The sequence below is a fragment of the Borostomias antarcticus genome (genome assembly GCF_949987555.1).
Source record: "Borostomias antarcticus genome assembly, chromosome: 12".
In the NCBI taxonomy this organism is placed as follows: Eukaryota; Metazoa; Chordata; class Actinopteri; order Stomiiformes; family Stomiidae; genus Borostomias; species Borostomias antarcticus.
Window position 1 is genome coordinate 3,693,228 of NC_140245.1, and position 57,500 is coordinate 3,750,727.

At 48.2% G+C, this 57,500-nt stretch overlaps 1 protein-coding gene across 1 annotated transcript; it reads right to left on the reverse strand.

Annotated features, from left to right (window-relative positions):
* Positions 1-17,160: 17,160 nt before the first annotated feature.
* LOC311316368 (uncharacterized protein) lies at positions 17,161-37,370 on the reverse strand. Its single transcript, XM_084447209.1, has 34 exons — positions 37,238-37,370; positions 36,839-36,888; positions 36,364-36,453; positions 35,063-35,277; positions 34,893-34,974; positions 34,208-34,566; positions 32,850-33,417; positions 32,412-32,620; positions 31,387-31,773; positions 30,577-30,872; positions 30,194-30,465; positions 29,774-29,842; positions 29,377-29,511; positions 28,878-29,134; positions 28,587-28,671; positions 28,103-28,180; positions 27,864-28,001; positions 27,389-27,651; positions 27,024-27,108; positions 26,621-26,932; positions 26,379-26,516; positions 24,856-25,118; positions 24,491-24,575; positions 23,944-24,399; positions 23,702-23,839; positions 22,366-22,628; positions 22,001-22,085; positions 21,133-21,909; positions 20,324-20,532; positions 19,962-20,118; positions 19,406-19,749; positions 18,732-18,861; positions 18,231-18,399; positions 17,161-18,095 (listed from the first exon to the last, which is right to left on the reverse strand). Exons 1-34 carry the CDS (start codon positions 37,312-37,314, stop codon positions 18,059-18,061), a joined length of 7,278 nt encoding a protein of 2,425 aa, XP_084303335.1. The 5' UTR covers positions 37,315-37,370; the 3' UTR covers positions 17,161-18,058.
* Between the last annotated feature and the right edge of the window lie 20,130 nt (positions 37,371-57,500).

A 57,500-nucleotide genomic window follows, 5' to 3' on the forward strand; every position in this document is an offset into this window, starting at 1 on the left:
TTTACTATTTATAATAATAAACTATATGAAAATATATGGAAGGTGATTTGTGTTTTATTCAGGTATATGATATAAACCTGGGCATTAGGAGGGATTATTATTGAGAGGTGTTTCCAGTCAGAGACGAGGTTCCCACCAGATGAGCGTTGGTGGTCAGTGAGATACGAATCGTGGCCGGCAGAGCAGTGACTCACTCAGAGACGCCGTGGCACTGACCCAAAATGTCTGCATGGAGGCCAAGCGCTGACTATCTCTCTAGTGAGCTCAGGGAAGAACTGTCTCTCCTCTCCATGGCTCTCTCTCTGTTTCTGTCTCTCCTCTCCATGGCTCTCTCTCTGTTTCTGTCTCTCCTCTCCATGGCTCTCTCTCTGTTTCTGCCTGCCTCTTATTCTCAGTCCTTTTCTGGGGGGTTGGGGGGGGGGGGGGGGGGGGGGTGGGGGGAGGGGGAGGGGTAGGCTGTTGTAATATGTATTTTCCGGGAATGATATATATTAATTACATTAATTTTCCAAGAGAGTAAAGAATTTATAACAATAACAATAAAAAAGATGATAATAGTAATAAAGATGATGATTATAATAATAATAATAATAATAATAATAATAACACTACTACTACTAATAATAATAATAATAATAACACTAATAATAATAACAATAATAATAACAATACTTCTACTACTACTACTACTACTACTACTACTACTACTACTACTAATAATAATAATAATAATAAATGTTATTTGTAATGCACTTTTCATTTGAAACAAATCTCACAGTGTTTCCTTGCGCCAGACATCCACCACAACAAACAATTCCTAAAACAGGTTTCTTACTGCAATCCAAGGCCTGTGTGGAACACAAAAGACCAGGCCTCAGCTCAGCTGCCTCGGGATACTTCCAGCAGCTCAGTCATTCATAAATATATCCCCTTTCATAAACACTCCTTCCTGACAAATGCCTGCCCTCTAGGGAACCCTTCACACCCCTGACGAGCAAAGCAGAGGCCTGTAAACGATCCAAACACAACAGAACACAGACACACGGGACATTAGTCACTGCCAGGGTCTCTGCGGGGTTCAGGGGGGCGATCGTCCCAACGGATCCCCTCTCCCCACAGAAAGAAAAACACTCCCCCCCCCTACCCCCCCCCCCCCCCCCCCCCCCCCCCCCCCACCCTGCCCCCGACACGTCCGACGCTTCATAAGTTATTGATATCGGGGAGTTTTATCACGCTGCCCCTCTTCTTTTCTTGCACTCTTTCTTAGAGGATAAAGGGATCAGGTGCCTGCAGCTGCCCAAGCCATTCACTTTTATGTGTGTGTGTGTGTGTGTGTGTGTGTGTGTGTGAGTGAGAGAGGCAGTGACACACAGAGAGAGAGAGAGAGAGAGAGAGAGAGAGAGAGAGAGAGAGAGAGAGAGAGAGAGAGAGGGCACATATGTACCTAGAGTACTGTAAATCTGCTATGTTTGCATATGTACATGAACGCGCGCGGTTACTTTGCGTAAGTGATCGTGTGCGTCTGCAGTTCGCGCGTCCGCGGCGAGACACCGTGATCAAAGCCCAATCGGGTCTCGGTGTTTTCTCAGCGCTCGGCGAACTGCTTCGTTACAAGCGCTTAACTTGTAGGACACAACGGGAGGAGAAGCCGGAGGGGAGTGGCGGAACGGAGTGTCACTCAAGCGAGCACACACTGGAGACAACTTAACCCCTGACCTCTGCTCTCTTTGATATGAGGAGACCACTTGACCGAAGCTGACAACCGCCCCTCGGCCTCTGACTGCCTCCCAGCCCCTCAAATCGCGAGTGAGGAGAGGAGAGAGAGGGAGGGAGAGAGGGAGGGAGGGGGAGAGAGAGCACAGGGAGGAGGGCGGGGGTGGAACTAAGTTCATTTCGAGACTGGGGAATGAGAGAGAGAGAGAGAGAGAGAAAGAGGGAGAGAGAGAAATAAAGTATCTGGGGGTGATTTTCATTTGGCGTCATTTGCCGGCGGAGCAGACCGGTGTCTGTTTGCAACACACATGGTCCAATACAAAACTCTTTATACCATGAACGCAGACTGTGTTTGTCACTGGAGTTGTGTCTGATAATCGGACCGTGGAGCCCTGGCCAAGAGAAACCATCTGGGTGGCTCCAGCCCTTGTGGAGGGTGAGGCTGCTGGGGGAGGTTTATCTCAGGAATGCCATGTTATCCAGAGTGGCAGAGCTCTGCCCGGGGAAGGGGGCGGCGTGCCTTTCCTAAAGCAGCGCGGTCGGTCGTCACGTCTCTCTCTCTCTCTCTCTAGTCTCTCCCTCTGCCTCTCTGTTGCTCCTTCTCCTCAGTCATTTTATCATCTTTCTCAGTCTCTCTCTCTTTCTCTTTCTCTCTCTCTTTGTCTGTTTTGCCATGAACCGGACGCTCCTGCTCGCCATGCTCTCCCGATGTGGGAAGGTCATCCAGGAGGAGCTGGACAACGCCGCAGCGACCGGCCCGGCCTCGACCGCCGTCCCCGCCTCGACCGCCAGGAAGTCCTACGACAACGCCTACTTCTACATCCTGTTCGTCATGTTCTTCTACTGCTTCTTGACGCTGGCGCTCTTAAAGAAGGCCAGAAAGGACCCCTGTGAGGAGGTCACGGCTGGGGGCCTGAAACTCAACACAGGCCCAGAGGCGATGGAGGGGTTCGACTTTGAAGACGAGTGCGCTCTCTGAGCTCCGGGCCAGCCGGCGGGGAGGGGGAGGAGGGGGAGGGAGGGGAAGGAGGGAGATGTTTTGACAGTTGCCGAGCCAGGAAAACGTCAATGCGGACCTTTTCAGAGCAGACCTGCAAGTGATTTTGCGAAACCTTACGAAGCTTTTTCCCCCCCTCCTTCTTTCTGCATTTCCTTTATTTTTCCTCCATCTGAAAATCGGTCATCCCCAACCCAGCCCAGCCCAACCCAGCCCAGCATAGCATAGCATAGCATAGCATAGCATAGCATAGCATAGCATAGCATAGCATAGCATAGCATAGCATAGCATAGCCCAGCCCAGCCCAGCCCAGCCCAAGCCCAGCCCAGCCTAGCCTAGCCCAGCCCAAGCCCAAGCCCAAGCCCAAGCCCAGCCCAGCCCAGCCTAGCATAGCATAGCATAGCATAGCATAGCATAGCATAGCATAGCCCAGCCCAGCCCAGCCCAGCCCAGCCCAGCCCAGCCCAGCCCAGCCCAGCCCAGGAGGAGAGAGGAGGGCTGGCCCCCTTGGAGGGTCTGAGTGGAGGGGCGGAGGACTCGTGGACAACTGTGGGTCAACAGAAGGCTGGAATCCCCTCCTGGGACGCCCAATCAGGATCAGAGACAGAAGAGGTCCTTCACCAGACACACACACCACAGACAGCATCAAGTATTCTTACACAGGTGGTGTGGACAGCATGGACACAGTGTGTGTGTGTACGCGCATGGAGGGGGAAGAAGCTCTTTAAGTTGAACGACTACTGACAATGTGGGTAATTTGAATATAAATGTGCATTTTACCATTACACAGGTAATGATTTTGTAGATCGACACATAATAATGCTCAGTAATGTATGTATGGTGTACCAACAGACTGTACTGATACAATACTTCATTAGCAATCCATCACTATAACATTTATTCTCTGTGTCGTCACATGTACAACATAAACCAGATGAAATATCAGAAAATGTCTTGTAATCAGGCCCCAAGTTCCGCGCTCACAAGCATGTCTCAGTCTGAGTGGCATTCCTGGGTCATACTCACAAGCAATCTCCTGGGACCATGAAAGGTTTGATTCAAACCCTGGGTGACCCCATACTTGATATGGGTTTACAAAGCAATGGTGGAAGGTGAACCCTTAGCTAACATTATCAGTCCAGAATGAACATCAGTAGCGGAGCAGGATTGTGGAGATGGCCTTAATGAGCACATACGTTTTTGATTTGTACCACTCACCGGCAAGGATTCAATTAGTGTCAAAAAAAAAAAAACTTGTCTAAAGTGGGCTATAATTTAGAGCGACAGGTCACCTGCCTATGCTTTAGTTCAACACGCCTCAATCCTCAGGCATATGTGACACTATAGTGTTAGGGTACGTCTACTCGTAGCCTATCTCCTTCCCCTGCGTTTTTTAGTCATTTCAAGTGTGTGTGTGTGTGTGTGTGTGTGTGTGTGTGTGTGTGTGTGAAACGTGGAGTAGTAGTGGTAAAACTCACTCCTCAAAGGAGCGCTGACAGTCCCTCCAAGAGGGACGTCCCTAGCTGTGCAACTGTCAGCGCGTCCGCCTCACAACCGGGAGAGCTTGTCGAACGTGGGTTCGGATCCCGCCCTGCGCAAGCCCTTAACACGGGGGGAACTGTTGAACACAAGCCCTTAACACGGGGGGAACTGTTGAACACAAGCCCTGAACACGGGGGGAACTGTTGAACACAAGCCCTGAACATGGGTGGAACTGTTGAACACAAGCCCTTAACACAGGGGGAACTGTTGAACACAAGCCCCTAACACAGGGGGAACTGTTGAACACAAGCCCTTAACACAGGGGGAACTGTAGAACACAAGCCCTTAACACAGGGGGAACTGTTGAACACAAGCCCCTAACACAGGGGGAACTGTTGAACACAAGCCCTGAACACGGGGGGAACAGTTGAACACAAGCCCTTAAAACGGGTGGAACTGTTGAACACAAGCCCTTAACACGGGGGGAACAGTTGAACACAAGCCCTTAACATGGGTGGAACAGTTGAACACAAGCCCTTAACACAGGGAGAACTGTTGAACACAAGCCCTTAACACGGGGGGAACAGTTGAACACAAGCCCTTAACATGGGTGGAACAGTTGAACACAAGCCCTTAACACAGGGAGAACTGTTGAACACAAGCCCTTAACACGGGGGGAACTGTTGAACACAACGCAGACCAGAGTACGGCGGCTACACAAGGTTACACTTCGTCCAGCCGTCGCTTGTAGGCAAACGACGGTCCCAAAAAAACAGTGGGCAAATCCAAAGCTCCACATATGTAGGGAGGCTCCAAACACAAGTGATAAAATGTGGCATATTTTCACCTTTCACTGTTTTCACCATCTGCAGAAATACACTTGTGATCTGAGTAAATAAAATATACAATATATAGAAGTAGCTATAGGGTACAACACGAGCAAAGGGTGACTGGGGGCTTTGAACGGTAGCCCCTGTCAAGGGAGCATGCCAGGGTCAGGTCTAATTCAATCTATCCCCCCATACGTGTGATGAGAGAGAGAGAGAGAGAGAGAGAGAGAGAGAGAGAGAATAAGGAGGAGTGGAGACCAGTCCCTCGGGCGCTGGGGTCAGCCTGTTTCCTCTCCTTTCATAATTGGATTTCTGTTTCATCTTCCTATCTTCACTTTAACGCCTCCTGCAGTTCCAGGGTCAGTTCTAGGGTCAGTTCCAGGGTCAACACATGGAGGGTCACCAGCCTCAGGGCCACGGATGGTTCTTCTTGGTGTAAGGCCTACACTGGTGAAAAAGGTGAAAAGCAAGTATTTCTACATCCAATTATCCAATGGATATACATATAGATAAGATGAAATAGTGATAGTCATCACATAGATAGGGCAATGCTCATGACTAGAATAAGGAAGGGCAGGACTTAAGTCTTCTCCAGTTGGCGTAGCTTTGATTGTAACTTTATGGGGGGTTGGGGGTCCTTGCACAGATTTCCTTTTGTAATTTCTAGGTAATCTCCTGCATGTCTATGCATTTTAATAAGATTCATGATGTCTATAGCAGGTCATAGCCCAGAGAACAGCAACAATATAAAGCTATTTTTTCCAGGTATGAAAGGTACTAGATAGCCTACAATAAGATAAGGTAGCAGAGCAGAGAAAGATAGCACTACAACAGAGGTAAATCAAATAACAATAAATTGGCGCATATTGTGTTCCACTTTTAATTTAAAAACGAACGTGCCTATGTAAACGCATGGTTTCTTTTGTGATGTTGGTGCTTCCACACGCAAGATTCGACTGTATCCTATAATTTTGAAACATGACAAAAGCAAAATACAAAGTTCAAAGCCCTTTCTAGATTAAACAGGGATGATACAAATTAAACAGATCTAAATAGATACAGCCAGGGGCACCACAGAATATCATATTGGGCCCCTCTAAACTTGTCCTTATGATAATAGTAATAATAATAATCATCATCATAATAATAGTGGTTTATGGGGGCCGCTGGCAGTGCAGGGCCCTTGGAATTGTCCTACCCCCCACCCACCCCCCCTCCCCTTAAGGCTGCCCTGGATACAATGGACTAGCCTGGTAAACCAGACTCATCGCGAAAATATTTTGACATTTTCACTATGAATCATGAAATGTTATTAGACAATCATATTATATAGAGAAAACATCAATAGCACTACTGGCAAATAGCATCAGGACATGGGTGCACAATCATATATAACATTAGGACATGGGTGCACAATCATAATATATATAACATTAGGACATGGGTGCACAATCATATATAACATTAGGACATGGGTGCACAATCATAATATATATAACATTAGGACATGGGTGCACAATCATATTATTTATAACATTAGGACATGGGTGCACAATCATAATATATATAACATTAGGACATGTGTGCACAATCATAATATATATAACATTAGGACATGGGTGCACAATCATATTATATATAACATTAGGACATGGGTGCACAATCATAATATATATAACATTAGGACATGGGTGCACAATCATATTATATATAACATTAGGACATGGGTGCACAATCAATTATTTGCCAGTATTGCTGTTTTCTCTAAATAATATGATTCTTTTGTATGTATGCCTGCCTTTTGTATAGCTTCCAATTAGACCTACCTCTGACGTCACACTAATTAGCACCAGGTGCTATCTTTCACCCTTGGGTGGACATAAGGTGCCTCACATTGACGTTTCAAGACTGTTATAAAGGCTACGGCCGAAACATTGTCCACTATAGCTTTTCTGCATCTAGACCTCAGCGTGTGGTTCCTTTTTTCAATATCAGTGTATACCGTGACCAGCACCTTCTAGCCTAGGCTACTGAGTTTAGTTGTTCAAAATACTATTAAGGAAAGGGTATTGTAGCGGACCGTGTACAAAGTGTATTTGTCATTTCAATTCATAGTCGCATAAGGAGAATACTCATATTTGGTTTCTCGTCGTTTGAGTGAAGGACACTAAAAGCAAACCCACTGGCCACGGTTCATTTTCAAATACCGACTTAGAAAAGGGATCAAGGCAAAGAAGTCGATGGGCGTGGTTTAGACTCATTCGATATGCTGCTGGACACCGGCCGTCGTCAGCAGACATTTAGCTACAGGCTACATCAGGTGTGGAACGGGAAAGAAGGCAAGTATTTCGGTATTTTTAGGATGACATGACGTCCCCACAGTCCAGTTTTTGGTGTCTTGTCCCCTTCATGTGGCCATGCTTACAAATGTATCAGCCCGTGATATATAACTGATAGTAACGTCAACATTAGTTTGCAAGCTAACGTTAGCTTTCAACTCTTGACATTTAAGACAGGTTAGCCTGGCTAGCTAACTGTTCTTTGTGTTTATGATCTTACCGGAATTTTGTATAGACTCGTTAAGCACGCGCACAGAGGCGGCCCGTCGGCAGCGTGTATGAAGCCTAATTTAGATATCTCTCACATGTTGCTTGGACTGAACTTTGTGAACGTCTCACTTCTGCTAATCTGTTTATGTCGGTGCCAGTGCCTCGCTCCATCTACAACTTCCTGTAAGGGAAGATCATAGGCTATTCTCCGAACCGGTGGCCATGGATGTATTAAATTAGGTGCTGGTCCAGTTCTACTTCTGCCCAGGTGGCTGTAGTCATCCGTGTCAGCTCTCAATCGCAGCCCTGCATCATAGCGAACCTTAATCCGAAACATTCCTGCTTAACTCACCTCCACCGGACCCTGCACATTTACATTGCACCTCAATATCAAACATTGAATCATAGCTAGGCCTACTCTACAGCCTATACTAGGAACTAAGCATATGACTATTTGAACCCCACTGCTGCTTAATTGTTGATAATAGCCTAAATCTGACTTTGTAGGCCTATATGTTTTGTGTTAAATGTTCCAGCGCGACAGTCCATCGAAATCCCTTTTCTCCACTACCATGATGCAGGCTGAGGAGCTGTCAGTCAGTGACCCCTTTCAACAAAACGGATGACCCTGCAGCCTCCCAGGCAGAAGTAGAACTGGACAAGCACCTAGTTTAATACAATATGACTCAATTGGACATTATATATCAATCTATGCATTTGAATTCTCTGCATTAAAGATCCACTGGCACACTGAAAATTGAAATTGACTTGACATAACATAACACAAGCATGACACATATCATACAAAATCAGATGTATTAAATGCAACAATTAAGCGGCAGTGGGGTTCAAGTAGGCCTAGTCATGTGCAGTTTCTAACCCACACCACTGGTTGACTATGACTTTTTGACAGTCATTGTGACAGATGTTTGACTTGCCTTGACACAGGCTGACATATTGCGATGGACATTTTATAGATCAATTTATGCATTTTAATTCAATGTAGGCTATTACTGATGCACTGTCGCGCTGGAAAATTTGACAAAAACACAGAAACGTGTAGGCTATCATACAATGTCATATTTATTATCAACAATCAGGGCTGAAAATTAACACCTGCCACCGGCCAAATGCAGGTAAAATTTACAATTGGCGACTAGATTTCGGAAGGCTATCTGAAAAAATCTACTGGCCAAGTTTTTTTTTTTTTTCATCTACAGTGTGCAGGGTCCGGTGGAGGTGAGTTAAGCAGAGATGCTTCTGATCGAGGTTCGACTGCCGTGATGCAGGGCTGCGATGGAGAGCTAACATGGATGACTACAGCCTCCTGGGCAGAAGTAAAACTGGACCAGCACCTCATTTAATAGCCTATATCCATAACCACTGGTTCGGAGAGTGTGATCTAAGATTAAATTGTAGATGAAGCGAGGCACTGGCACATACATAAACAGATTAGCAGAAGTGAGACATTCACAAAATTCAGTTCAAGCAACATGTGAGATCTAAATGACATGCACGCTGCCAACGTGCCGCCTCTGTGTGCTGCCACACGTGCTTAACGAGCCTGTACAAAATTCCGCAAAGAACATAAACACAAAGAACAGTTAGCTAACCTGTCTTAAATCAAGAGTTGAAAGGTAACGTTAGCTTGCAAACTAACATTGACGTTACTATCAGTTATATACAGTAGCACGAGCTGATACATTTGTTAGCATGGCCACCTGAAGGGGATAAGACACCAACCAGGCCAGGTCCAGCCTGGCTTATGTGCGTGGCTGGCTTGCTTCTGTTCAGGATTGGTAGGACGGAAGCTAGTCATGCCACTGAAATAACTGAATTGAAATTACATTAAATAATGTCTGATAAATTAAGATGGGTCTTGTCACCTGGACACATCAGTTCCAATGCTTCCAATGCTAATCCTGCAAAATAAGGTTAGCCAGTTAGCTCATGAGCTCACAACAACTAGCAGCAGCTTCCATAACATTAATGGTAGCGGTCAGTGGCTAAAGCAGTTACACTAATGATTCCTGTAACATTAGCTATTTTGTTGCAATTGGTTCAACTTCTGTTTCTGGACAAAGGTAAGAGATAAACCCAGATAACACAAGGCTAGCGGACCTACAGAGGGTCCCTGATGGATGCTCCACCACCATTCCACTGGTAGTTAATTCTGTATATCCTAGGCCCATTGGCTGTGGGGTCCGTGGCGTGGTGGTGAGACTCCGTCCCCTTGCGTCAGAGCGGTTCGGGTGTAGTGCAGTTACTTCCGGGCAATCTCCATACACCCACTGGTGAAAACCGTGTGTCTCTAGCCCACTCGGGCTGAGTTGTGGAGTTCATGGCATGGGTAGTGGTGTGGTGGCGAGACTCCGCCCGCTTGGGTCAGAGCTGATTGAACGCAGTACAGTGACCTCTTGGCAATCTCCTTGCACCCACTGGCGAAGACCGTGGGTCTCTAGCCCACTCTGGGGCTGACTTGTGGGATCCTTGGCGTGGATAGTGGTGTGATGGCGAGACTCCGCCCCCTTGAGTCAGAGCTTGTCATGGACAGTGTACCTCTCTCCGGGCCACCCACCTGCCCCCACCAGTGAAGACCCTGTGTCTCTAGCCCACTCGAGGGATGAGTTGTGGGGTCTGTGGTGTGGTGGCGAGACTCCGCCCCCTCGCGTCATATTGGGTCGGGGTAGTGGAGCCCTCTCTTGGCTACCCACCTGCCCCCACCGGTGAAGACCGTGTTTCTCTAGCCCTCTCATGGGCTGATTTGTGGGGTCTGTGGCGTGGACAGTGGCGTGGTGGCAAGACTCCGCCCCCTCGCGTCATATTGGGTCTATACTATAATAAACTATATAGCCTAACTCAAATACTCATTGAATTGCTGACACTGAACAAGGAACACAGTCTATCCTCCCGTGGCCGAAGACTGCATTTAGCATTTATCTGCCTCTTGTGGTAGCAACATAGAACTGCAGGTCAACAACGGGACAGAGGAAGCCAGGGAGGGAGTAACAACCCTACATTTGCTATCATTGGTGTGCTGGCTTACAGCAATGCACAAAAACTGGACTGTGGGGACGTCGTATCACCCTAAAAATACAGAAAGACGTCCCTTCTTTCCAGTTCTTCGCCTGATGTAGCCTGTTAGCTAAATGTCTGCCGACGACGGCCCGTGTCCTACAGCTTATCGAATATGCTCAGAGTCTAAACCATGTCCACCGACTTCTTTGCCTTGATCCTTTTGCTAGGTCGGTATTTGAAAATGAACCGTGGCCAGTGATTTTGCTTTTCGTGTCCTTCACTCAAACGATGAGAAACCAGAACAGGCAGGGGCCCGACGGGCACAGCATTCGCGATCCTAACAGCTTCACTTGTAAATACGATCTATATGATCAAAATGGCGGGAACATATGTTCCATTTTCAAATATTGAGAACCTATATAATGAAACCTACGCCTGTGTCTGTAACATACAAAAATACACATTAGGCCTATACGAATACACACGTTGTACATTCATTTTAAATGTTTTTCCTTTAAAAAATATAGGTTGACATATCCCAGAGTTCCACTGCCACCCTGTGGTAGGTTCCAGAAAAAGCCCAGAGGCTGAACAGAGACTGCTCTAGTAGGCTATTACTCTGTTCTAGCTCAACATTTTAAAGCTTAACAGCAACCAAGGTGGAAGCACATTGTGAATTTGTGGTATGGGGTTGCAGTTTTGCTGTGTGTGAAGATCGGTGTGGATGAGACAGACGTTGGCATCACGTCTCTGTTTGGCGTTTGATCCTGAGGGTGATGCTATCATTGTTCCGCTGCTTTCGTAGATGAGCTTGGGCCTGGGCTACAAACTGGGAGGAGAAACAGAACAGGATGAATAAAAGAGTAGGCTACAGCTCATCTCGATAATATAGGCCTAAATACCATCATAGCTTTGTTCAAGTAGTTTCAGTGTAAGCTATTCTGTCTCGTTTGATGCGGTGAGGAGTCACTTACATTGACCAAGGCGCTGGCTATCATCTCCTGGCTCACCCCCTTATCAGAAAGGACAGCAATCCCCAAATGGACAATCAGTGTTTGAATATCTGGAATTAAAATCCAACAAATGCTTGTTTTCATTCCGCATTAAAGTTATTCACGTTATTATATAATCACATCATGCGTAAGCAACTGACCCAGACCTACTCCTTCCTGGATGGTTATGGCAGTCTGACCGCCTGTTTCTGTGGAGGCAGTTACTCTTGTGTGCGTGCTGCCATCTACTGGTGAAGATGAGGTAGTGGTGTAGGTTGTGTCTGTCTCTGACGTTACTGGACTGGTTAGTGTTACTGGGTTAGACAGCATACTAGTTAGTGCTACTGAATCTGACACAGGACTAGTTTGCGTTATTAGGGTAGACACAGGACTGGTTAGTACTTCTGGGGTAGTTTGGGTAGACACAGGATTAGTCTGTGTTACAGAGGTGGACACAGGACTAGTTGGTGCTTCTGGGGTAGACACAGGACTTGTTTGCGTTATTAGGGTAGACACAGGACTAGTTAGTGCTTCTGGGGCAGTTTGGGTAGACACAGGATTAGTCTGTGTTACAGAGGTGGACACAGGACTAGTTAGTGCTTCTGGGGTAGTTTGGGTAGACACAGGATTAGTCTGTGTTACAGAGGTGGACACAGGACTAGTTGGTGCTTCTGGGGTAGACACAGGACTTGTTTGCGTTATTAGGGTAGACACAGGACTAGTTAGTGCTTCTGGGGCAGTTTGGGTAGACACAGGATTAGTCTGTGTTACAGAGGTGGACACAGGACTAGTTAGTGCTTCTGGGGTAGTTTGGGTAGACACAGGATTAGTCTGTGTTACAGAGGTGGACACAGGAGTAGTTAGTGCTTCTGGGGCAGTTTGGGTAGACACAGGATTAGTCTGTGTTACAGAGGTGGACACAGGACTAGTTAGTGCTTCTGGGGCAGTTTGGGTAGACACAGGATTAGTCTCTGTTACAGAGGTGGACACAGGACTAGTTAGTGCTTCTGGGGTAGTTTGGGTAGACACAGGATTAGTCTGTGTTACAGAGGTGGACACAGGACTAGTTAGTGCTTCTGGGGCAGTTTGGGTAGACACAGGATTCGTCTGTGTTACAGAGGTGGACACAGGACTAGTTGGTGCTTCTGGGGTAGACACAGGACTTGTTTGCGTTATTAGGGTAGACACAGAACTAGTTAGTACTTCTGGGGTAGTTTGGGTAGACACAGGACTAGTTTGTGTTACAGAGGTAGCTAGAGGACTAGTTTGTGTATCTGAATCTGACACAGTACTAATTTGTGTTGCTTGATGTGGATATGATGACCCCAGTTCTGAAACGAAAAAGATACGGAAACATTAACCAAACTTATCAAGACCTGGTCAGTTCACATACAATATGAGACACACTTTTCACCTCAATATTGCAATATGCTACACTCTGCTAACATAGGTTTGGCCTGACTGAGCTAATTTCTTATTGTGGCCCTGTGTTGATCACCTTCAGCAGGGGAGTCTGCTATCAGTGTGGATGTGCTGCCCTCTACTGGTGACGGACTGGTACTGCTGTCTGCTGTATTCAGTGAAGCTGCTGTAGTGCTGGAGGCTTCAGCCAAGCAGGAAAAGGAGAGAAGTTTAGATTATTTTTCATGTAATAAGAAAATTTAGTTACACTTTAAGTTCCTTACTACTTAGGCCTACAGTATGTAACTGCATAGTAACAGCTGCAGCTGTAGTTAAAACACCATAGTTACATAGTAATCTAAAGAGTTTAGCTTCTCTCTCTGTCTCTCTCTCTGTGTCTCTGTCTCTTATTCACATTGTATGCAGGTTGAAAGGTAATCCGGGCAGCAGTCGCCGATGTCCTGACAGACTTGGTCACAGAAGCAGCCTCTGAAGCAGCTGCTGTTGAAGCCCTCACAACACAGCACCGGTGGGTCCGAACACCCTGCAGATAAAACACAGCGGTCAGAGCTGCACACCGGTCACCTGCGCGGACCGAGACAGTGTTTGAAACGCCCCCACAGGCTTATCTGAACTTGATAGATCGTGCCTGGCACAATAGGGGAGGCAGGATAATTGACTCAGTGAAGTGGGAGAGTGGAACAGATGACCGCACAGGTTTACCGCTCGGGGTGGCAGGTGCGACGGACATCTGGGTGGCGGCGGTGGCGGTGGCATCCGAGGTCTGGGGGGCCGGACTGCTGGGGGCCTCTGGGGAGTTGACTGACATGGTTGTGGGTGAGGGTTGAGGGGTGATGGAGGAAGTAGGTGGGATGGATGGAGGGTTGGAGGAGTTAGGTGGGATGGAAGGAGAGGGGGAGGTAGCTGAGATGGATGGAGAGGGGGAGGAGGTGGTGGAGGGAGCTGGAACGGCAGGTGCAGTGGATGCGCTGATGGCGGTGGCAGGGGTGCCGCCATGCTCCTGTGTGGAGACGCTGGCGATGTCCTGGGCAGCTGGGGTCAGAGAGGCGGTGTTGGAGGAAGCAGAGGTAGCTGGGATGGATGGAGGGATGGAGGAGGAGGTGGCTGGGATGGATGGATGGAGGGATGGAGGAGGAGGTGGCTGGGATGGATGGAGGGATGGAGGAGGAGGTGGCTGGGATGGATGGAGGGATGGAGGAGGAGGTAGCTGGGATGGATGGAGGGATGGAGGAGGAGGTAGCTGGGATGGATGGAGGGATGGAGGAGGAGGTGGCTGGGATGGATGGAGGGATGGAGGAGGAGGAGGTGGCTGGGATGGATGGAGGGATGAAGGAGGAGGTGGCTGGGATGGATGGAGGGATGGAGGAGGAGGAGGTGGCTGGGATGGATGGAGGGATGAAGGAGGAGGTGGCTGGGATGGATGGAGGGATGGAGGAGGAGGTGGCTGGGATGGATGGAGGGATGAAGGAGGAGGAGGTGGCTGGGATGGATGGAGGGATGAAGGAGGAGGTGGCTGGGTTGGATGGAGGGATGGAGGAGGAGGTGGCTGGGATGGATGGAGAGATCAAGGAGGAGGTGGCTGGGATGGATGGAGGGATGGAGGAGGAGGTGGCTGGGATGGATGGAGGGATGGAGGAGGAGGTGGCTGGGATGGATGGAGGGATGAAGGAGGAGGTGGCTGGGATGGATGGAGGGATGGAGGAGGAGGTGGCTGGGATGGATGGAGGGATGAAGGAGGAGGTGGCTGGGATGGATGGAGGGATGGAGGAGGAGGTGGCTGGAATGGATGGAGGGATGAAGGAGGAGGTGGCTGGGATGGATGGAGGGATGGAGGAGGAGGTGGTGGCTGGGATGGATGGAGGGATCGAGGAGGAGGTGGCTGGGATGGATGGAGGGATGGAGGAGGAGGAGGTGGCTGGAACAGAGGTAGGAGTAGACGCTGAGCTATATGAGGCGAGGCTGGGGTTCGTTGGGGTGTAGAGATCAGAGCCAGGGGCAGCAGAGGAGGAAGGGCTGGTTGGATGGGTCTCCCCAGGGCTGCTTGGATGGGTCTCCCCAGGGCTGCTTGGATGGGTCTCCCCAGGCCTGCTTGGATGGGTCTCCCCAGGCCTGCTTGGATGGGTCTCACCAGGGCTGCTTGGATGGGTCTCCCCAGGGCTGCTTGGATGGGTCTCCCCAGGGCTGCTTGGATGGGTCTCCCCAGGGAAGGACACAGTCTGGGCGGCTGTTGAGATGAGTTGAACACAGACAAACAAGCAAGCTCATTCATCCCTTATCTCGCTGACACTTCCAGGGGTGTCATATTTCTGAGCGACTGCTTAGCCTTCCGCAGACATTCTTGTGTCTAGACCTGAGGTGTCAAATTGAATACATCTACAATACAGACAGTCAAACAATGGATTGGTGTTCGAACAGTAACCCTGACAGGAACAGATAGAAGACCTCAAGGCTCAATGGACCTCATTTCTGTACGCAGTTAAGAAGAAGTTAAGAAGAAATTTCTTCTTAACTTCACTTACGAAGTTCCCGGTACAATTCTGTGCTAGTAAGCTAGCTCCTTTTTCCTCTGTGCGCGCACCCCCTTTATAATGGAGGTCTATGGGCCTCTGCTAAAAACTATGATAAACATGCATTTTCAAGGCAGGTATGCTGTGGATTTTGGGATAATCGCTCTCGAGGAGGCGGAGGCCAGACTGTTCTGCGTTAGTGAAACAGAATGTGAGCTGGCGAGAACGGGACTTTCGTACCAGGCTAGTCGCAGGGGGCTTGGGAACATCTATCACACCTGTCATCTATCTCGATACATTCTGGAAAGCTTAGCCTTACTATAATGTAGTAAAAAAAATTTGATCCCGAACTGAAACGGGATCCGGATCCGTTTCAGTTTGGACGGGAGGGGATTGGAGAATTCAGAACAAAAGTTCTGAATAGAAGGTTGTAGGCTGTTGTTTCCATGGCTCCGGCCTTCCAGATCTGCAAACTTCGCAGCCAGTTTAGCATTGCTATCGGCAAATACTGCACATTTCTCCTCGAGTGAACAGACTTGCGGGTCTTGTAGATTGCAGGGGTGAAAACATGTCACCTTTAGGTGAAAATAGCCACTTTTAACCCAACATAGGTCATTTGGTTGATTTGTTTATGTATGGGTTTGCATATCCCACCTTTTTCAGTCATGATGGGTTTGCACCCCTGAGATTGGCATTGGACTCGAGTCGTTTCGTTCACCATGTTCCGTTACTTCTAATTATGCCACCCATGCCGCCGCAGTTTTCGATATCACCTCGGGCTGTTCTAAATTACAGTTCAAATTATGAACACAATATGTATTTAACTCAAATTTGGTGGTTATAAAGAAAAGTTTTACAAAGTAGAGTCGTGAGAAAACGAGACCACACTGTCCTCACATGCTCGCCCAACTGGAAGGAGCATCACAACATCAATTTCATGATAAAATATATAGGCCTATATATTTTACAGTCCACAGTTACATACAGTATAAGTGCTTTAGATAGATATAGATGAATAGACGGCAGTAAGGCACACAACTATCAAATCACAAGTTTTCTTTTCCTCCAGAAAATTAAAGTTTTGGCTGGCGGTCTCAAGTGTCAGTTTGTCTGCTGCTGTGCATCTCTTTGCCCATGTAGAATGGACGGCCTGACTCTAGTCATATGATACAGAGAGCATTGAACGGTTTTTCTGATCCATACCTCCATGGTTGTTGTGTAGGAGCAGAGGCATCAGCAACACCAGCCTCAGAGTCCTTCCATCCATACTGCTGTCTGGCAATTACATGCAGTGGACTTACTTTTGTATGTGGCACACATTCCTGCACACACGCATGCACGCACACACACATGCACGCACACACACACACACACACACACACACAAGCGCAAACCCAGTCTTACTTGTTCCTTTTGAAATGATTTGATCAACAATGATTGGCATGAAGGAAATGTTCACCAGTGTGCCGGTGCAAGGGTATTCCCGTGGCAATCATAATGACTCGACAGTCATGAAGGTGTGCTTTTGTAAAGGTCTCAGGGACCAGGATAGAACTGGCCTTTAACAAGCTTCTCCTTTCTTCTTTGTAAGAACATCAAGACCGCAATGTTGCAATGTTTATTTTTATTTTTAGTAATGACTGTTGCATGAGAAGAGGAAGAGAAGGCTGTTCATCAGTGTGTCATCCAGAGACCAGAATAATCAACACATCTACAGTAGTGCACACTGTGCATCTGCCATTCTATTGATAAAGACCTTGGTGGAACCGGCTCCTAAAGACATTTCCTTCTCTCCTTTCAAGAACATGAACACACAAACAAGGATCACCACCAAGTCAATTACAATGTACATGACTAGGATATTTTTTATATTTTTTATCTTGGGTATTGGGCACAGATAAATAATTCAAAGATTAACATATACATTAGGACAAAACCACAGCTAAAATACCCGCATGTGTGTGTTGACAATGTTTTAGAACAATACAGAAATACAGCACATTAATTCAGTGTTGCGTCAGATGCAACAGCCCAGTCACTAAGCTATAGACAGATCATCAGTCACTGAGCCCTCAAATAAAACCAAATGCAATTTACTCACATAGCTTTGAAATAAAATGTTTGTTATAGTGAAGTGCTATGTTGTACATTGGTAATTTGGTAAACTAGATATGAACGTGTCATAACTAGCTACAGTAACACAGGATTAGAAACAATATTATTTTACAGTGTCTCACTGGGTGGGGGTGGTGGATGTTCTCACATCCACTGTGTCAATAAAATGCAGGAAACGCCTCGGAGTGAGAGAAAAAACCCCCTCTTATTATCGTGTTGGTTGACGGTCGGATGATGTGGATGAGTCTGGTCAATAACTGGTCATGGATGAGTCTGGTTAATAACTGATCATGGAGGAGTTTGGTCAATAACTGGTCATGGATGAGACTGGTCAATAACTGATCATGGATGAGTCTGGTCAATAACTGGTCATGGAGAAGTCTGGTCAATAACTGGTCATGGATGAGTCTGACAGGCTTGTCAACTGGTCACCTCAGGCTTGTGGGAAGGTGCGAAGGGATGAAGATCGCCTGAGCAAAAAAGAAACGGAAAAATAAATGAATTCACGACAAATCGAAGGAAGTGCTTTTTCATTGACAGAAACGGGAAATGGAGCGCAGCGGTAGTAGCGGTGGCATCGGTGAACCCGGCCGCGCGTAGCCTACCTCCACCTGACCGACAGCGCGTCCTCCGTCACCCTCCAGCTCTCTCCGAACTCCCTCACGCTCCTGGCCTGGTCGCCGTCTGGCTTCATCAGGTCGTTCTTCCGCCTGCCGTCGAAGTTCCCGCACAGGCCGCCCACTCTGCGCTTATACACGTGTGGCAGGACGACCTCTGCACAGGGAACACGGCGGGTCAGCTCATTCTCACAGCTTCACAAGGACAGAGACTTGAGGACCGGCTGAAACGATCGCGCTACGGTAGAGATTAAAGCCGGTTCGAGGGTTTGTGTGTATACAGTGTACTGTAGTCTCGTCACCAATCTTCACCGTTAGATAAGAATGCGCGTTGGACTGAAAACCTTTCCATGACTCGAATGTACAGTGCAAACACCAGGAAGGGTGTCAAAGATCTATGTTACATGTTCACAGATAAGGTGGTTGCACAAATGTGTTGGAGTCTCTTATGGAGTTGAGTGGCTGTTGAGATGTTAACAGTGCTATTACCTGCTCTCTTAGATCCATCAAACTCCACGGAGAAGCCGAAGTCTGTCTTCAGGTAGATACGAGAGGAACGCTCCCGGATCTCCAGGCCCCCTGAGGGCGAGACAGGGGTACGAGTACGCCTACCATCCAGCTAGAGAGAGAGAGGAGGAGAGAGGGGTAGATATAGAAAGAGAGATAAGATATATTGTTTATAGGAGTTGCATTTCAGGGTAGACTGAAAGATAACACAACACCAGTTCTACATTCTACGCAGTTCTGTGTTCCACAATCCTGTCATAAGCCATCTGTCTCATAATGCTTATCTCTCTTATCTAACCGGTGACAATAAGGGTTACACTTCTCTCTCTCAAACACACACACGCATGTACGTACACACGCGCACACGTGCTGTATACACACACATGCAGTGTACAAACAGAGAATATGACATGCAATTTAACGCAAACATAAGACCCTGACAGAGATAATGTTTTTAGAGCGATGGTTAGCTTCACCCGGTGTGCGGCAAACAGTAGGATAAAGGTTAAAATATGATGTGGTGCAACTGATAAGAAAATGCAGAGACACAGAAAGAGAGAGTGGGGGGAAATTATTCTGTGTAGAGAGACCCGGAGAGAGAGAGAGATGGGGAGGGAGAAAGAGAGGCTATACATCACTAAGGCCTGAATACACACCACCAGTTTCCTGTTCTTCCTAAACTCCACGGTGTGGTTGTAGACTCGGATCTTCAGCGCTTTCAGGTGCATGTCCTTATTTTCTTCGCTGTCTTCATCGCTGTCTTCATCGCTATCGCTGTCACTGCCCCGGCTGTGGCTACTGCTGTCACCCTCCTCGACAGTGTTCTCGTCATCTTCGCGATCGATGCGCCCGTTGATGCCCTCTACGTAGACTTCTGGAAGGTTCTTGGGCAGGCCTGTGGTCTGGACCAGAACGTAGGAGTAGCGGCCCTCAAACCCGTGCTTCATGTCGTCAAAGGTCCGGTACTCTGGGTCCCCGTTGATGCTGCACTCGCTGAAGTCTGAAGGAGACGGAGACAGCGTGGAGGACATACAATAGTGAACATCATCTAAGTTAGTCTTAGTCATTTTTGTAGGATCTGAAAATGTAATCCTGATGTTTTCAAATTCTATGACTTCCATGATGTATTAATCATGGAGGATTAATACTTGTACCTGTTGAATGCACGTTTACTTTGTTTGAAAGCTGCGGATGTGGTAAGGTGTAGGCTACCTGTCGATTTGCAGTAATACTGGCCCTCCTCGTTCTGAAGGCAGATGCCGTCGCCGTCGCACTCATCTTCGTCGTCACATTCGATCTCACCCACACCGTCGTCTTCCTCACATTCGCATTTCTGACGGCAGTGGTTGGTGTACCAGACTTCATTAAACTGGAAAGGAAATCAGGAATGCCATTACTGTTACTACAGTAGTAATCGTTTCATAGAGGAGACTGAGCATTTGCTTGAGTCTGCCTGAAGCTGTGGCTGGGTGAGGTTTCATTTTTGGGACTAGCCCATTGTTTCCATTGCGTCAGGCAAGATCAATCACGGATAAATACATCTGGAACGATTTTAAATGGTATTGTTTACTCACATGATGGCTGTTGCCCTTGGCGTCCACACAGCCACACTGTTGGATGGGCACACAGACCCTCTGCCTGAGCAGGAAGCCGTCGTTACACACACATCCCTCCACGCACGCCTCGTCCTCCTGGCAGTTAGGGGTGCCGTGCAGATACTTGCAGGTGGGCTGGCAGGCTGACATACATGTCGTGTAGTGACTGTTCTTAGGGCAAGAGGGCGCTAGAGGGAAAAGGAAAATGCATAGTTGAGTATGAGAGGAAGTGTAAAGGGAGATTGTACAACAAAAGTTATTTTCAGCGAATTCATATTTTATTGACTGATTATTATAAGGGATGTTAATTTAATGCATTAATTAGATTAATTAATTATGCACACATTAACGTGTTAATAAAAATTAACGCAAATTAATTGCATTCATCGATTTTGTCCAGCTATAGGTGGCAAAGTTGCTGCGTCATTGCCTGATTTAACATAATTGAAGGGACAACCTTCTTGCCTACGACCTGAATGACCCCGTAGGCTACATGATAGGCTATCTCACGCAAAAGCATCATTGCCTAAACGGAAAGTTTACTTTAAAAAAAACTCCCAGATGGGACAGTTAATAAGAGCGTGGTCGTAACTTATTATCTGAATGCTGACAGCCCATGCATTGACTCCAACTGGCTAGCTGGCATCCTGGCCAGCCCAATCCTCTGTTACAGTTCGTTCTGTTCATGCTTAAAATCAGTTCCTAAAAGTCAATAGTAATCATGTAATTAATCATGTAATTATTTTTTAATTGTTTGACAGCCTTAATTATTATATTAACAAACTCACTTGGCGTGGCGGTTGTTGGTGGTTCAGGTCTTTCAGTTGTTGGTGGTTGTGGTCTTGCTGTGGTCGGTGGTTGTGGTCTTCCTGTGGTTGGTGGTTGTGGTCTTGCTGTGGTTGGGGGTTGTGGTCTTGCTGTGGTTGGGGGTTGTGGTCTTGCTGTGGTCAGTGGTTGTGGTCTTCCTGTGGTTGGGGGTTGTGGTCTTGCTGTGGTTGGGGGTTGTGGTCTTGCTGTGGTTGGAGGTTGTGGTCTTGCTGTGGTCGGTGGTTGTGGTCTTGCTGTGGTCGGTGGTTGTGGTCTTGCTGTGGTCAGTGGTTGTGGTCTTGCTGTGGTTGGGGGTTGTGGTCTTGCTGTGGACGGTGGTTGTGGTCTTGCTGTGGTTGGGGGTTGTGGTCTTGCTGTGGTTGGGGGTTGTGGTCTTGCTGTGGTTGGGGGTTGTGGTCTTCCTGTGGTCGGTGGTTGTGGTCTTGCTGTGGTTGGTGGCTGTGGTCTTGCTGTGGTTGGTGGTTGTGGTCTTCCTGTGGTTGGTGGTTGTGGTCTTGCTGTGGTTGGTGGTTGTGGTCTTCCTGTGGTCGGGGGTTGTGGTCTTGCTGTGGTTGGGGGTTGTGGTCTTGCTGTGGTTGGGGGTTGTGGTCTTGCTGTGGTTGGGGGTTGTGGTGTTGCTGTGGTTGGGGGTTGTGGTGTTGCTGTGGTTGGGGGTTGTGGTCTTGCTGTCGTTGGTGGTTGTGGTTTTACAGTTGGCGGTGGTGTTGTTTGCGCTGGGGTTGTTTGATTGATCAAATCTGTGACAAAACAGCATGACAATTACTACAATGAACCTCCTCAGGGTTTGCGTTGTTATTTTATCTGAGGACAGAAGACAAAGTCCCGTACCTGCACAGCGTCCACGGTGAAGAGACACATCATCTATGGCCACATCTGACTCATCGTTTGATCCTCTGCGTCCCTCAAAGAAGATCTGTGTTCAGAGTAATGTAAAGTCCATAAGTAAGAAATACACTAATGTCAGTACAGCCTTACAGATGGATGTCAGATTCAAACTGAGGTCAACTTATCACAAATGCTGCACTCATACTTCACAGTAAATTATAAAAAGTCCCTCCAAAACAGCTTTTTATCAAGACTTTCCACATCACACTCCAGCATTGACTTATCCATGTCACAACACCACCCTCCAACCTCCAGCCAGGGGAGTGTGTGAGTGAGAAGAGAGACGTGGACCCCCCTTCCCCACTCACCTGGAAGGGTCCGCTGGTGCTAAGGTCCACCTGGGCCAGGTGCCAGGCATCTCCCTGGTCATTCCTCTTCCACCACAGCCCGTCAGCATAGCGATCCTGAAGCAGGTAGACGTGCAAGCCCATGGTCTCGGCCGAGCCGTACATGTGGTACCAGAACTGCAGGCACTGGGGTCCCGGGTCGGAACACTCAGAGCTGAGGAGGCGGGCCGTGTCCCCGTGGGTCACACTGCTGGCCTCGATGTACATGTAGTGGCCGCCCACATCTGGTGGAGCAGATCAAGGTTAAGATTAGATATCTGGTGTGGAGTACATCAGGGTTAAGATTAGATATCAAGAGGAGATACCATTACAGGCGGAGGTAAATTGAGTGAATCAAAGTCCAATATCATTATCTGGTACACCAGAACCTTAGCTTTACATAAAGTCCTCGATCTAGCTTAAGCATTAGCACTGATACCGTACACGGTCATGGAAATCCTGGAAAAATCCTGGAATTTGAAATTAAATTTTCCAGGCCTGGAAATATTCTGAAAAATGATAACATATCCAAAAAGCTCTGGGAAAGTCATGGGAATTTGTAATTGACCTGAAAGGGTAATGGTTCTAGCAATGATATTTGTTTGTAAGCGCATCACATTCATGTAACAGTATGTATTTGTCATTCTACATTTGTAGTCCACATTTATACCCCCAATTCCACAAACATCTCAAGTTTACATTATTATAGAAGTTGTAAGGCTACTTTACCCATTAACATGCAGAAATATAGAAAATTGTTAAGAATATATGGAACAATAATGGAAAATTTTGGAATTTTATTGGTAACAAGCGCAAATTCACAATAACTGCAACCATATATGAGCTATAGGGTAGACTACAAGCATTTTCAATCTTGTCTAATTAGGGGATTAGACCAATCAACGGACCAACTCACCCACCAACCAACTAACCAACCAACTCACCCACCAACCAACCCCCCAAACCACCAACCAACCCACCAACCAACCAACCCACCAACCAACTCACCCACCAACCAACCAACCAACCAACTCACCCATCAAGTATCCCAACCAACCCACCCTCCAACCCACCAACCAACCAAACCAACCAACCCAACCAACCAACTCACCCACCAAACCAACCAACCAACTCACCCACCAAACCAACCAACCAACTCACCCACCAACCAACCAACCAACCAACCCACCAACCAACTCACCAACCAACTCACCCACCAACCAACCCACCCACCCACCCACCCACCAACAGACAGAGTGAGCTAGAGCTGTTGGTCGCAGCTAAAATGGGTGGGAACCCTGACTGTAAAACACGTTACCTCCTCTTGTGTGGTCAAAGGACGGGCCGGTCCGCAGCGTGGGGGTGGAGCCACTCTGCCAGGTCCAATCAAAAGCGTCCGTCACCAGCTGATTCCAACTACAGAGGTTGTTGTCAAAACCGCAGTCGAGGTTGCATACTGTACAGGGAACATTTATTAAATGTTGACATAGTTCTAAAATGATGAGAATGACAGAACATAATGATAGAAAGTCAAACATTGTCTGTTTCCCTGAAGCTTACCTGGGTGTGGAGATTGTGGTCTTGCTGTAGTTGGGGGTTGTGGTCTTGCTGAGGTTGGGGGTTGTGGTCTTGCTGAGGTTGGGGGTTGTGGTCTTGCTGTGGTTTGTGGTTGTGGTCTTGCTGAGGTTGGGGGTTGTGGTCTTGCTGAGGTTGGGGGTTGTGGTCTTGCTGTAGTTGGGGGTTGTGGTCTTGCTGTGGTTGGTGGTTGTGGTCTTGCTGTGGTTTGTGGTTGTGGTCTTGCTGAGGCTGGGGGTTGTGGTCTTGCTGTGGTTTGTGGTTGTGGTCTTGCTGTGGTTTGTGGTTGTGGTCTTGCTGTGGTTTGTGGTTGTGGTCTTGCTGAGGTTGGTGGTTGTGGTCTTGCTGTGGTTGTGGGTTGTGGTCTTGCTGTGGTCGGTGGTTCAGTGAATGTGACCAGGCCAGGGGTTGTTTGCGCTGGGGTTGTTTGATTGATCAAATCTATGACAAAACAGCATGACCATTACTACAATGAATCTCCTCAGGGTTTGCATTGTTATTTTATCTGAGGACAGAAGACAGAGTCCCGTACCTGCACAGCGTCCACGGTGAAGAGACACATCATCTATGGCCACATCCGACTCATCGTTTGATCCTCTGCGTCCCTCAAAGAAGATCTGTGTTCAGAGTAATATAAAGTCCATAAGTAAGAAATACACTAATGTCAGTACAGTCTTACAGATGGATGTCAGATTCAAACTGAGGTCAACTTATCACAAATGCTGCACTCATACTTCACAGTAAATTATAAAAAGTCCCTCCAAAACAGCTTTTTATCAAGACTTTCCACATCACACTCCAGCATTGACTTCTCCATGTCACAACACCACCCTCCAACCTCCAGCCAGGGGAGTGTGTGAGTGAGAAGAGAGACGTGGACCCCCCTTCCCCACTCGCCTGGAAGGGTCCGCTGGTGCTAAGATCCACCTGGGCCAGGTGCCAGGCGTTTCCCTGGTCATTCCTCTTCCCCCACAGCCCCTCAGCGTAGTTGCCCTGCAGCAGGTAGACGTGCAAGCCCATGGTCTCGGCCGAGCCGTACATGTGGTACCAGAACTGCAGGCACTGGGGTCCCGGGTCGGAACACTCAGAGCTGAGGAGGCGGGCCGTGTCCCCGTGGGTCACACTGCTGGCCTCGATGTACATGTAGTGGCCGCTCACATCTGGTGGAGCAGATCAAGGTTAAGATTAGATATCTGGTGTGGAGTACATCAGGGTTAAGATTAGATATCAAGAGGAGATACCATTACAGGTGGAGGTAAATTGAGTGAATCAAAGTCCAATATCATTATCTGGTACACCAGAACCTTAGCTTTACATAAAGTCCTCGATCTAGCTTAAGCATTAGCACTGATACCGTACACGGTCATGGAAATCCTGGAAAAATCCTGGAATTTGAAATTAAATTTTCCAGGCCTGGAAATATTCTGAAAAATGATAACATATCCAAAAAGCTCTGGGAAAGTCATGGGAATTTGTAATTGACCTGAAAGGGTAATGGTTCTAGCAATGATATTTGTTTGTAAGCGCATCACATTCATGTAACAGTATGTATTTGTCATTCTACATTTGTAGTCCACATTTATACCCCCAATTCCACAAACATCTCAAGTTTACATTATTATAGAAGTTGTAAGGCTACTTTACCCATTAACATGCAGAAATATAGAAAATTGTTAAGAATGTATGGAACAATAATGGAAAATTTTGGAATTTTATTGGTAACAAGCGCAAATTCACAATAACTGCAACCATATATGAGCTATAGGGTAGACTACAAGCATTTTCAATCTTGTCTAATTAGGGGATTAGACCAATCAACTGACCAACTCACCCACCAACCAACTAACCAACCAACTCACCCACCAACCAACCCACCACCCAATCCACCAACCAACCCCCCAACCCACCAACCAACTCACCCACCAACCAACCAACCCACCAACCCCTCAACCCACCAACCAACTCACCCCCCAACCATCCAACCAACTAACCAACCAACCAACTCACCCACCAAGTATCCCAACCAACTCACCCTCCAACCCACCAACCAACCAAACCAACCAACCCAACCCAACCAACCAACCAACTCACCCACCAACCAACCCCCCAAACCACCAACCAACCCACCAACCAACCAACCCACCAACCAACTCACCCACCAACCAACCAACCAACCAACTCACCCACCAAGTATCCCAACCAACCCACCCTCCAACCCACCAACCAACCAAACCAACCAACCCAACCAACCAACTCACCCACCAAACCAACCAACCAACTCACCCACCAACCAACCAACCAACCAACCCACCAACCAACTCACCCACCAACCAACCCACGCACCCACCAACAGACAGAGTGAGCTAGAGCTGTTGGTCGCAGCTAAAATGGGTGGGAACCCTGACTGTAAAACACATTACCTCCTCTTGTGTGGTCAAAGGACGGGCCGGTCCGCAGCGTGGGGGTGGAGCCACTCTGCCAGGTCCAATCAAAAGCGTCCGTCACCAGCTGATTCCAACTACAGAGGTTGTTGTCAAAACCGCAGTCGAGGTTGCATACTGTACAGGGAACATTTATAAAATGTTGACATAGTTCTAAAATGATGAGAATGACAGAATATAATGATAGAAAGTCAAACATTGTCTGTTTCCCTGAAGCTTACCTGGGTGTGGAGATTGTGGTCTTGCTGTAGTTGGGGGTTGTGGTCTTGCTGAGGTTGGGGGTTGTGGTCTTGCTGTGGTTGGGGGTTGTGGTCTTGCTGTAGTTGGGGGTTGTGGTCTTGCTGTGGTTGGTGGTTGTGGTCTTGCTGTGGTTTGTGGTTGTGGTCTTGCTGTGGTTTGTGGTTGTGGTCTTGCTGAGGTTGGTGGTTGTGGTCTTGCTGTGGTTGTGGGTTGTGGTCTTGCTGTGGTCGGTGGTTCAGTGAATGTGACCAGGCCAGGGGTTGTTTGCGCTGGGGTTGTTTGATTGATCAAATCTATGACAAAACAGCATGACCATTACTACAATGAATCTCCTCAGGGTTTGCATTGTTATTTTATCTGAGGACAGAAGACAGAGTCCCGTACCTGCACAGCGTCCACGATGAAGAGACACATCATCTATGGCCACATCCGACTCATCGTTTGATCCTCTGCGTCCCTCAAAGAAGATCTGTGTTCAGAGTAATGTAAAGTCCATAAGTAAGAAATACACTAATGTCAGTACAGTCTTACAGATGGATGTCAGATTCAAACTGAGGTCAACTTATCACAAATGCTGCACTCATACTTCACAGTAAATTATAAAAAGTCCCTTCAAAATAGTTTTTTATCAAGACTTTCCACATCACACTCCAGCATTGACTTCTCCATGTCACAACACCACCCTCCAACCTCCAGCCAGGGGAGTGTGTGAGTGAGAAGAGAGACGTGGACCCCCCTTCCCCACTCGCCTGGAAGGGTCCGCTGGTGCTAAGATCCACCTGGGCCAGGTGCCAGGCGTCTCCCTGGTCATTCCTCTTCCCCCACAGCCCCTCAGCGTAGTTGCCCTGCAGCAGGTAGACGTGCAAGCCCATGGTCTCGGCCGAGCCGTACATGTGGTACCAGAACTGCAGGCACTGGGGTCCCGGGTCGGAACACTCGGAGCTGAGGAGGCGGGCCGTGTCCCCGTGGGTCACACTGCTGGCCTCGATGTACATGTAGTGGCCGCTCACATCTGGAGTAGATCAGGGTTAAGATTAGATATCATCTGGTGTGGAATGGATCAGATTAGAGATAAATAAGATAATATAGATAAGATAAATAAGACTTGATCCACACCTCTGTGAACCAAAGTCCAATATCATTATCTGGTACACCAGAAGCTTAGTTTTACATTAAGTCCTCGACCTAGCTCAAATGTTACTACTATACTGTAAAACACTTTACCTCCTCTTGTGTGGTCATAGGACGGTCCGGTCCTCAGCGTGGGGGTGGAGCCACTCTGCCAGGTCCAATCAAAAGCGTCCGTCACCAGTTGATTCCAACTGCAGAGGTTGTTGTCAAAACCGCAGTCGAGGTTGCATACTGTGCAGGGAACATTTATAAAATGTTGACATAATTCCAAAAAGAATGACAGACAAAAATTACAGAAAGAACTACGCCATCTGTGTTTCCCTGAGGCTCACCTGGGTGTGGTACGACCACGTGCCCGTCCACGGAGGAGGGAGGAACCGAGGGGGCGCTCACCCCCGCGCCTGAAGGACCTGCTGACACAGCAAGTTCAGTCATGGATGATCAGAAAAGGGGCGTTTAATTAATTAATACATGTTTAATATCACATCCTGAGGCCTTCACTGAAGTTAAATTCTCTCAACGCAGTTGATAAATTAACCACGTTAAAGGATGTGCTGCTGTCATGAGTATCAGAACGTGCAGCACAACGCTCGCCAGAGTTAATCAAATGACGAGCTTCCCAGCCTCCTGCACGTGCGACATGCGCAAGGTAGGCGCTAAAAGAGAGAGAGAAAGAGACGGAACATCTCCCTTTCTTCCGACGTCTCTGGTGGGTGAGTGCTCCGCTGCGACATCCTGCTGCTGACTGCTCTTTGTCGCTAAGCATGTTTCAGACTCCTTCAGACGGAGCCGCGGTGCTGTGCGACGGCCCCCTACCTGAGCAGGATCCGTAGTGGATGGCGATATCGTCCAGAGCTACGTCGGACCGAGGGTCAGAGCCGCGGATGCCTTCCACGATGATCTGAAACGCAGTCGCAATTCATTGCCACCCAATTACGTACTAAAGACCAACTCAAGGAGAGGTTCGCCGCTTCATAAAGGCCATTATTGAGAGAGGGTTTTTCTAGGCTTATAGTATAATCAATCACCAAGGATAACATGATAAATCACACAATCTCCACTTCACTCTTCTGTGCTGGATGAAGATTTTGCAAACCGGGCCCTTACCTGGTACGGTTCTGAGACGTCGATGTCGATGGCACCGGGATGCCACTCCGGGCCCTGGTTGTTGGACCTGGACCAGAGCTTGGTGACCCTGTTCCCCAGCAGCTGGTAGATGTTGAGGGCCATGGCGGTCGCCCGCCCGTACATGTGGTAGGAGAAACGCAGGCAGAACTGTCCAGTGAGCTGGCAGGGCGAGCTGAGCAGACGGGCGGAGTCCCCGTGGTACACGCCGTCACCCTCGATGTACATGTAGTAGCCCGCTGGATGACACACAGGAAAAACACTGTTTAAGGCCCCTTAATGTAGGCTACTGTCATCTCATCTCATCTACATATCATTAAGCAGAGGTTTAACAAGTTAAATATGAGAGATGTAGTAAGATATTGAAGTACAGGATATACTAGATTGTATACTCTGACAGTATTATATGTCATTGCTGACATTTTTCTAAAAAGGTTCAGCAGACCTGTACTTATGTGCGACAAACTTGTGAATATCTAACCTCCGGAGATGTCCTGGCTTGGTCCTGTGAGGTCAGATGGGGTGCCGCCTTTCTTTCTCGTCCAGTCAAAGCTGTCCTGGATGAGCTGTTCCCACCCGCACAGGTTGTCGTCGAAGTTGCAGTTCAGGGGACACACTTTGTGGAACAACACGCAACGAAAGTCAGACTCATTCTGAAGTCAGACTCATGAAAGTCAGATTCATGAAAGTCAGACTTATGAAAGCCAGACTCATACTGTATGAAAGTCGGACTAATACTAGAGTCAGACTCATATGAAAGTCAAGACTCATTTGAAAGTCAGGCTCATATGAAAGTCAGACTCATATGAAAGTCAGACTCATACTAAAATCAGACTCAAGAAAGTCAGACTGCCTTTGGACATACATGACGTTCTTACCGCTCTGATCTGGCGTGGTGGGCGCTGGTGGTCTAGTGGTTGGTGGAGCGGTGGGCGGTGGCGCAACAGCTGAAACGGCGAGGAGAGACAGACCAGGGTCATTACAGCAGGATGAGACATGACTCAAAGAACTAAGAGAGCCAAGGGAAATGAAGGAGAGGGATGGGAGGAACGGGGGGTAATACGCACGGAGAGCGAGTGGAAGGAAAGTAGGATGGGAGGAATGAGGAATTAAAGAGAAAAAGAGGAGAAAATGAAGAGATCACAGTCTTTAGTAAGACAGCCTATTAGAGTGACGATGATGGATGCGGCGTGCTATCACTTAGTTCCAGAGCTTCTCTCCTCAGACCAGAGTGACTATAGGGACGCTTCGCCACCCATCACCCCCCTTGACGCAACCCGCCGGTCGGGCTCGCTCACCGCAGGCCGTGCCGTCCGTCCAGTTGCCCAGCTCCACCCCGGCCACCACCTGGCAGGCCGCCACAAAGGACTCCATGGAGGCGCAGAGCACGCGGCGGTCTCCGCCCGTGGAGCAGTGGTCCTCCAGGCAGCTGTCGAAGTAAAGCTGGGCGTGCAGGATGGGGCGACAGGGCCGGAAAGCCTCCGCCGTCATCAGCTTGAGGCACTCCTGGAAGCCCTGGTTGTACACGGCGGGGTCGCAGGGCGCGGGGTCGTCGGGGTAGGCGACGCAGCTGGAGGAGGCGCAGGGAGGGGTCGAGTGGGGTCGGTGGATGAGGATGGGGTGTGATGTATAAATACAGGTTATAAATACAGGTTTTTATTATCGAATTGAATGGACTCACGGGTAGTCGTCCTCCTGTCTCCAGCTGTTGCCAAACTCGAATTCTGTGCCGTCCGAGTCTCCGTTGGGCATCAGGAAGTCGTCGTTCGGGTCGTCGGAGTACGTTCCGCAGAGTCCGCACATTTCGCCCTTGTAGCGTTCGTCCACCTGCAGGAAGAGCCGTCCCTCTCCGTCCATTCGCATTCTCAGGCCAAAGGTCGTCTCCAGGACGACGTACTGACCCTCCCGGTGTACCGTCACTGAGCCGTACGTTCCGTTGGTCCCATGGGGCAGGTGGGCGGGGCCAGCACCATTCACCTGGAGAGATAAGGGACGATTATTAATGACTTATCTGTTATTAATGACTTATCTTTTATTAATAACTTATCTATTATTAATAACTTATCTATTAAGGCTTTTTTAACCTTTATTGGACCAGATAGGTCAGCAATGACACATTCTTTATCACATGCCAAGTCATGTCAAGTTTGATTTCACGATTCCGATTGGCGCTCAACTCGGTTAACGATCGAATGGACAGATTGTGAAATCTGGTTAAATTACGTGACTGTTGTCCAGTCAGGCAGAAAGCAACGAGGGCTGGTGGCGTGGCACGAGCCTCATACCAGGGCAAAGTTTATATCCATGGAGACAAACTATTTAAGCCACCAGTGACCTCAGCTAGGCTCCACATGTAACCACCTAATTTCTCCCGCCTTCATTCACTTCCTCATCTATCTACCCATACATTCGCCTAATTTGGGACTTAAATTAATAACAACAAGCAATACAGAAGGAATTAATTTTCTCAATTTTGTTTTTCCACACTTACATAAACGTCCATGTTCTGTTTCAGGACGACATGGAGGTCCTGAACCTGCAGGGCCACAGAGTCCAGCCTGGACCAGGTCAGGTTCCCCAGGTTCTGGTTGCGGGAGGTCACGGTGAACTGGACGGCGCTGTGTCGTCCGCAGGAGGTGGTGGCCAGCGTGTAGTTGCACCCCCCCTGGAAGGTGTAGGCCTTGCCGTCAAAGGTGATGTAGTGGGGGTCCCCGTAGATGCGGCAGATGCCGGGGACGGAGGCGTGGCAGCCCCGCACGCCGTCCTGGACCTTGCACACTTCCCCTGAGGCGCAGGACGTGGACAGGCAGTCCACGACGCCGCCGCCCACGCACTGGCACTCTCGCTCACACTCGCCGTCCATGAAGGCCACGCCCCTCTGGAACACACCAGGACGCTGTTGAGCACTAATGCTCTGGTTTTTATCAAAACAATACATTTAAAAGCAGAAACTAACAATAACCCATGTTGGCTGCAAATGATCTGATGATAAAGTAGGTATTGGGTATCTAATATCCAATATTTCAATAATAGGCTGTTGGGTGTGTCGGCGGTAGTTAGCCGCCATATTGGGTGTGTTGGCGGTAGTTAGCTGTCATATTGGGTGTGTTGGTGGTAGTTAGCTGTCATATTGGGTGTGTTGGTGGTAGTTAGCTGTCATATTGGGTGTGTAGGTGGTAGTTAGCTGTCATATTGGATGTGTTGGCGGTAGTTAGCTGTCATATTGGGTGTGTTGGTGGTAGTTAGCTGTCATATTGGGTGTGTTGGTGGTAGTAAGCTGTCATATTGGGTGTGTAGGTGGTAGTTAGCTGTCATATTGGGTGTGTTGGTGGTAGTTAGCTGTCATATTGGGTGTGTTGGTGGTAGTAAGCTGTCATATTGGGTGTGTTGGTGGTAGTTAGCTGTCATATTGGGTGTGTAGGTGGTGGTTAGCTGTCATATTAGGTGTGTCGACGGTAGTTAGCTGTCATATTCAATGTGTAGGCGGTAGTTAGCTGTCAGTCGTCGAGTCCTTACATCATAGTGTTCTCCATTCATCCAGCAGCCGCAGTCCTCCGCGGGGACACACCTCCCTCCGCTGAGCCTGAACCCCGGGTCACACTCGCACCTCTCCTCGCAGCTGCCGCAGGCCCCCGTCCCCAGGCCCGATGCGTCCAGGCTGGAGCATACCTCAGGACAGCCCTCGGTACACGCGTTGTAGTGGCTGTTCTCCCCACACTCCAGCGCTGGGAGAAGGAAGGAGGAAGGGAAAGGATGAATGAATGAAGTTGTTGCGTTGCGCTAGGTGTTAAAGAACGGCTGGATTTTTTATATTTTTTTGTCATCGTCGAGATCTTCGTCATCATCATCATCACCATCTCCCAGCCCCAATCAAGTTTTATGAGGAGGAACTGTTTTCAGAAACAGGAAGCCGCAGCAACCTGAAACAGGAAATGAACAAAACCCATAACGTACGACAGAGAGAGGAGTTGCGCCAGGCGGGCACTAGGACCCCGGCCTTGAGGCAGAGGTCGGCGTAGGCCTGCATGGTCTCGCACAGCGCGGTCGGGTCTCCGCGGGACGTGCACATCCCCGCTACGCAGCTGCGGAAGTAGCTCTCGGACCCCAGGACGGAGAGGCAGCCTGCGAACGGCCCGGTGTCGGACACCAGGGCGCCACAGTAAGGTTCGCTGGAGTACTCTGCCTCCTGGCTGGGCTGGCAGGGGTGCGGGACTATGGTGGCGTGCTCGCAGGAGGCCCCGCCCCCGGGGCTCCGCCAGCTCTCGACCAGGGCGGCGGCGTTGGGGGCGTCGGAGCCGTCCGGCGTGCGGTGGTCGTCCTCCCTCTGGCGGTTGAAGTTGCCGCACACGCCGCAGACCTTGCCGGAGTAGGAGGCGGGCGCGGTGACCTGGACCGCCCCGGCGTCGTCGTAGGAGACGGAGAGCCCGAAGCGGGTCTCCAGGACGACGGCGGCGGCGTTGCTGCGGATCTTGACGGAGCCTCCGCTCAGGCTCAGAGGGAGCTTCCTCCAGATGCCGTTGACCTGGAGAGGAGGAGGAGGAGGAGGAGGAGGAGGAGGAGGAGGAGGAGGAGGACAGGGTTTGAGACTAGCCTCGAGAGATCATCCTAATTTTGCGAGCTCACGTTCTGTTTCTCTCACACATCAGTCTGGACACTCTCCATAGAGATCCGTTTGGGGCAGCTCAGAAAACGATCACGCCAATCGGCGTGGGTTCTCAGGAATTTGAAGTACAAACAGCTACGCCGGGCGGGTTTATGACAGCGAGGAGCGGTTGAAGTTAGCGTAGATAGGACCTTTTTCAGATTTTTTTCAGATACTTCATCCAATCACCTGCCAAGTATTTTTGAAAGTGCCTGCCCTGTTCCAAACAGTTTCAAATCGAGAGTTCCCAGATGGTTATGCAAAACAAACCATCTGGCAGCCTCAGGTTAGGTGGAAACCACATCTGCACATCGACACCTTGAATATTAACACAACATGTCCCAGACTTTTATTGGATGTGACATTTCAAATGATGTACTATTAGGCTGACCTAAATCTAGTGACTGATTTACAGAAAGAACAGCATGCCTCGACCTAATGGCCCACATTATACCCCCTCCCGGAAAACGATAAGAATTGGAATTCTGGTACATCATATAACCCAGCTATGAACTCTCTTGCTGTCACGAACAGCTTCTCGAGCTATCAGTGAAATGAGCTCATAGGTACGTGCAGTGTCACCTCCAGTCATAACGTCTGGATTTTAACCCTGTCCTACGGCCTCAGCACATGGGCTGAGCTGGGTGTAGACGAAGCCGGCGTCCCTCACCATGACCCGGTGGTTCTGCCTCCTCAGCAGGGACACCCTGAGGTTCTCCAGCTCCACGTTCACCTTCTGGACCCAGGTCAGCGAGGAGTTCTCCCCGGGCTCGTTCTCCGCCTCCACGCTGAACTGCTCCAGGGGCCCCGCGGACGAGCACACCCGCGCAAGGGTGTAGGTGCAGGGCCCCGCGAAGAGGAAAGCGGCCCCGTCGAAGGTGCTGCAGTGGGCGTCGCTGTGCACGGTGCAGGTCCCCGGGGCCCGGCTGGGGCCTCCTCGCTCGGGAGAGCAGGAGAGCTGGCCAGCAGAGCACAGGCAGTGGGTGGACTCGTCCGTCCAGAACTCTGTGTCTGGACTGCACTGTGTACCTGCAGGAAAAGACCGCATTGTAAAATTATATTACCCTCAAAACAACCACATAATTGCCCAAAAGATCATCCTAGCTCCGGGACCAGCCCCTCGAGTGTAGATGAGTTCTACTGATTAAGATAAATGCAGTTCCTTTGTTTGTCTGTATGGAGAATTCGTTCTAAATTAGGTTAAGGAATGCACCGGAATACTGAATTTAACAATTGAGATTACTTTTTTTTTTTTTTATCAGGGAGGATCATGCCTCTGGAGAGATATTTTGGTTCTGTGTAGAAGAGGGGAGTTGCTTGTTGTTTGTTGTTTATTTGATTGAACAGACACTCACCACACTGTCCTCTCCGGACTCCTACCCTGTCAAAGACCACCTGTCCCTCCCCAGGCTGGCCCTGAACAGCCACCAACACCACCTGGAAAACAGATCCATTTACACTGCTTAACCATTTCACAAGCTAGCAGTGATTATAGGGAGGGAGGGCGTCCAGCGCTGTAGTCTACCTGTGTCTCTGCCGGGCTCAAGGGGACGAACACCTGTCTCCAGTCGCCCCCCTCCTGAGCCGGGGAGCTCCAGACCTCCGTCTGCCCGGAGCGGTCGCTGAGCAGGGCTCTCAGTTCTGACCCGTTGGCCCCCAGAGGAGCTCGGTACCAGAACTCCAGACACGCCTCGCCTGACAAGCTCAGGACGCCGCTTTCCAGAGAGATGTGGTTCTCCTCTGAGCACAAAAAAGGAGCATGGCGGAGTAGATTAAAGTAGAGCAGAGTAGAATCGAGCAGGACAGAGTATAGCAAAGTAGAGCAGTGCAGAGTAGAGTGCAATAGGATGACAAGCAGCGTAGAATGACAAAATCGGGCGAGGTTGAGCTCACAGCAGGAGCCTCTTCAAATTGTCACGCTCTCGGTGCCTCTAATGAACCTAGCTCCCCATGGACAAAAACTACAACCTCATTCATGAAACTAATGGTCCCTTGTCAACTCTGTACCACTCTACATGACCGCTGCCAGATGTTATAGAACCATTTGGAATGGGTGATTAACTCTAAAACCAATTAAAATGTCCCCTTGTTCCGGTGGGCATTAACATAGTTTTAGTTACATTTCACCATAGAATAAACTCCCAGCGATCACGTTCTACAAATCCTTTAAAAAAAAGAGAAGGAACCAAATGTTGTTGCAAAGCCATGATAGCGAGATGCTAAGTGGCTTCTGTGTTTAGGAGGTAGCAAACACCCCGAAGCAGGCCCACTCCAGTTCGATTACGCCCAGGGGAACGCGGGGCCATAAGAGATGATTACCTAGCTGCATCTGATCTGCTAGCAATAATGTGCTCGGTGGCACAGAACTTGCCCGCAGAGGTACTCTGTGTACCCTGGCAAACTGCTACACACTGTCTGTATCAACTACACTCAGTGAGAGAGAGAGAGAGAGGAAGAAAGCAATTTAGCTGAGAATATGCAAAAAGAAATCCAATTCAATTTTTATTACACTTTTTCCCACATGGGAGGTAGCTGGCAGTAAGAGTATCGGGCCTGTTTAACAGAGAGAGTATCAGGCCTGTGCTGTTCTGTTGTGGTTTCTGTGCTGTTCTGTTGTGGTTTCTGTGTTGTTCTGTTGTGGTTTCTGTGCTGTTCTGTTGTGGTTTCTGTGCTGTTCTGTTGTGGTTTCTGTGCTGTTCTGTTGTGGTTTCTATGCTGTTCTGTTGTGGTTTCTGTGCTGTTGTGTTGTGGTTTCTATGCTGTTCTGTTGTGGTTTCTGTGCTGTTCTGTTGTGGTTTCTGTGCTGTTCTGTTGTGGTTTCCTCACCTGTTCCTGACTCGTCTCTTATCAATCCCTCTGATGTCCATTCACAGAACGGAGAGATATCACTGTTGAAGTCACACTTTGTAACATATTCTGTGAAGGAAAAGAAGAAAGGATCGGACGAGGGAGAGAGAGAGAGAGAGAGAGAAAGAGAGAGAGAGTTAAATGAGAGTTAATTCATGTGACAGACAAACGCAGATCAGAAAGGAACTGCACAGTGAATGGATAAGAGGGCGTAAGCAAAGAAACCACTTATTAGCGAGGCCTGCGGCAAAGCCATGTTTTTGTCCCAAGTTACTGTAGCAAGAAATTGCTAGTGTGGATGGCACTGGAATTAATGATGAGATCTGCACCCCAGTGAGCTACACAGTGAATCAGACGGATGAATAGACGGCTTCGCTTCCTGTCTCTCGCCGAACGACAACAATAGCAGCCACAAGCAGGCGTCTAGTATCTTCTCCTCTACAGCTGTAGTTACCTGCATCTGACCTCCAGTCTGGAAGAGTAACTGATGGAGTTTCTTCCGCCCTTGAATAGGAAAAAGAACAGGTTGAAAATCAACGTAGCTGGTGAGGTGTGTGATGTAACACTACTTATGATTAGTCAATGATTGGCCATCTATCTGACTAGATTTATTGATACATACATAACAAGCCATGGACCAAAGTCCAACATGCGATTGACATTAATGAAACTACCACACATCAAAATACCAATCCAATTTTCCATAGTTTGAATACATTTTCAATAAACCAGTGTCCTACACGGTCAAGCTTACAGTATGTGAGTTTACAGTCAGCGCCAGAGTGAGTCCCCTAAGAGAGGAGACGGTAAGAGAGACGCAGGCCGAGAGAGAGAGCCAGCCGGAGAGACCCACCTGGCGTGGATGCCGGTCTGTAGCAGCCAGAGGACAGAGGCTGTGACCATCAGCCCTGCGTAGGTGTCTCCCACCATGACTGATATCCCAGCTGCAGAAGTCTCACTGTAAGTTCCTGTACACTCCCTCTGCTCTCTCCTCGGTGGAGAGATGTGAGCTTCTGAGAGGACAGGGGAGAAGGTGGGGTGTTTATAGGGCATCTGGACCACACACCTGACCAGGTACGCTGTGAGCAGGGGGCGGGGAGGGGGTGGGGGGGGGGGCAGGAAGGGGACCGGGCCAGGTGTGCCGTATCACCACAGTGGCGAAACACCTGCCAGGAGTTGGGAGATAAAGCAAAGTGATCCAGCCCACAAGTCTACAAGGTCAGGGGAGGCGTGTGCTGTTTAATAAAAACAATCCAGCTACTCTGCGAAAAAAACACGTACTTCCCAATCACATGTTTTGATCCTGATACAAGCCAAGAGCAGTGAGCTCATACGGTACACAATGGGTTAACCATTTCTGCTGCCAGAGGGGAAGTTCCTCCATGCAATGTCAAAAAAGATTAATACTTAACTACGTTTATAGCAGTCTTTGGTTTGACATTGGTAATTCACACATAAACAGAGAACTCTGCTTTATGGGCTCTCTGGGTGGTATATAACAAAACAACATCTTCCCGGCAGACACCCCCATGGTTTATGGATGTTTGAAATCAGTAGCAAGGGGGCAACCGACTGACCAGCCTTCCGAGGCGCTCCCCGAGTAATAATAGCACAGTTTAATAATTCTCCACATTCCCTGAAGATAATGATGATGCCATGACGTAATTGACACTAGCATTATTTACATCCTGATGGCCGCATGAGCCTCTACTAGCTCAGCCTCTACTGCTGTCACACCCGCACCTGAGAGTCAATCTGAGCCGTGTCTGTGTTCGCAGGGTCCTAAGTTCCCAGGGTCAACATATTCCCCAAGTCAATATCCTGTCAACGCACATTAAGTTAATTGTCAAAAGGTTTTATGTCGCCAGGGACTCATTTTCCTAGTTGTCCTGGGTTGTTGGAGCAGTGTCGCAAAGAAGACTGAGCGATAACTGAGCACTGGTCTCTCTATCTGTGTCTAAAAGCCTAGTAAAGTGGGTGCTACTGAGGCCTGGTGGATGGAGCCCCAATAAACCACTGCAACAGGGCCATAACTATACTAACGACAGGGAAGAATCCATGAAGAAGCACAGCCCCATTGCAGTATCACCTCCACCAGCATGCTGTACCTGGATACGAGCGTTCAGGTACAACGATCCCGGCTGAGGCCCTGTGTTCAGCTCCATGCCCTGAACACGGCCACAAATACAGTAAAAACACCCATTCTGAGTTTCTAACCCTAACCCCTTTGACGAGTTCCCACAATAGCTTGTCATGTGAAGTGAAAAGGGAGCGCTCATTATGTGTTATAGAGTTGGGGGACATAGGGCCCTGGGAACATAGGCCCCTGGGAACATAGGACACTGGGAACATAGGACCCTGGGAACATAGGCCCCTGGGAACATAGGCCCCTGGGAACATAGGACACTGGGAACATAGGCCCCTGGGAACATAGGACACTGGGAACATAGGCCCCTGGGAACATAGGACACTGGGAACATAGGACCCTGGGAACATAGGCCCCTGGGAACATAGGACACTGGGAACATAGCACCCTGGGAACATAGGACCCTGGGAACATAGGCCCCTGGGAACATAGGCCCCTGGGAACATAGGCCCCTGGGAACATAGGCACTGTGGGGATGGAGCCTCACATTCATATAGCACAGGTGGGACCCGGAGGACAGATCTGAACCCGACCATCTAATCAGCCAAACAAGATGATGACCAAGCACGTGCAGTATGACTGCCAGGTTAAAGGTCGACGGTTCGATCCTCGCCTGTGCAGAGGCTGTAAACCAACACGAGAACGTTCAAATTAGGCCGACATCCTCATTTGGCTCGGATGGGAAGCCTGCCACTTCATAATTCGGTGATTTATGGATGTTCATCTGTTGTTTGAGCAGGGTGGCAAAGAGATAACAGTGTCCCATTAGCAGCTGAACGTAAAGCTGAAACATGTGCTGTGACACTTAATTGCTTTATTTCGAGGGAACCTACTCGACTTGATTGTCTACAGGTTCAGAACGACTGTACACTATCACCTCTGAACGGCAATAACTAAAAAATATTGTTTATTCATAGGTACAGTAGCTGAGCATCAGCAGATCATCTATATAGGGGACTGTAAAATAAAGTGCCTCCACCTACTGTAAGCTGACGGAATGGAATGATAGTATTTGCATGAAATGAACTCTGAAATCTTTGCAGGCCCACTTTTCTGAGTGTCAGGCTGGAACAGCAAGCTACTGTATTGTTGAAGGACTCATGCATTTTACATGAACTACGAGGCTGCAGGCAATGAACCATTTCGCCGTGAGGATTGTTCCATCGTTAACTTAAAAAATCCCAGCAATGATAACCTTTGCACATTTTCTGACACCAAGAAGCAAAACTGCTTAGCCACTCAACGCCTTATGCAATCCATATGTCCCCCTGAGACTTTTACAGTACAAGTGGGACATTGTGGCCTGATAATCTCTGCGTTAGCGTGGGCTTGTCTGCTAAAGCATATTTACAGTGTGTCAAGTTGATAGGTGTCTATGGAGGAGTCCGCACTAGAGGGACGAGCGGGAAGCAGATAAGAGAGAGACAGCGGGTTCTAGGTGAAGCCTTATCGCGCCACCTTGATACATTCCAGGAGTCCCATCCCTTGTGTCAACTCAAGGACCATAGTAGCGGCAGAGGAATGCACGAACATCAAACAAAGTGCGACGGGCGCTCGACAAAAACGAATCAACTAAAGACAGAGAGAATGTCCGCCTGTTGTATGTAGCTCCCAGGGTGAGTTTGAATAAATAGGGCAAAACGTATTTTTGCCGACACGTTGTGCCCTATTTATTAAAACTCACCGTGGGAGCTAGGCTACATACAGTGTGCGGACATTCTCTCTGTCTTTAACTCAAGGACCATCCCACACAAATATTGGAACTGTAATTGCCTGGTTTGCGCCTCGGTAATATCAATAAAGGAAATAACTGTGACATTCTTTTGATCGGGGTTATCTTTGCTTATTCTATCGATGAGGCCGGATTCCTCAACAGATTGTCAATCAATCAATCAATCAATCAAAGCTTTATTTGTATAGCGCATTTCATACCCAGAGGCAACACAATGCGCTTTACAGAGAGCAAGGGAGGTGGGCATATGACCCACTCTCTACATATTCCAGAGGGAAGCAAAAAAACAGTAATCACCCAGGGGCCAGAAAAGTGAGCTGTCAAAATTAATCCCTGACCCCTCTCAACAAGGCGATCGAGCAAGCTCCTGGAGTATGTTTGTCTACCGGCTAAGAACATTTATAAAGCAATACATTGCATTAAATTACATTTCAGAGTGATAGAGGCTAAAAGCATCATAGGAGAGAGAATATTCTACGGACATGCTATATCATCCACAGCAGACACAGGGGTATCTATCGGACTTCGGGAGGTCTGCTGGTGACAGTCAAGCCTTTGAGAAACCCAGTAGTCGATAATGCTGTGGAATAATTCTATGGGATTCTATGCTCAGACGTCTCCTCTGAAGGACGCTATCGCGGGAGAGCTCTGTGGACACTTGAGCCGAACCAGGCCGCATTGTCTCATCTGAAGGAAGTCACCAGGCGAGATTTCTACGGAGCCTTGAGTTGAACCAGACTGCACGGGTGGCGTGGCCTCGATAATGCTCCGATTCCTTACTCTGATCTATTCTGTATATTCTCGATGCTGTATTGCCCTCCCCCCCCCCGTACATGACAGAAAATACTGTACTGTCTCCTCTATAGATGTCATCGTAGATAGCAAAAATCTCCCGCCTCCCTCCCTCCTCCCCACGTGCTATCTGGGCCGTGTCTGAAGATGCACAACCTAGTTAGAGTAGACAGGGAGAGCGTTGCAAGCCCATTGATAAGGCCGTGCCATGGAGGCCCATTAGTGAGCAGGGAGAGCAGTCTCGACCTGCACTCTGCCTCTTTATCTGTCCATTCCCCTTTATCAACGGGTAAAGTCTATACAGGAAGTGTGGAAACTATCTCCAGGGATCTGATTGGGAGATTGACGTGAAGTTACAGTTCTACCCGGAAAATGACGTCTTGGAGGATTTACCATCAGGATGTGAGTCAGTCATCTGACCCTTCAAAATTAGACGGTGAGGAATTTTACCGTCAAGTGGGTTCTTGTTAAGATGACCCACTTCACATAACCATCTGGGAACTCTCCGTTGGAAACTGTTTGGAGAAGGGCAGGCACTTGCAAAAATACTTGGCAGGTGATTGGATGAACCATCTGTCTATCACCATCTATCACGCATCTAGCTTCAGACGCTCCTCGCTTTCGTCACACCTAAACTCACCCAGCGTAGCCGTTTGTATTTCAAACTCCTCAGAGCCAACGCTGATTGGCAAGATCGTTTTCTGATCTGGCCCAAACGGATCTCTATGGAGGGTAACCAGACTGATTTGTCTGAATGTCAGTATCTACTAATCTTATCATCTCAACTGATTTAACATCACAATACTATTTGCTGAAAGAGCAGTGGTGCATAGACATCAGACCTATAAATCTATCAACTACCGATAAAATAAATGCTCGTAAACGCCAATGACCCTGTGCCACTCCCTGTCACACGAATGGGGAGTGGTTGTCTGTGGACTCGTCTGGTTGTATAAAGGTTAGATAAACATCCATAAAAACATCGATGGGAGTCTGGAACAGGGAACAGGCTGTGTGTGAAGTGACCCCCTCATCCATGACTAACACATAACAAAGCCTTTGGTTTGGCGCAGGTCACGCTGGGACCCACCCAGGCTAAAACCAAACACCTCCGTGGGCTAAAGGAATGCTGGGTTTTATAACACATGCGGACAGTCACAAGGAGCTATTGTTCCAGGCCGCAGGCGTTGACGGCAGCTTGTCCAGCTCTTTCACAAGAGCTCAGGGTCACCTGTCAAACAGACAAAATGATGTTTCGTTAAACGACACTTCTGGAAACACACTGTTAGGCGAAAGATTTATATGATCTGAGGAGAAACCAGAGTGTACTTGGAAACACAATGTCAGACAGTACATAGGCACATGTGAAACAACAAACAAACAGAATGTGTGTGTGTGTGTGTGTGTGCCTGTGGGTGGGGGGTGGGGGGGGGGGAGGCAGGGAAGATTCATCCAATCCATTACTCCCTGACAATTTATGTTCTCCCAGGGTCGGGTTGTCTGTCTGCCTGCTGAATTTCTAGATGTATTTCACATCAGTATGTCCTCTTCCTCTCTCTCTCTCTCTCTCTCTCTCTCTCTCTCTCTCTCTCTCTCTCTCTCTCTTCCAAGCACATTATTGGAGACACCTCAGGACCCTGTCTCAGATCTGAGCCCCGGTCCGGACACCTCCCCCGAAAGGTCAACCCGCGTTAAAAAATCAATCCACACCAGGGGCTTTCATCTGGGAATAGGTCAGACCGAGGCATATGAATATCTTCACCCCGTCCTCCTCTCTTCCTCTCCTCCTCTCCTCCCCTCGGAGGGCTAGCTACCGTGGCGGTGGGTCAAGGTCGCTGGTGATGGATAAGACCCCTCGCTCACGGCCCAGATTTACTACTCGCTGTTATCTGGTCTCTGCCCCTCTCTTTCTTTCTTCTTTTTACCTCGTCCTCCTCCCCGGGATGGAGGGATTAAATGAAGTCGTTTGGGAACCTGGTTCTTCTCTCTGTCTGGCGGACAGCGCTGATGGAGAGGTCAGGGACTTCCACCCTGGTTCTCCTCTGTCTGGACCTCCACTCTGGTTCTTCTCTGTCTGGTTCTCATCTCTGTCCGGTTCTCCTCTCTGTCTGGACCTCCACTCTGGTTCTTCTCTGTCTGCTTCTCATCTCTGTCCGGTTCTCCTCTCTGTCTGGACCTCCACCCTGGTTCTTCTCTGCCTGGGCGGAGAGTGTTGACGGAGAGGTCAGGGGTCGGCAGAGATAGCCCCCAGGAGGTCTCTCTGGCGTGTCTGAGACTACAGCACTACTGCACACACTCCGTCACAACCACACACACTCCGTCACAAGCACACAAACTCCGTCACAACCACACACACTCCGTCACAACCACACACACTCCGTCACAACCACACACACTCCGTCACAACCACACACACTCCGTCACAACCGCAGGTCCTTCTGGTCATGGCTACCCTATTGCTCTGGACTCAAGAGTGGAATTAGCATAAGTTGAAAGAGCCAATAAGACATCCAGTATCACCTGTGTCTATTTTAAGTATTTCTCAAAGGAATGCGAGTATTTCTACATACGTTTTATTTCGCCCTTGAAATATGCAGTCTTCAGAAAGGGAATGAAGCCTAATTCCAGCGCAAACAAATCTATTAATGTTTCCTCATGCATAGTATACTGGTACTGTGTGATGAACAGATACTGTGATTGGTCTTACATTATTAAAGTCACTCCACCATAACCCTCCATGCCTGTGCTGGGAAAATGGCTCCCTTTCAGACTCTGTCTCTAAATCCACAGCGTGCATTTTAATTTCCATGTGCCAACCAAGCTGAGTGAGAGCCTGCAGGTGACATTAGACTGACCTTGGTTAGGAGGTGCCACTGTGACATGCCCTCCCATCCCCCCCCTCCCTCTCTCTCTTTTCCCTTGCTCTCTCTCTTCCTCCCCATCTCTCTCTCCTTCTTTTTCATTTCCCTCTCGCTCTCTCCCTCCCCATCTCTCACTCCCTCTTTTTCCATGGTCTCTCTCTTCCTCCCTATCTCTCTCTCCCTCTTTTTCATTTCTCTCTCGCTCTCTCCCTCCCCATCTCTCTCCCTCTTTTTCCTTTGTCTCTCTCTTCCTCCCCATCTCTCTCTCTCTCTCTCTCTCTCTCTCTTTCCCTCCATCATGCTCCGCTGAAACGTTTCCATTTAATCTGCAGGTGACTCTCAGGCTTTCTGCACATGGCACTTCATTTCACAACCGGCCTCTTCCTCCTCCTCCTCTCCCTCTCCACCTCTCCCTCCCTCCCAATCTGCACACTCCCTCTCCCTCACTCCCTCCCTCCAAATCAAATCAAATCAAATAAAAATGTATTTTTTATGGCGCATTTCATACACAGAGGCAACAAAATGTGCTTTACAGAGAGCAATGGGGGGGATGGCAGGGGGGGTGGTCATAGGCCCCACCCCTACATAATCCAAAGGGAAGCAAAAAAAACAGTTTGCCCGGGGGCCAGAAAAGTGAGCTGTAAAAAAATTCTTCCCTCCACACTCCCCCGTCTCCCTCCCTCTCTCCTCCTCCCCCTCTCCTCCTCTCCCTCCCTCTCTCCTCCTCTCCTTTCCTCTCTTCCCATGGTGCCAAACAGGTAGTCTAATGAAAACAGGTACCGAGACTTGATCAATACTGCAGGCAACCAGCATTTAATTGTCTTTTGTTAACATGGGGCAGAGGTGAGGAGGACGGTGGGGGGGGGGGGGGGGGGGGGGACTCTGTATCTCTCCTTTGTTCATCATTATGCTGCCTTGATCCCTCCTCCTCCAATACCAGTAGCAGTCTATCCCCCTCCTCCAATACCAGTCTATCCCCCTCCTCCAATAGCAGTAGCAGTCTATCCCCCTCCAATACCAGTCTATCCCCCTCCTCCAATACCAGTAGCAGTCTATCCCCCTCCTCCAATACCAGTCTATCCCCCTCCTCCAATACCAATACCAGTCTATCCCCCTCCTCCAATACCAGTAGCAGTCTATCCCCCTCCTCCAATAGCAGTAGCAGTCTATTCCCCTCCAATACCAGTCTATCCCCCTCCTCCAATACCAGTAGCAGTCTACCCCCCTCCTCCAATACCAGTCTATCCCCCCCTCCAATAGCAGTAGCAGTCTATCCCCCTCCAATACCAGTAGCAGTCTATCCCCCTCCTCCAATACCAGTCTATCCCCTCCTCTAATACCAGAAGTAGTCTATCCCCCTCCTCCAATAGCAGTAGCAGTCTATCCCCCTCCTCCAATGCCAGTCTATCCCCCTCCTCCAATACCAGTCTATCCCCCTCCTCCAATACCAGAAGCAGTCTATCCCCCTCCTCCAATACCAGTCTATCCCCCTCCTCCAATACCAGAAGCAGTCTGTCCCCCTCCTCTAATACCAGAAGCAGTCTATCCCCCTCCTCCAATACCAGTCTATCCCCCTCCTCCAATACCAGTCTATCGCGTGAGTTCCCACTCTCCTGCCCTCACCATCACGCGAGCACGGATGACTCCGGACATCACGGATGACTCCGGACATCACGGATGACTCCGGACATCACGGATGACTCCGGACATCACGGATGACTCCGGACATCACGGATGACTCCGGACATCACGGAAGACTCCGGACATCACGGAAGACTCCGGCGGAGCGGAGCGGCCAGTGGGCAGAGCGAGCGGCGCACAGAGGCCGTCCCTCCACCGGGGGGCGCTCTCTCGCTGTCTGAGAATCCGCAGCGCTCTGGTCTGAAACATGAGACTGCGAATGCCGGTAAGGCACGCTGGCAGCATAATGAAAAATAAACCTTAAATTATCGGTTACTGCCGCTACGGCATAGCGGTAAATTTAATGTGGTAATGTATCGTACATTTATACAAGAGCAGAGTACGGCGTTCGAGCCGCAATGAGGGAGTGAAGTAACTCGGTTTTGAACTGGGAGAAACACTGAGAGACTGCAGAGGAAGAGGAGGAGGAGGAGGAGAGGAGGAGGGGAGGAGGAGGAGGGGTTGGGCTCACAAGACTTTTCATACCAATCAAAGCAACTCTATTCAGGGTGTGGGAGAAGAGCAATATGAATCTAATTACAATAACAATTGACCTTACTATCTATTATGTTCAAGCCAGGTTTGAGGAATCTGATAAGGGATGGGATTGGTTGGGTTCAGCGATTCTCCCGCTAAACCCTTTGCAAGGCATCGACATTGGCGTGAGCCGACCCACTGTCCTTTCTGTCTCCCAATTAACTTCAAGCGGCTGTCAATTACACGCCGCAATGAGATGCCGCCCCACCACACCGCGCGGCGCAGAGGCAGCGCACAAACTAATTGTTTTTCGTTTCGTTTTCATTTTCATTTTGGCCGTCCCCCTCTCCCGCCAGAGGGATCTGATGACGGAGAGGGAAGCCGTCTGCGCTGAGGGAGAGGGTGGGATGGAGGAGAGAGAGATACATACAGAGAGAGACAGAGATACAAAGAGATGCATAGAGAGAGATACATACAGAGAGAGAGAGAGAGAGAGAGAATGACAGAGAGATACAGTACATCCAGAGAGACATACAGAGAGAGAGAGACAGAGAAAGAGATACAGAGATGCATAGAGAGATACATACAGAGAGAGAGAGAGAGAGAATGACAGAGAGACATACAGAGAGAGAGACAGAGATACATACAGAGAGAGAGCGACAGAGATACATACATACAGAGAGAAAGACAGAGAGAGAGACATCCATACAGAGAGAGAGACATCCATACAGAGAGAGAGAGCAACATACAGAGAGAGACATACTGTACACACAGAGAGAGACAGAGAGAGACATACATACATACAGAGACAGAGACATACATACATACAGAACGAGACATACTGTACACACAGAGAGAGACATACATACATACAGAGAGAGAGACATACATACTTACAGAGAGAGACATACTGTACACACAGAGAGAGACATACTGTACACACAGAGAGAGACATACATACATACAGAGAGAGAGACATACATACAGAGAGAGAGACATACTGTACTGTACACACAGAGAGAGACAGAGAGAGACATACATACATACAGAGAGAGAGACATACATACGTACAGAGAGAGACATATTGTACACAGAGAGAGAGACAGAGAGAGACATACATACATACAGAGCGAGAGACATACATACATACAGAGAGAGGGGTGCGCATGCAGCCTTGTTGTCCTCGTGGCCCCTGGTTCATGTTTACTGCACCTCAGTGTCAGGGTGTCAGAGCATAACCTTCAAAGGCCAGGGACCCGAAGAACTCACACACGCTTTAATTCACAATCAGCTAAAGGTCACTACACACACGCACGCACACACACACATGCACGCACACACACGCACATACACTCACGCAGAGCCTGATGTTGTTGAGACACCTGCTGTCTCCTCAGCACAACAGGACACAAGTGTGTTCGTTGCTGAAGAGAGGCTGTAGAAGTCACTTGAGGACAAGCTCCTTCTGAGTTGAGCGAAGGACTGTACATATCATTTCAATGCCGCCAAATAAACTTTTTACTCCTTGGGCTGTACTCTTAGCTGCACATCAATCTTCACCTCGGTGAAAGCCTCGACAGACGGACGACTGAGGTAAACAGGACGCGAGTCCTGAGATGGCCCCGGCCGCCATCACGGTGCCGTGAGCTAAATACGCTTTCTAAACGTGCCCATGGCCATCTGTAAAAAAGACCAGCGTCCTCCTCACCATCGGTTAAGCCACGGTAGACAGCCTCAGAGGGGTGGGGGCGCTGGAAGGTTGTGTTAACAAAACAAGATCGATATTAGCATCCACTCTCTACCTTGTTTCACTTGTGTAAAGTGCAATACCGTTCCATATATTTTAACTACAGGTATTACTATGTAGTTACATAGTGCAGTATTTAATGTCAACCCATGTTAGGTATTACCAATCAATCAACCAACCAATCAATCAATCAATCAATCAATCAATCAATCAATCAATCAATCAATCAATCAATCATGGAATATGTAGGGGTGGGTCCTATACCCACCTCCCTTGTTCTCTGTAAAGCGCATTGTGTTGCCTCTGGGTATGAAATGCACTATACAAATAAAGCTTTGATTGATTGATTGATTGAATCAACCAATCAATCAACCAATTGACATTAACATTACAAACATCACAAAGTCTGCCTGTGACAATAGCGCTATACTATGAATGAAAACTAGCCTTCTTGGCTAATTCTGGTACATTTGCTAATGTGCACTGTCCCTACCAAATAAACAAATAAACAAACAAACAAAGTTTCCAAAATGATTTGACGGTGAGAGAGGCTGTAGATTGGTGGGGGCACAGCAGCGCTGGAGAAATGACATCAGCTGCCCTGAATGTTAAATCACCCAGAGACGAACCGCGCCAGAGCCAGAGCACAAGGGCCATGGCTGGGAGAGAGAGACATGGTGTACAGTCCTATACTGGAGGATTACTGAAGTTAATTATAATAATAATAATAAGCTTTATTTGTATAGCACTTTTCAAAAACAGGTTTACAAAGTGCTTCACAGCCATAAAAACAGAGAAATACACAGTGCAAGTACAGAAGTAAAAAAAAAAGTACAATGCAATCATGAAAATAGAAGTGAGGGTAAAAGACAGTGACAAAACAACTCAAGTACAGTAAAAGCCAATTTATAAAAATGGGTTTTCAAAAGCGTTTTAAAAGAGGACACTGACGTAGCTTGTCTAATTCCCAGTTGAGGAGCCCTTAGTTGTTTAGAATGCTCTTATTCACACAACCTACTGTCATAATGCTATAACAATCACACCCCTTTTAGACCGTCCCCTGTGTATTATGGCTTCCAGATAATTTTTTTCCCAATGGTGATGTTTTGCTTGATTTATCATCACTGCCAGGCTTGGGTTTGGGTACGTGGTTGTTTCGTGTGAGCTGAACGTCTCGTCAACAGCAAGCAAACTACAGTACAGCTGGACACACTGCGACAGATGACATCATTATGACCCAGGGGCTCACAATAGGACCTATCACACACCGTCCTCCTCCTTCTTGTCTTCTGGGTCCTGTTCTATCACGTTGCTACGGCGCTATCCACCTTTCACTGCGCTCCATCTGATATAGGGGGCTGGATTGAATCGAATGTCTCCAATTCAATGTGGGCCAATGACTGAGGCGTGAGACAGGGCCCCACTCAAACCTGAAATCGTTTCAGCTCCGCTGGCTGCGATTTGATTGGCCGGGCCAACCAGCCGTAACGGGACTCATGATGAGGTGCAGGCCTCCAGCAGAGCAGCTGAAATACAACCAGAGATCCTCACCTGAGCTAAGGTATCCAGAGACAGAGAGAGAGAGAGAGAGAGAGAGAGAGGGGGGGGGGGGAGTGGGAGGGAGAGAGAGAGAGAGAGATCCCAGCCCTGCAGGTGGGCAGGCTAAAACTCACACACACCTCTGCATACACACACACACACACATACTGTACACACACACACACGCACGATAAAAGCTTCTTCTCTCTCTCATCGGTAAAGAGAACCCAAGGAAAAACAAAATCTCAATCTCAGTCTCTTTGAGACGGAGCAAAAGTTGACTGAATGGAAACTCGGAAAAAGGAATTAAGAAGAGAAAGGCTTTGGTATTCTAATTGCTGGGTGATATGCATATATTCATATGACAACAGAGGGCTAGCTTAGGGGGATACATTTCAAGGCCAAGGAAGACCCTCTGTAGTCTTTTACTAGAAGAATGAAAGCCCCCCACCTCCACCCCCCTCGTCGCACGCAGGTACCCCGCCAGAGCTCTCATTATGCTCCGAAAAAACCCTCTCTACCTCCAGCAATCCACCTCCTCACCCTCCCACTCCAGACTGTGCTCCAGCAGGCGAGCGTCGGCGCTGGCAGCCAGGGAGAGGCGCACCCGGGCACCTCTGGATGTCAAAACGCCTCCAAAAGCCAATCAGACACACGAAGACACAAGGTTCAGGTGGGGGGCGAGGACATGGATTTGACTTTTTACTTTATTGTAGTCTGGCGCAGAGCTTAGTACAAAATGAATTCACAGGAGATGAAGAAAAGCCTGCTGCTACGTTTTAATGATTGATGCACCGTTTTATTTATGCAAATACTAATTTATAATTATTTGAGTGGGTGCGTGCGTGTGGGGAGTTTTTTTTTTTTTTAATGAATGCCCCCTGTGTGAAGAAATTCCAGCAGTAGAATTCTGAACAGTAAACAGAAGTTTAAGATGTCCTGGGAGTAAAACTACAAAAAGATATGATGCAACTTTACAACCACAAAACACGATAAGACTAAACAAACAACTCAAACACTTTCTAGTAGTGTTTTATTGACCGATGACATCGCCATAGTGACCTGAATGAGGTGGCTGCAGACTTTTAGGTTTATTGTTGTACAGTAGCAAGATTTTACCTGTACTTGCATCAGGCTAGCCCAGAGCTCGGTTGCTTAGGGGGCTTGTGTGTGTGTGTGTGTGAGAGAGAGAGAGAGAGAGAAAGAGAGTGAGTATGTGTGTGTAAAGAGAGTGAGTGTGTGTGTGTGCGCCTGTGTGTACCTGTGTGTGTGTATCTGTGTGTGTGTGTGTGTGTGTCTGTGTGTGTGTGTGTGTGTGTATGTATCTGTGTGTGTGTGTGTGTGTGTGTGGGTATATACAGTATGTGTGTGTGTGTGTGTGTCCTTAAGAGTGCTGCAGACATACTGGCCTTTGGACTGTCGACCTGGCCATGATGAAAGGAGGTGCAGGACTGTGGAGTTTTCTCCCGAGGCCCAGACAGACCGTCAGCAGGCCGGGTTCACACTAACCTAGTCGATAAACAATCTGAACACAACAAAGGAACAATAGCCGCCATTCTACTGCAAACATGTCCCTTTAAAATGTCAAATAAAAAAGCTGTTACGAGTGCACTGTGTTCTATTGACTCAAGACTGCGCTCATTATTTGACCACGATGGCCAATCTGCAGTTCACTCTTGTCCAGATATAAAGACGCAAAGCAGAAATGAGTCATTTTGTTGTACGATGTCTAGGGCTGTTAAACAAATGACAGGGTTCAAATTGTCCCACAGTGAATGTGGCAGTCAAACAGCACAGAGATACCACAGAAACAGCGAGAGATACCACAGAAACAGCACAGAAACAGAATGGCGATACCACAGAAACCGCACAGAAACTGCACAGAGATACCACAGAAACAGCACAGAGATACCACAGAAACAGCACAGAAACAGCACAGAGATACCACAGAGATACCACAGAAACAACGAGAGAAACCACAGAAACAGCACAGAGATACCACAGAAACAGCACAGAGATACCACAGAGATACCACAGAAACAGCACAGAGATACCACAGAGATACCACAGAAACAGCACAGACACAGCACAGAGATACCACAGAAACAGCAAAGAGATAGCACAGAGGCTAATGTCTCCTATCTTGGTGCTGGTGGTATGGTAACCTGTAAGATATTTCCATCACGGGTCGTGAGGGCAAAACAAACATGGAGGTGAGGTGAGGGAGGGAAGAACAGAAAGTCAAATAGTTTGTGAGAGAAAAAAAAACCAGCAGGAGAGAAAAGAGAGACGTAGAGAAGGAAAGAGGGAAATAGCGAAAGGGAGAGAGAGAGAGGTGGAGAGGGGTACTGTGGTGTTTCATATGAACCCAGTCCTTTGAAGACTGTATGACTCTAAATTCAATCTGGTTTAATCTGCCTCTCTGTGGTGTGGGTCCCCAGGGGAGGCCTACTGACAGATCAGCCTAGGACCGGCTGCCTTCAGGGTGGCCTTCTTCCTCTTCCCCCTCACCATCCATCCCTTCATCTCTCTCTCTCTCCCCCTTTCTCTTTCTCTCTTTACCTCTCTCTCGCTCTCTCCTTACCTCTCTCTCCCTCCCCACCCTCTCCTTCTCTCTCCCCCACCTCTCTCTCTCTCTCTCTCTCTCTCTCTCCCCCTTTCTCTTTCTCTCTTTACCTCTCTCTCCCTCCCCACCCTCTCCTTCTCTCTCCCCCACCTCTCTCTCTCTCCCCCTTTCTCTTTCTCTCTTTACCTCTCTCTCACTCTCTCCTTACCTCTCTCTCCCTCCCCACCCTCTCCTTCTCTCTCCACCTCTCTCTCTCTCTCTCTCCCCCTTTCTCTTTCTCTCTTGCCCTCTCTCCCTCTCTCTTTACATCTATCTCCCTCCTCACCCTCTCTCCTTCTCTCTCCCCACCTCTCTCTCTCTCTCTCTCTCTCTCTCTCTCTCTCAATTCTTAATTAATTTCAATGGGCTTTATTGGGATGAAAGAACAAATGTTCATATTGCCAAAGCAACAGTGGAATTACAGAAATAATTCTATATACACAAACACACCCTAATACACACATATATACACAGGTAATTGCATTACATACAATTACAACATATACACACATGCAACTACATTACACAGGTATATAGTTGCAGTTTGCACCTACACATGAATCATTCACACATTTTTTTATACTTCCTATACATTCAATGTTCAGAAGTTGTGCATTCTAAAGGAGAATACACATAATCCATTACTAAATAATTTAACAAAATATATGTGTATAAATTAAAGCAATAAAACCAATGAACTAATTATGTAGGTTGATATATTATTAGTCGTCCTCAAGTTGTGACATTTTTGTTCTAATTTAGCAGCTATTAACGCACATTTCTCTCTCTCTCTCTCTCTCTCTCTCTCTCTCTCTCTCTCCCTCTCTCTTTCTCTCCCTCTCTCTCTCACTCTCTCTCTCTCCCTCTCTCTCTCCCTCTCTCTCTCCCTCTCTCTCTCTCTCTCTCTCTCTCAGTCTCTCTCTCTCCCTCTCTCTCTCTCTCTCTCTCTCTCTCTCTCTCTCCTCCTCTCATCTTTTTACGTTCTGCTCACCATCAGCAACTTTCCTCTCTTTTGAACCTCCAGACTCAACTGGCTGCTGGATCCTGCGTGTGTGTGTGTGTGTGTGTGTGTGTGTGTGTGTGTGTGTGTGTGTGAGTGAATGTGTGCGTGCCTCTGTGTGTGTGTGTGTGTGTGTGTGTGTGTGTGTGTGTGTGTGTGTGTGTAGGAGTGGGGGTAGGAGGTGGAGGGATGGTGGAGGATGGATGGAGGAGGTGCGTATGTGTGTGTGTGTGTGTGTGTGTGTGTGTGTGTGTGTGTGTAGTGGAGGGTGGAGGGGCGGTGGACAGCTGCCTAGCTATCATGGTGATGTCACTCTCCAGCTCACCTCATGTTGGACCCCAGGGCTGCTCCAGATGACTCATATTACACCGGCTCTCCTCTGCTCACCACACCAGTACATGTGTCTCTGGGTAGTCTGTCTCTGTTCACCATGGGAAACATGATGGTACATGTGTCTCTGGGTAGTCTGTCTCTGTTCACCATGGGATACATGATGGTACGTGTGTCTCTGGCTGGGTAGTCTGTCTCTGTTCACCATGGGAAACATGATGGTACATGTGTCTCTGGGTAGTCTGTCTCTGTTCACCATGGGAAACATGATGGTTCATGTGTCTCTGGGTAGTCTGTCTCTGTTCACCATGGGAAACATGATGGTTCATGTGTCTCTGGGTAGTCTGTCTCTGTTCACCATGGGAAACATGATGGTACATGTGTCTCTGGGTAGTCTGTCTCTGTTCACCATGGGAAACATGATGGTACATGTGTCTCTGGGTAGTCTGTATCTGTTCACCATGGGAAACATGATGGTACGTGTGTCTCTGGGTAGTCTGTCTCTGCTCACCATGGGAAACATGATGGTACATGTGTCTCTGGGCAGTCTGTCTCTGTTCACCATGGGAAACATGATGATACATGTGTCTCTGGGTAGTCTGTCTCTGTTCACCATGGGAAACATGATGGTACATGTGTCTCTGGGTAGTCTGTCTCTGTTCACCATGGGAAACATGATGGTACGTGTGTCTCTGGCTGGGTAGTCTGTCTCTGCTCACCATGGGAAACATGACGGTGTATATGTATCTGGTAGGGTTGCAAAGGGGTGGAAAATTTACAGTAAATTTCCGGAATGTTTCCAGAAATTTTCCACCCCTTTGCAAATTTACCATGGGAAGTCAAGCTCGGGATTTTATCCCTTTTCACCCAATTTGGTAGCCAACTGATCCTGACCTAGTGTCCAATTAGCCCCTACTAACTACTGAGGATTCGTCACACAGCCTGGGCGGTCGCAATACGAAGGGAAGAGACTCCATGACTCTCAGCTCGCAACTGTAATTCTGACACCAGACAGGGTTGCTGTTGTGTGACGAACCCCCAATAGGCCACTCTATCTGCCATCCGGCCATACTCAGATCAGGCGAGACCGCCAGTCCCCGTTGGGCAGCTGCACCGGAACACAATGCATAAGACTGCTACACCACAGTGGACCCCTATAACATGAATTTAAATGTAGCCTAGATGGGAAAAACATAAAATGAAATTCTAAATCTTGCAGCATGATCTTGGTTAAAACAACCCTATTTAATGCAAATAAAAAATTCAACTCTAAACTGTGCATTCCTCCATCACGTGTGCATTCTTCCATCACTTGCACAGCTAATTCCTAGCATCCTGCACACTAAGATGGCTGTAGAATCCATTAAAGTCCTACTCACAAATAGATAGTCAAAAATGTCATTTTTTAAAATGTGTATTAGAAATGTTTCCCTGCATGTCTACTATGACAAAACAACATGTTTATATTTATGTCTGTATATGACAAGGTAAATACAGTTGGAATAAATAACCCCCAAATTAATTTGGGGGTTATTTATACCAATTCCCATTAATTACCATAAATTACTGTTAATTCACAGGGAAAGTTTCCAATTTTGAATATTCCCGGAATTTTGCAACTCTAGTCTCTGGGTAGTCTGTCTCTGTCCACCATGGGAAACCTCTGGGTAGTCTGTCTCTGTTCACCATGGAAAACCTCTGGGTAGTCTGTCTCTGTCCACCATGGGAAACCTCTGGGTAGTCTGTCTCTGTTCACCATGGGAAACATGACGGTACATCTCTGGAAAGTTATTCTGTGTGCCCTGGTGCTCTTCAGGCCTCACTGAGTGTCAGATGGATCCTGATGGGCCACCAGGCATCTGCCAGACCTACAGCTGGCTGGCCTGGCCTAATGAACTGGACCCAGACACACTGAGCTAGAAAAGGACTCTAATCAGTGGAGAGAGGGAAGGAGCCAAACAACGGTCAGAGAATGATCAACCGGTGGGTGTAGACAGACTGACAGGCAGACAGACAGACACGGTCAGAGGCAAGACAGGGATGAGAGCGGGGGAATGAGGGTGAGAGAGAGAGAGAGCGAGGGAGAGAGAGAGGGGGGGGGGCGGTGAGGTAGACAGAAACAGAGAGAATGGGGTAGACAGAGAGAGAGAGAGAGAGAGAGAGAAAGAGGGAATGAGGTAGACAGAGGAGAGAGAGAGGGAATGAGGTAGACAAAGAGGAGAGAGAGGGAATGAGGTAGACAAAGAGGAGAGAGAGGGAATGAGGTAGACAGAGAGGAGAGAGAGAGGGGGATTGAGGTAGACAGAGTGGAGAGAGAGAGGGAATGAGGTAGACAGAGTGGAGAGAGAGAGGGGGATTGAGGTAGACAGAGAGGAGAGAGAGAGGGATTGAGGTAGACAGAGAGGAGAGAGAGAGGGGGATTGAGGTAGACAGAGAGGAGAGAGAGAGGGAATGAGGTAGAAAGGAGGGAGGTGTTACATGGTGACAAGGAAAAGATCAAACGCCAACGGATGTTACTGTAGCATGTGTCCGGACAGAAGAAGGACACAGCGCATTCAACAGTCACTCAATCCAACAGAGTGACTCCCAGACCGGCTGTGTGGCTACACCCAGAGCCCAGCGGAGCAGAAAGCCATTTGGCCGCTCAGCGGTCATCATGAACGGCCGTAACGGGCAGACAGGAATGCTTAACATGATCTGTTACTGTTTATCACTCGGGACAAAATGATCCTCTGATATATTGGAATTGGCTGGGGACATGTCACACGTGGAATTTCAGTTTTGAGTTGAGTGTTGAATGTAGGGGGAAGCTCTCTGGCGTTTAATGTGTTTGATGTCTGGTCGTGTTGACTGATAAGGTTGCTGGTTTCCTTCTCGATATGGATATTGCTTTGTGGAACAGTCTTGGATTGGTGATCACACATTGATCTGTAAAAAAAAAAAATCTGAAATAAGTCAGACAGAATTATGGCACTAGGATGATTGCGGTTCTGTTCTGTTCTCTGTTCTGTTCTCTGTCTTCCCCAGGGGTTCCTTGTGCTTGTTGTGTCCGGCCATTTTGTTTTAGGCTCACCCTCACACAGTCCTTCTCCTCTCCCTTTCTTGTTCGCTTATCGTTCTACCCAGTTTGTCCGTTTTACATTACATTACAGTCATTCAGCTGACGCTTTTATCCAAAGCTACTTACAATAATTGCATTTAATGTAGGAAGAATCAGCGTACTACTACTCACCAAAACACATACGTGCATCTCCTTTCTAAACAAGTAGAGCATAATCTAGTGCTGAGGGCAAGAACAGTTAACTAAAAATCCATTAGGTGTTTAAGAGGGAGGATCATGGTAGTTATGTTATGTTATGTTATTTTTATTTATAATGCGCCCCCCAACCAACTGTTACATCAGCCCGGGGCGCAGCCCGGGTACAAAGAGAGACAAACAAAAACAAAGGACTGCAAACGAACAGATTAACAAGAAACAGTACTATTGTATGGTTGTTAATCGGTTATTGTTGGTGATAATTTTCTGTTTGGGTAAGCTTTCTGTAAATGTAAATATATACCCAGGTTTGGGTTTTATCATTGGTAGCTGGAAGTTTTATGTCATCATCCACCACATCAGCCTCAGCATGCTCCTGTTATCGGCCCCTTGTCCTCCCTACACCACAGGGGTCAGATGTGAAATGATACCAGACATGTCATGGATGACTGTGTAGCAAGCATACACCAAAGTGTGTGTGCACAAACACACACATGCCCAATGACCACAAGCACCCATTCCATTTCGGGAGGTATAAGTGCTGATACATTGTATATTGCATTTTTTGTGTGCATTGTCCTTGAATGAAATGAAGGTTAAATAGATATATATTGGCTATTATGGTATCGCTGTTGTCTTTGCTGACGGGAGTAGACTGCGGTAGCATCAGGCCGCTCCCAGTCATCAATATGGATATGAATGGCTTCAGTGAGAAAGAGGCGGCTATGCTCCAATCAGACATTTACAAGGAAATCATTTCAATCCATTGAGTGGTATTCAAAGCTCACAAAGAGTCCCTCTAATGACCCACACTCTCAAGGACCTATGAATAATACACACAAAGCCAATAAATTATTGACTATGTGTCATCAAGTGTGGAAACTCCTCATGAAAAAGGGATATGCATATCAATTCATTCTGCTGTGAGGAAAAACTGAAAGAGAAAGGCTA

Coding starts and splice junctions, on each gene's coding strand:
- LOC311316368 (XM_084447209.1), bottom strand. CDS start 37,314: ATGGTGGGAGACACCTACGCAGGGCTGATGGTCACAGCCTCTGTCCTC. Junction 28,672..28,877: donor ACGTCTCAGAACCGTACCAG/GTAAGGGCCCGG, acceptor ACTGCGTTTCAG/ATCATCGTGGAAGGCATCCG. Junction 27,109..27,388: donor GCACCAGCGGACCCTTCCAG/GCGAGTGGGGAA, acceptor CTCTGAACACAG/ATCTTCTTTGAGGGACGCAG.